General features: G+C 45.9%; 1 protein-coding gene across 1 annotated transcript; it reads left to right on the top strand.

Annotated features, from left to right (window-relative positions):
* The first annotated feature begins 21,975 nt into the window (after positions 1 to 21,975).
* Positions 21,976 to 61,572, top strand: LOC144672856 (SH3 domain-binding protein 4-like). The gene is made up of 4 exons (XM_078534840.1): positions 21,976 to 22,208; positions 26,954 to 29,322; positions 54,201 to 54,389; positions 59,115 to 61,572. Exons 1-4 carry the CDS (start codon positions 22,091 to 22,093, stop codon positions 59,337 to 59,339), a joined length of 2,901 nt encoding a protein of 966 aa, XP_078390966.1. The 5' UTR covers positions 21,976 to 22,090; the 3' UTR covers positions 59,340 to 61,572.
* Positions 61,573 to 72,089: the final 10,517 nt, after the last annotated feature.

Here is a 72,089-nt window from a genome sequence, read left to right as displayed (position 1 = left end):
GCTGGTTCAAAGGGATTGATTCTGCCAAACTGTGACATCTCGGATGAGTCTATCTTCCTTTCCTTTTAATTATCTTAGGGTACTCCCAATTGCTGGGTGAGGGACGGTACCGGATCTGATTTATCCTCGTTGCAAGTTTGTTTTGAGTTGATTTTCCAGGCAACTTTTCTTTGTGGAAACATTGAACTTTATTTACAAAACAGCAGCAGCAGCTACATGCGTGCATCTAACTCTATAACTAAAGAACTCTCTCCTAGAGGTTTCCCCGCGTGGCTAACTCATTGGTTTACACAGATCATGTGACCTTACAACACAGAATAATTCTTAAAGTCCTACGTTTATCAGGGCTATAATTACTACAGTTAGATTCTCTCTTGTTGGAGATGGTCATTGCCTAGCACTTGTGCGGTGCGAATGTTACTTGTCACTTGTCAGCCCAAATTTGGATATTATCCAGGTCTTGCTGCATTTGGACATGGACTGCTTCAGTATCTGAGGATTCGCAAATGGTGCTGAACATGGTGCAGTCACCAGTGAACATCCCCACTTCTGACCTTATCAGGGAAGGAAGGTCATTGATGAAGCAGCTGAAGATGGTTGGGCCTAGGACACTACCCTGAGGAACTCCTGCAGTGATGTCCTGGAGCTGAGATGACTGACCTCCAACAACCACAACCATCTTCCTTTGTGCTAGGTACGACTCCAACCAGTGGAGAGTTTTCCCCCTGATTCCCATTGACTCCAGTTTTGCTAGGGCTCCTTGATGCCACACTGAGTCAAATGCTGCCTTGATATCAAGGGCAGTCACCTCACCTCGGGAGTTCAGCTCTTTTGTCCATGTTTGAACCAAGGCTGTAATGAGGTCAGGAGTTGAGTGGCCCTGGCAGAACTCAAACTGGGCGTCTGTGAGCAGGTTATTGCTAAACAAGTGCTGCTTGATAGCACTGTTGATGACCCCTTCCATTACTTTACTGGTGATGGAGAGTAGACTGGGGCAGTAATTGGCTGGGTTGCATTTGTCCTGCTTTTTGTGTACAGGACATACCTGGGCAATTTTCCACATAGCTGGGTAGATGCCAGTGTTGTAGCTGTACTGGAACAGCTTGGCTAGGGGTGCGGCAAGTTCTGGAGCACAAGTCTTCAGTGCTATTGCCCGAATATTGTCAGGGCCCATAGCCTTTGCAGTATCCAGTGCCTTCAGCCGTTTCTTGATATTACGTGAATTGGCTGAAGACTGGCATCTGTGATGCTGGGAACCTCCGGAGGAGGCCGAGATGGATCATCCACTCGGCGCTTAGGGCTGAAGATTGTGCCAAATGCTTCAGCCTCATCTTTTGCATTCATGTTGGGCTCCCCCATCATTGAGGATGGAGATATTTGCGGAGTCTTCCCTTCTAGTGAGTTGTTTAATTGTCCACCACCATTCATGACTGCATGTGGCAGGACTGCAGAGCTTAGATCTGATCCATTGGTTGTGTGATCACTTAGCTCTGTCTATCACTTGCTGCTTATGCTGTTTGGCACACAAGTAGTCCTGTGTTATAGCTTCACCAGGTTGACACCTCAATTTTAGGTATGCCTGGTGCTGCTCCTGGCATGCCCTCCCGTACTTTTCATTGAACCAGGGTTGACCCCCTGGCTTGATGGTAATGGTAGAGTGGAGGATCTGTTGGGCCATGAGGTTACAGACTGTGTTTAAGTACAATTCTGCTGCTGCTGATGGTCCACAACACCTCATGGATGCCCAGTCTTGAGTTGCTAGATCTGTTTGAAATCTATCCCATTTAGCACGGTGGTAGTGCCACACAACACGATGGAGGGTACCCTCAATGTGAAGGTGGGACTTCGTCTCCACAAGGATTGTGCGGTGGTCACTCTGACCGATACTGTCGTGGACAGATGCATCTGCAGCAGGTAGGTTGGTGAGGATGAGGTCAAGTATGTTTTTCCCTCACCACCTGCCGCAGACCCAGTCTAGCAGCTATGCCCTTTAGGACTTGGCCAGCTCGGTCAGTAGTGGTGCTACCGAGCCACTTTTGGTGATGGACGTTGAAGTCCCCCACCCGGAGCACATTCTGTGTCCTTGTCACCCTCAGTGCTTCCTCCAAGTGGTGTTCAACATGGAGGAGCACTGATTCATCAGCTGAGGGAGGGTGGTACATGATAATCATGATGTCCTTGATACTGTCATGGACAGATGCATCTGCGGCAGGCAGGTTGGTGAGGATGAGGTCAAGTATGTTTTTCCCTCTTGTTGGTTCCCTCACCACCTGCCGCAGACCCAGTCTAGCAGCTATGTCCTTTAGGACTCAGTGTCAGTAGTGGTGCTGCTGAGCCACTCTTGGTGATGGACATTGAAGTCCCCCACCCAGAGTACATTCTGCATCCTTGCCACCCTCAGTGCTTCCTCCAAGTGGTGTTCAACATGGTGGAGCACTGATTCATCAGCTGAGGGAGGGCGGTACGTGGTAATCAGCAGGAGGTTTCCTTGCCCATGTTTGACCTGATACCATCAGACTTCATGGGGTCCGGAATCGATGTTGAGGACTCCCAGGGCAAATCCCTCCTGGCTGTATACCACTGTGCCACCGTATTGAAGGCCGTTTGGCACAGTTTTTGCCCTTTTACTTCATCTATTATCTCTTTGTAGCATTATGTTTATATAACAGCAAGCGGAAACGTACATAAATCTTAGCCTCTAACTAAAGTCGATACTCGTGTTTTACAGTTATATAGGCAATTCTTTATGCGCTCGCTCTCAGATCTGCCGAGGGAGGGCTGTGGGAATTGTCACAGCTCTGCCTGTGTGCTGAGCAGGTTTCAATTGATGGTCTCCTGTGGCTCAGGAATTCCTGCAATACCGAGGCAGCACCAGAAACATAACTTCTGTGAAGCGGAAATAGCCAGTCTGGAACTTCCTCATAACTCGCTCCAACCTAATTGTCCTTTTTCCCCTTGTTGCTCAATTTCCTCTCAAGACGGATTTTGTCATGCGAAAGTCTCTGTGAGTTTGCCCAGTACGTCCTTAGCTGCAGACGTGGGGAAGGTTCCGAGTTCGGTTCTTGGCCTGCGGAGAGCTACCATTGATCTTTGCGCCCGGGGTTAGTGAAAGGAAAGTCGTCCGTGCTTTTCTAGCCTAGATTGCACTGGGGCATGCGTATGGTGGTCAGGATGATGACCGAATCGGATTTTGCTCTAATACCTCCTGGTGGACTGAGGGGCTGATATGAGGATGGCCCATGTGGGCTGAGGATGGGTGGATCAACACGTGGGTTGAGCCACGTTAAAGCTCATAATGCAACCACTGGCTGAGAATGCCCTATTTATTCATGGATTTTATTCCACGTAATGGATGTGGGGCAGGGGGGGGTTTGCCCCCACCCCCCGATTGCCCAGGGGCAGCTTACAACAAAACCTGACCCTGGCCTTGTCTGAAGTCTCTGCTCAGAACCGGAGGAAATTGGAAAGTTTATGAAATGCTTTTCAGGAAAGCAGCAGTACCTCTTTCCGATGTTGTAATTCATCAGTTTGTGTGGCTATGGTTCAACTCTAAAGTGGTAAATCAGAAGCTGTGTGTATCTGAAGTTATAAAGGGTGGAGTGAAATGGTTTCTGCACGGACGACCCTTAATATACGTGTGGGAATTATTGTGTTAAAGTCTAGCACAGTGGCGATATTACAATTTTCAATTCTTTTGTGTGGATCGTTGGAATATGGTTTCATTGGCACAGGATGTGGTCAGTGTGAAGTTTCTTCTTCGTCCACTTCTCATCTAGTGTTCCTCTCTCGTTATTCCGTGATTTCCTTGCCCAAGGCTTGGGGTGTTGGCTGGCTGTTTTTGGATCCCTCACCTCATTGGCCATGTGTGAACCGGGTATGTGCCTCACTTAGCTGTTGAGGTGAGGAATGAGGTTGCGAGTTGGGGGCGGCAGGAGAATTGCAGCCAAACCTTATCATGGAATCCTACAGGACAGAAGGAGGCCGTTCGGCCCAATGTGCCCATGCTGCCTCGTGAAAGAGTTATCCAGCTAGTCCCACTGACGCCCTTTCCCTCAAGAGCCTTGCAAATGTTTGCTTCCCTTCACTTGCCCCTGGCTAGGGTGGGGAGAATCACTGTTGTTGCCATGTCACCTACCGGAATGTGTGGATGCCTGGTTAGGGCAGGTTCTGACTCAGCTGTGATGTCCTCGATGGAATAGTACTCCTGACACTCAGCACAGTCAGCGTGAGTTGGCATTTTTGGGAGGAAAGGTGGCAGGGATGGAGACAGTTTGTTGCTGCTTTTAATATCGTATCCGTATACTTCTGTCTCATTGAGTACTGGTGCAGTAAAACAGCAAACGTAACCAAATACTCGCAAGACTACAGATTATGACACTTTGCTCCTATTCGTTGGATAGTAAACTGCAGTGGGGAATTCAGCTCCGTTTCATCTTTAGCTTTTCTAGTCCAGCTGGAAGTACTGAGTTCAGATCCTTGGCTGCTAACCTCATCAGTATTCCGCAGAACCTGTGAGGATTCTGCAACCTCCATTAGACTGATGCCAGTTAATTACGGACATAGCTGCCACTCAGCAAGATCGCGGCTGATCTATTTGTGTCTCCAGCTCTACGTTCCCATCCCCCCCGCCGCCCCCCCAATAGCAATTGTTGGAGCTCTACCCAGAAGGTTTAAGGTAGCGCTCGGGGACGCGTCAGCCTGAGTGTGGTCTGCCTGCTGATTTTGTAATGGCTTTAGTAGCCCAGCGCAGAATCTAATGGATATTGCATTGAAGAGTGCACATCTCCCTCTTTGCTGAACTGAAGTGTTTTTCCACTTTGCAATGCAAGTGCTGAAGACGAAGCCAGGAAAGATTGGCTGGCTGCAGTAGAGGGCTGGAGCAGAGGACAGTTGCTTGCGGGTAAAGCAGTTCACTCTGTTGTAAGCATTTGACTTTTGGCTTTGGAACAACCCAAATGCTATCAATTATGGTCAGAAAACTGTAAGCTGGTTCTGTTTTATTACACCCTTTGGCTGAGTTAATTTATAACTTACGGGAATAAGCCCAAGCAGTGATCCTTTCAGAGGGATGTGGGACTGGAGCACATTCCCTTTTGTTTTTGCCTGATTTCCGACGTTTCGATCCTTCTGGAAAAGTTAGAGTTCTAAATATATGCGGGGGATGCTATTACGCTCAGAATAGCCGGGGTCGCTCCTCCAAGTAAACGATTAATGCTCCAAACTTCTCATGCTGGAGACGGAGAAGACGCCGCCACCAGAGAGTGTAGCCATGAGCTTATTCAGACCACAAGGTTCGATTCCAGAAGATTGGAGTTAGCTAACCAGACGTGAATTGGGAATGCCCCGATCGACTCCAGCGGTTAATGAAGACAGTGCGGGGTTGGGGGGCGAAACCAATGAGGACCCAGCCAGCAACGTGTCCTGTGCCAGCTGCTCGCATGTGGGATCTCTGGTGAGCACAAGTTCCAGTTCGGCTGTGGCTCACTTGAAGGAAGAGCTTACTCACTGGAGTCAGCATGAATTGGGATCTGGGGACCTGAGGCGGTGGGGGTGTGGGTGGGGGTTGGGGGTGGGGGTTGGGGTTGGGGGTGGGGCGGGGGGAGGTGTGGGGGGAGAGAGAGGAAGACTGATTTTCCTCCTTTTAATCACTACATTTCAGGATTATTGCATACTCCTGTTATGTTACAAAGGAAACCTAGTAATTATAAAACTGCAGCTTAATGCATTTTCCACTCATTTCACTTGTAAAATAGGCCGCTGTCTACGGATTTGGTGAGTGTAATTTTAGGCCTGTCTTTTATTTCCCTTGGTGCGTTGTAGATGCGTTATTTTACTTCCTCACCTCTCTCCCGAAAATAGGACCTCTTTGCTGTCCGCCCTCTGGTATATCCCCAGGCGACCACCGTGCATGTGTGAATCTCAACATTCACCACCGCCACCAGGTTATTCGAGTGAACGACTCTCACTTGACCTGCATCCGCTTCTAATCCGGCATGGATCACGGAATAAGGATCAGGAGCCGTAACGCTGGCTTGAGTTTTTAAACAGTATTGTTCCCCATATCAGGGGGCACTGAGGCCAATTGTAGAGCTCCAGCAGGCTGCTGTAGCTGGGGATACACTACCCACCGGTGAAGAAGTGAACCTGGCCTGTTGTATAAACCAATTAATTCATTCGAGGAGAGTCGTGCATTACCAACAAACACCGCTAGAAAAAAATCGAGGGGGGAAAGCATGTTAAATGTCAGAAAAGTGACAATTTATAACAGCTGTCAGTGAGTTTTAAAGGGATAATCCAATCTCCTGGTTCTTGAGGCATTTTCAAACGAGCTTTATTTCATTCCAGTTTCTGGATGTTGAAGGAACCAGCGAAATGAAGGGTGCTTTGAGTTTACTGCTGCTCCCTTTGTTCCTGAGCAAATAAATGCAAGCAACTTTCCTCTCAAGGGGGGGACAGAGCCTGAGTCAGCAGTTCTTTCAGTTTCTAAGGCAACCGTTGCTGAAGTTAAACTTTGGATTCCAGTGTTTGAACACGTTTCCTTCGTGCAGTTTTGTAATGCTATTTTAGAATGGCATGGGGTAGCTGCAAAACCTTGGAGCAGCACTTGGCAGAGTGCTGGTCGCACCTCTCTTCGCTTTGAGGCCCGGGAGAAAGCTACATACCTGATAGCTTGAGTGTGAGAGGTAGCACGGAGTGGATAAATAAGGCCTGTCTTTCAGATTTTACTGGTAAGTCATGTAATTTGTAGGGGAAATGATACAGCATTTTGGCTGGATACTCTCAACTGCTCTGTGCTCTGGCCGACAGTTTTGTTCCATTAAAATCATAAATCTATTCACCTCTGTCTTGAACGTACTCGATGACTGAGCACTCACAGCTGTCTGGGGTAGAGAATTCCAAAGATTTACCACTCTTGAGTGAAGGCATTTCTCCTCGGCTTAGTCCTAAATAGCCGGCCTCTTACGAGACTGTGATCCAAGTGTTCTAGATATCCCAGCCAGAGGAAACGGCCTCCCGGTGCCAACCCTGTCTTGCCACATATAAGATTTTATGTTTCCAGCAGATCACCTCTTTTAAACTCCATAGGTCCGGTCTACTCAATTTTTCCTCATAGAACAGCCCTCACATTCCTGGAACCAGTCCAGTGAACCTTTTGTGGCATTGCCTCTTGGGCAAGAAGGTCCTTCCTTAGATAAGGGGACCAGTACTCCAGGTGTGGCCTCACCGCTTTCCTGTACAGTGTATTAAGGCTTCTTGATTCACTCAGCACCCGCCACTTGTTTTACAGGGACTCTTATCACTGCCTCTAATCAGGGGGAAGCCTGGGGTAAGTTGTACATTCGCAATGACCAGTCAAATGGGAGTTTGTTGGAAGTAATTGAGCTTTTGTAAAGCGACAAATGAAGTTCGGATGTTTTATTTTCAAACCCCACTTCCTGCTTAGATCATCATTGGCTCAGACTGACACAGTCCTCGGCTAACACATTTATCAGTGAACACACACAGAACCTTGGAAGCCTGTTTCAGTACGCTATCCCAATGTTGGCCCTCCATTGACCAAATCAAATATACACAGTGGTGTGCCTCCCTATCAGCTCCCTATCAGGACTGAGTAGTGGTTGGCTGATTTGATCTCTTACGTCAGAGATCACTCCTCCTGGGCTCACTTTCAGCTCAATCTTTGCTTTATATCAACGTGGTACCATTCCTTCAACTGTCAATGTAATTTGAAACGAAACAAAAACAAAAAATGCTGGAAAAAACTCAGCAGGCCTGACAGCATCTGTGGGGTGGGGAGAGAGAGAGAGAGGCAGAGATAACGTTTCGCGTCCGTATGACTCTTCTTCAGATCTAAAGGGTGGTAGAGATGTGAAATACATAATGTTTAAGGGGGGGGTGGGACAGGTGAAGCTGGATAGGAGGTCAGTGATAGGTGGAGGCAAAGGAGAGATTGCAAAAATATTGGAAAAATATTTGAAAAAAGGGGATCAAAAAAACATTTGAGTTCTACAACTTCAGATCATGAACTCGCTCCTCCATCCTCACCCCCCCTTTCCGATCCCCTTTTTTCAAATATTTTTAATTTTTTCCCCAGCTATTTCTATTATTATTTTTAAAATTTATTTCCATTCATTGTTCTGTCCCCACCTTTTAGCCTATTTTGATCTTTTCTCCCACAGTGTCCCCACCCCCCCCACCTCCACTAGGGCCATCTGTCACTGGCTCACCCTGCTTTCTCCTCTTAATGTCACCGTTAGCGCCTCCTTTAGCCAGTATCACCGCCGTCAACACCTCTTCGACCTTCTGTTTATGACATTTTTCGCAATCTCCCATCTGCCTCCACTTCTCACTGGCCTTCTACCCAGCTTCACCTGTCCCACCCCGCTTAAACAGTATATATTTCACCACATATGGACTCAAAACGTTATCTCTGTCTGTCTCTCTCTCTCTCTCTCTCCACAGATGCCGTCAGGCCTGCTGAGTTTTTTCCAGCAATTTTTTTTGTTTTCGTTTCAGATTTCCAGCATTTTGTCTTAATTAATTTGAAATGGACCTGGGCTGTGAGTGAATTGGTTGAGGAGTCCATAACCTGGGGCATAGATCTAGGGTAGGAGGGTTAGATGGGAATTGAGGGTCTGGAACTCAAAACCTGAGAGGGTATAGAGGCAGAAACCCTAATAAGATGTGCATTGAGGTGCTGTAACCGACAAGGCTTTGGACCAAGAGCAAAGTGGGATTAGGCTGGGATGGCTCCTTGTCAGCCAGTGTGGTCACAATGGGCTGAATGTTCTCATTCTGTGTTGTAAAATTCTATGATCTCTTTAAAATGCTGCATTCCATCAGTTGAAAGCTGCACGATGAATTGCAGACGACCTCGCTGGTGGTAATTTTAGAAGAAGGTTTGAAAGTGCAAAGTAGTTTGAAAGTGGAGTAGCTCAAAAATAAACTGTGCTTTGGCGGTAGATGGTCTTGCATGACATGGGGCTCAATTCCAGTGAGCACAATCTGGCAGTAAGTTAAATGTCACCGAGAGGCCATCACCTTAGCTGGTGTGGCAATGTGGAAGATTTTGTACCTGCCAGGGTGCCTTTCTGTAGTTTGGAGTAGATCTGGAGCCTGACTCAGCCCACGCTTGCTTGGTGATGGGTCTCCAGGAAAGTGGGAAAACCATGTCATCTCCCAGCCCTGATATCTCTCACCTTAACGTTATTTTCCTTTTGAAGGTCAGGAAGGTTTTGATCTGCGTTGGGCAGCTGCATGTGACTCTGGACTGAATAAATCTCTGCTGCGCTTTGAAATCTGCAGCAATAGTCACCATTGCCACGGGTGTAATCGAACTTATTCTACAGAAGGAAGGCTCTTGATGCACTCCCCGAACTCTCACCCTGCTGGAGGAATTGAATTCTAACCCAGTACTGCGCTCCTAAATGCTGTTGCATTCATCAATCATATAATCACCTGCTTTAGATTAACGGCTGGACAAAACATGGATTGACTTAATTGAAATTGCTTTGGACGATCGAGTTAAAACCCAACTAGCAGCTTCATCACAGTTACTTTTGTGTCTGGATATATAGGTCCAAGGTAGCTGAAGTGTAATTTTCTTGCATTCTGTCATGTGTCTGGAGTTTGGAGCAGATTTGTACGGCCATATTTGCTTACACTATATTGTCTTGGAATTGGTTCAGATGTGAAGTATACTCCGAGATTTGGTCCTGGGTAGGTTTTGTATCAGTCTTCGGTGAGTCACCCCCTACTAGGGCTATCTGTACCTTGCTAGTCCTGCTTTCTACCCTTAGTTAGCACATTCCTTTAGATAATATCACGACCTTCAACACCTCTTTGTCCTTTTGTCTGTGACATCTTTTGGTTATCTCCACCTGTCACTGGCCCTCTATCCAGCTCTGCTTGTCCCACCCCCCCTTAAACCAGCTTTATATTTCACCTCTCTTCTATTTTTACTTAGTTCTGTTGAAGAGTCATGCGGACTCGAAACGTTAACTGTGTTCCTCTCCGCAGATGCTGCCAGACCTGCTGAGTTTTTCCAGGTATTTCTGTTTTTGTTTTGGATTTCCAGCATCCGCAGTTTTTTGCTTTTATTTCGGTGAGTTTATACTGGCGGCACAAGGTCAGGTGAAGGATCTGCCACACCCTTCAATTATCAGTGTAAACAGGAAATATTTTGATTTTGTAAATGGGATTTCTTGTCCATTGTGGGTGCTTCACTCTGAATTCCTTGCCCTATACTTGGGGTATCGCCTGGTTTGACACGCTGAGGGAGTTGTGTGCTTGTAGATGTAAGTGGCGTTGCAAATTGTCGGTGCTGCATCTGATTTCCTAATCCCACATCATGACAGTATCCAGTACCCCCACCATAGCTCAAGTTCCTTTTTCTCTGCATTAAAGATTCTTCACACCCCCCACATCACATCCACCCCCCATTTCATGCCCATCCCTCATCTCTGTGCATTCCTCCCACCCCGTGTCCCGCTTTAAAACCCTCTTTCTCTACCGCCCCAACCTTGTGCTGAATTATTCCTCTCTCACCCTCTGCACTGAACGTCTCATCCACTATGTTTACAATCACCAACTCACCTTGCTCTCTCTCTTCTGATTTCACCGCCTTCTCATCCTCCCAGATAAACCCTTCTAAACATCTTCACGTCCATCTTTAGCATTGTCACTTCATGTGGTCTCATGCTCTCAATCACAAGGCCATCCCTGACCACTTCCTTCTAAGCCTCATCTCTTTCCAATCTCACTTCTCTGTCCACTCTGGGGGCTGGGGTGGAGGGAAACATGACACTTCCAGCTGTGCTTTCAGACATCCAAATGCCTTGCCATTTGCATGCATTCATGAGAAGCCTAAGGGCCTGTTTCTTTCACTGATACCATCTATTGAGCTGTCTCTGCTGCTTCTCCCCATTTCTCCTTGCCCAAGAAGTCAAACCTGCCTAAGGCTCCCACTGACACCTCCCCCCCCACCGGCCACCCCAAGTTACCCTCAGCCCCCCTCTTTCTCTTGTTTCTCTCCTATCCCCCCCCCCACTTCATGCCCTCTCACAGAATCACACGGTGCAGAAGAGGCCCTTCAGCCCATCGAGTCTGCACCGACACGTGAGAAACACCTGACCTATCTACCTAATCCCATTTATCAGCACTTGGCCCATAGCCTTGAATGTTATGACGTGCCGAGTGCTCATCCAGGTACTTTTTAAAGGATGTGAGGCAACCCGCCTCCACCACCCTCCCAGGCAGCGCATTCCAGATCGTCGCCACCCTCTGGGTAAAAAAGTTTTTCCTCACATCCCCCCTCTAAACCTCCTGCCTCTCACCTTGAACTTATGCCCCCTTGTGACTGACCTTTCAACTAAGGGGAACAGCTGCTCCCTATCCACCCTGTCCATGCCCCTCATAATCTTGTACACCTCGATCAGGTCGCCCCTCAGTCTTCTCTGCTCCAACGAAAACACCCCAAGTCTATCCAACCTCTCTTCATAACTTAAATGTTTCATCCCAGTTTATTTCCACACATGAGACCCTCCTCCAGTTCCTTTGACTCCCATTCCCACTAACCTGGTATGTACCAAACTTCCTTTTCTGAACCCCAAGCTAGCTAATGCTGCAAATGTCCTGTATCATCATGTACTATCCCCCATCTCTACCAAATTAACCTTTCTCATTCCTCACCTTTGTTTTTCTGAAAAAAACACGCAGGATCCTTCTGCCCTTGACAGCTCCCACAGATTCCCAGCATCCCATTTCTCTCCAGTGTTCTTGTGTGCTGTTGCTTCCCTTTTTGCCCCTCTTTCCCAGAATTCCACATTTCAATCTCTCCAGTTAAGTTTGCCCCCTGCAGCAGCACTTCAGTATCACTAAGCAAAGTCACAAGCTGCATTGACTGTAACCATGGTATCTTTTCCCCTCCTTGTCCTCCTCAACTACACTTTCTTTCACATGCTTGACCACAGCATCCACCTCCACACCCTCTTTCCCATAGTCCCGCTCAGTGGGACCGCTCTTTCCAATCTAACCTATCCAATCGGAACAAGAGTGTACCTAGCACTGGGTTGTCTTCCTACATCATTCCCTGTGGAACCCTCCCAAGGATCAATCCAAGAATCCCCCCCCACCTCCCCCCTTCATCTGACTGCTGCCTCATCCAAACATTGTCAAGAGACATGGTGTCAGCTTTCCAGACATACGCTGACAGCACCTAGCTCTACCTCTTCACCTCTGTGCCGTCACATGACTTATTTCACACCCAATCTTGATTTAACCCCAATTTCCTCCAGTTGAGCACTGGGGTGACTGAAGCCATCATCTTTGGCCCTGCCACAAACTGCTTATCTTTGCCACTGATTCCACACCCCTCCACAGCCGTGGCATCACATTCCACCCTAAATTGTGCTCCCAGCATCCCCCTATCCACTCAGTTTCGAAGACTGCCTATACCTCTACCGTGGCCCATCTCTAGCTGCCTCAACCCACCTGATGCTGAAAGCCTCGATGACGCTTTGTCAAGCCCACACTCTTTTGACCCTCCTCCTGTCTTCCAGCCTTATAAACTTCAGCTCATCCAAACCTCGCTTTCATTCTGGTAGCTGTTGACCTTCAAAGGCTCCTGGTGGCTCCCAATGCCTTTAATTTAAAATTCTCACCTTTGTTTTTAAATCGCTTTATGGCTTTACCCTCCCCTGCGCCTCAAATTGTCAGATTTTAAATAATATAAGTCGAGAGATAAATTAAACATGAGATGAGAGTATAGGTCAGATCAAGACAAGAAATAAAGATAAAGAGCAAATACTACTAAAGAACAGAAGCATAAAAAGACTCTTAAAAATAAAGTATGAAAGGTCTTAGTACCAATGAATTAAATTGCCTTTATAGCAATGCACACAGCTTTGGAGGGGAGGTGATGGCATTAGTGGTATTGGACTCGTAGGGACCCAGGGTAATGCTCTGGAGACCTGGGTTCAAATCCCACCACGGCAGCTGGTGAAACTTGAATCCAATAGAAATCTGATGATGACCATGCAACCGTTGCCGATTCTCGTTTTTAAAAAAAAATAAAAATCTGGTTCGCTAATGTCCTTTAGGGAGGGAAATCTGCCGTCCTTACCCGGTCTGGCCTACATGTGACTCCAGACCCATCAGCAATGTGGTTGACTCTTTTTTAAAAAAAAAACATAAATGCCCTCTGAGCGAGGGCAATTAGGGATAGGCAATAAATGCTGGCCTAGACAGCGACACACACATCCCATGAATGAATAACAATAAAAAAAATAAAACTGGGAAGCCAGAAACGAAGGAAGATAAACTGGGGGAAACAAAATGCCAAACAAAGCAATAGAGCAGCAGTGGAAAATATTTAAAACGATGATCATTAGAGAAATGTATTCAGCTAAGAAACCAGAACAAACTGGCCACTAATGAAACGTCATGGATGAGTAAGTCTATTGGCCTGAAGTTTCTGCTCAGCTCTCTTCATGCAATTCGCCCAAAACCAGGGCAAAGGTTTGTGGAACTTTGAGTGCAAACTGCAGTTCAATGCGCAGTGAGTTTCCATGTCCCATTGCACTGGCGTTAAAAAGCATTGCGCTCGTCGCAGACCCACCTTCAAAACTCGCCCCACTCCTGGATCCAGTTCACCACCAGGCGTGAGCTTCCAGTCACTGTGCCCACTTCAGGCAGGCTCTGAGAATTAGAATGGTCCTTTTGGGTGCGAGGACACTTGTGGATACTCTTTGAATGTCATTTTCTCAACCTTTACTAAGAAGCTGTGGCATCCCAACAGAACCAGCAAATAATTCTATGCGTTTTTTTTTAAAAGAGTCATTTTCAGGGCTGTAATCAAATTCAGGTTACTCACGGGTGGTTGACTAGCCGTCCGAATTAAAATGTTTGCTTTTTTTTATCACAAAGCCATTTTCAGTTATATTCATCAAACCGCACCAGGCTGCCATTCTTAAATAAAGCAGGGAAGTATTTTGAAGCAAAAGGCTTCCCCCAAAAAAAACCATTCTAAAATGGGTTGCCTGATTGCACTGGTTCACGGCTGATTTTACGTTTGGCAGCGTGCCAACGGGTTTGAGCTGAAACTCGTGGGGAAAGAAACGCTTGTCAAAACGAGCGAGAGCTTCACCCGGGTTTTGCTGAGTCCGTCCGAAGCGGAACCTTAGAATTGAAGCCTTCGAGAAGAGGACACACGCTAGAGACGTGGACAAAAAAGGAGGTGACGACAAAAGGCATGAGGCAAAGGATTGGAAAGAAGTGAAAAAAAACCCCTCAGTGCGGGCAGATCAAGTGGAATGGTGATACTAAATTATCTAGGAATGGCGATAAAGCAACATAGAGATGGGGCCACTGCCACCTTAACCCACAGATACTCTGAAATGGCAGAAATACTGAATAATTGCTTCAGTGTTTACCTGGGAGACCAGTGCAGTCAATAAGATACCAGAAAAAGAGATTGAAAAATGTTTTTGACAGAAAGGCTGGAGGAATGAGCAGATAAAGCTCTGGCCCCTGGATGGATTGCCACCCACACGTTTTTAAAAAGCTGCTCTGAACGAGATAGCAGAGGCACTATATTTTCCTGCAGAGATTCATTAGAAAAAGGGAATAGTGCCAAAGAATTGGAAAATAAGTAATGTTATATTTATATTTAAGAAGGAAGATGGAACAAGTCCAGGGAACTATAAACTAGTTAGCTTAACAATGGTGGTAGAGAAGATAATGGGATCGTTACTCAAAGATACAATGTAGAGCCGTCTGGAAACTGAAAATATAATAAAGTCTAGTCAGCACAGATTTCAAAAAGGGAGATTATTTTCGCACGTTGGATGTAAGGCACAGAAACAGACCATTTAGTACAACAGCCCATGATGGTATTAATACTCCACACGGACCCCCTCCCATTCTCCCTCAACTAACTCTATCATTATAATCTTCTAGTCCCTTCTGCCTCATATGCTTCCCTAGATGATATTCACTTCAGCCACTCCCTGTGGTAGTGAGTTCCACATTCTCACCACTCTCTGGGTAAAGCTTCTCCTGAATTCCCTATTGGATTTATGGGTGGCTATCTTTATATTGATGGTCCCTAGTTACGCTCTTCCCCACAAGAGGAAACAGTCTCTCCGTATCCACTGTGTCCAAACCTTTCAGAATTTTAGAGACCTTGACTCGCAGCCTTCTCTTTTCTAGAAAAAGGAGACCCAGCCTATTCATCCTTTCCTGATAGGCGTAACTATGCAATTCTGGTATCAACCTTATAATCTTTTTGGAACTTTCCCCAGTTCTGCTATATTCTTTTTATAGTATGGTGACCAGAACTGTACACAGTACATCTGTGTGGTCAAACAAAGGCTTAGTGCATGTTTAGCATTCTTTCACAGGATGTGGGCGTTGCTGGCTGGGCCAGAATTTACTACCCATCTCTAATTGCCCCTTGAGAAGGTGGTGGTGAGCTGCCTTCTTGAGCCGCTGCAGTCCATGTGGTGTATGTACACCCACAGTGCTGTTAGGGAGGGAGTTCCAGGATTTTGACCCAGCGACAGTGAAGGAATGGAGTCCTTGGAGAGGAACTTGCAAGTGGTGGTGTTCCCATGCATCTGCTGCCCTTGTCCTTCTAGATGGATTGATTTTCTAATGTTCGTTTCTATCCCTCTGGAAATAAACCCTAGCGCCCAGTTTCTGTTCTTCTGGTTTTATTAACCTGTGTCTGTACTTTGTGATTTGTACATTTGTACTTCTGGATTCCTTTGCTCCTTTATTCTATTTAGATCCTTATTTTCCAAGAAATATGTGACCTCCTTATTGTTTTTGCCAAACTGCCTCATTTTGTTTTTGCCAAAATGCCTCATGTTGAAATCTCTTAGCCAATTATATGTCCATTCTACAAATTTATTCACATTTTCTTGTAATTGGTTGCAGTTATCCTCAGTGTTGATCCCCCCTACATTCCGCTCACTGCCACCAGCCACCACCCTCACCACCCCCCAGCGCTCTCAATTTGGTGTTGTCTGCAAATTTAGAAATTTGTAGACTAAAATTTCACATTACGATTTGCGAAATTGGATTTCAAAAGGACAGGTAATCCTTGGCCAACCCTACTGAACTCTTTGAAGCAGTCACTGGAAGAGTAGCCAATGGTCATGTAGCAGCCGTAGTATATTTGTATTTTCAAAAAGCCTTTGATAAGTGGACTCAGGGCAGAGCCTGTCGACTCAGAGATAAGTAACAGAACGGATAGAAAGAAAGAACTTGCATCTATATCTCGCTTTTTATGACCTTGTTATGTCCAGAAGCACTGTAGAACCACCTGAGTGCTTCTGAAATGTCATTAGAATAGATAACAGAGTAGGGGGTTAAGGCTAGTTAATCAGACTGGCAAATGGTGGTGAGCAACATTCCACAGGGAATGTTACTTACCACCTGGAACTACTGCTCACAATTTGCCAAAACACTTTGGACTTGGGAGTCAGACACGTTTCCAAAATTTACGGAAGGTATCAATTTTCTTTTATTCTTTTATGGAATTTGGGCCTCACTGGGAAGGTCAGCACTTGTTTGCCAATCCCTAATTGCCCTTGAACTGAGTGACTTGCTGGGCTATTTCTGAGGGCAGTTAAGAGTCAACCACATTGCTGTGGGCCCTGGAGTCACATGTAGGCCAGACCGGGTAAAGACAGCAGATTTCCTTCCCTAAAGGACATTAGTGAACCAGATGGGTTTTTACCATAATTGATGATCATTTCATGGTGACCCATGTCCCTAGAGCATTAGCGTCGGCCTCTGGATTCCTAGTCCAGTGACATTGCCACTACGCCACCGTCTCCCCTTTACAGGATGACGCTAGTACACCGACAGGATGGGCGTCGAATTGGCAAGTGAACTTCAACATAGACAAGCGTGAAGTGATGCACTTCAGTAGGAGGGGTAAGGAGGCTGCATACGGCTTGGAAAATGGAGGTATAAATGAGGTAGAGGAGCAAGGAGAAGTAAGGATACAGATTTACAAAGCATGAAAAGTAGCCACACAGGATCGTAAAGTCTTTTGATAAAGTAAACAAAGCACCCAAGCTCATTCCCAAGGAGAGAGAATTGAGAAGTAGAGAAGTTATGTTTATAACCTGTACTGAACCTTGGTTGGATCAGACTGTGCACAGTTCTAGTCTAAAAGGGATGTTTTAATATATTCTTTCATGGGATGTGGGCGTTGCTGGCTGGGCCAGCATTTATTGCCTATCCTAAGTTGCCCTTGAGAAGGTGGTGGTGAGCTGCTTTCTTGAACCGCCGCAGTCCATGTGGTGTAGGTACACCTACAGTGCTCTTAGGGAGGGAGTTCCAGGATTTTGACCCAGCGACAGTGAAGGAACGGCGATATATTTCCAAGTCAGGATGGTGAGTGGCTTGGAGGGGAACTTGCAGGTGGTGGTGTTCCCATGTGTCTGCTGCCCTTGTCCTTCCAGATGGTAGAGGTCATGTGTTTGGAAGTTGCTGTTAAAGGTGCCCTGGTGAGTTGCTGCAGTGCATCTTGCATATTGTGCACACTGCTGATACTGTGTCTCAGTGGTGGAGGGAATGAATGTTTATGATGATGGATGGGGTGCCAATCAAGTGGGCTGCTTTGTCCTGGATGGTCTCGAGCTTCTTGTATTGTTGAAGCTGCACTCATTCAGGCAAGTGGGGAGTATTCCATCACACTCCTGATTTGTGCCTTGTAGATGGTGGACAGGCTTTGGAGAGATGGGAGGTGAGTTACTTGCTGCAGGATTCCCAGCCTCTGACCTCTTTGTAGCCACAGTATTTATGTGGTTGATTTAGTTCCGTTTCTGGTCAATGATAATGCTCCAAATGTTGAGTAGTGGGGGATTCAGTGATGGTAATGCGATTGAATGTCATGGGGAGATGGTTATTGCCTAGGCACTTAAGTAGCAAATGACATTCGTGCCACACAGACCAAACCTGAATGTTGTCCCGGTCTTGCTGCATTTGGACATGGGCTGCTTCAGTATCTGAGGTGTTACGAGTGGTGCTGAACATTGTGCAATCATCAGTGAACATCCCCACTTCTAACCTTATGATGGAGGGAAGGTCATTGAAGCAGCTGAAGATAGTTGAGCCTAGTACACTACACTGAGGAACTCCTGCAGTAATGTCCTGGGGCTGAGATGATTGGCCTTGAGCAACCATCTTCCTTTGTGCTGGGTATGACTTCAACCAGTTGTTATGGACAGGTGGAGAGTTAATTTAAACAGCACTAATTCCTCCTCTCACCACCTGCTTGTAAACAGGTGTTTTGATTTGTTTCCCTCTTTATAAGCAGTAGCATATTCGCTAACCCCTTCGTCTTGCTGTGGCCCAATTTTCTATGAATAACCGCACAGTAAGCTTGAGTACTTAAAGGGTTAATTTATTTGCACACGTTCAGAATGTGGGAGGAGGGTCACAGTGTTGTCCCCTTTACACTCATACAGTAAAAGAGGGATGGAGAAAAGAAAGATTTACAGTGCAGAGACCACAGAGAAAATAAATATCGTTTCATTTGGTTTTCAGAGCCCAGAATCAAAGTCCAATGAGGCATTCCATCATGGAGGTCAGTGAGCTGAAAACTGATGCTGTGTAATTCACATTTCCGGCGGTGTTGACTTCACATGATGAGATAGGCACATAGAGATGCATCAGTATTGTAGGCTATGACACAGAATTTCCAGCAGAAGCAGTGCAGATGGGGCCAGGTGTCCAATTTGGGCCAGAGCTCCTTGTCTGTTAATCAGATGGTAAAACAGCAGACTGAGACTTTGCAGTTCAGCAAGGCAATATTACTAGTTCCACAAGCCAGAGGCCCATTTCACATGACTCCCACCTCCCCATACTGTCTTTGACAGTATCCCTCGACTGGATCCTTGAGATTGTTGAATGTCTAAACCATTAAGAATTGAAAGGAAGGTTTCAGGGTTCTTAGTCTTAGCAGACGAGTAGACTCCTGTTGACCAACCTGGGTTATGAAATGCAGGTGGCCTTTGTATAGCTCTCTTTGAATTTGGTCTGTGCAGCCCACAGAGGATCATTAGTGACCCTTCAGGTATAATAATGTGTGAGTTTCCCTGACGCTGCCAAGTAGCTTTTTTGCGGGGGTGGTCACAGACAGACATAGGTTCAGTCCTTTTTAGGTCTTTGTCCAGTTTGGCATTCTTAGAGATAACAATGAGCATATCTCTACATATTTTACATATAAAAAAAACAGGGTGAGGTCTTAGTCCTTTACACAGTGAAGAGTTTCCCCCTCCCTGATTCCCATGGACTTCTATTTTGCTAGGGCTTCTTGATGTCATACTCTGTCAAATGTAGCCTTGATGTGAGGAGCAGTCAGTCTCACTTCCCCTTGAGTGGAGGTACTAGAGCAGATGCAGATAGATTTACAAGGATGATGACAGACTGAAATGTTATACTTACCCCGAAAGGTTAACCAGGGTGAGACTCTTTTCACTAAAAAGCAACACACTGGGATGCGACTTGATAAAGATCTTTAAAATTATGAAGGGCGTGGAGGGACAGACCCTGGAGAAGATGTTCCCGAATGTGGGTGACCCCAAACAAAAGTGGTCATAACTATTAAACAGTCACTAACAAATCCAATAGGGAATTCACAAGGAGCCTTTTTACCCAGAGAGTGATTAAAATATGAAGCTCGCTACAGTGGGTGGTTGAGTGAAATGCGGAGATGTGTTTAAGGGAAGTTATCTAAACACTAAATAAATACAAAACAAAAACAGAATTACCTGGAAAAACTCAGCAGGTCTGGCAGCATCGGCGGAGAAGAAAAGAGTTGACGTAGGAAAAAGAGTTGACGTTTTGAGTCCTCATGACCCTTATGAAGGGTCATGAGGACTGAAAACGTCAACTCTTTTCTTCTCCGCCGATGCTGCCAGACCTGCTGAGTTTTTCCAGGTAATTCTGTTTTTGTTTTGGATTTCCAGCATCCGCAGTAGTTTTTTGTTTTTAACTAAATAAATACATGAAGGAGAAAGGAATAGAAGGTTATACTGATAACGAAGAGAAGTGGGAGGAAGCTTATGTGGATCACAAATGCCGTAAATTACCTGCGTGAATATGAGCTATGCATCTTTTATCTTTAGATCAATGTATATGTGAAAGGTATTGAATGCTGTACAAAACGTACTTGTCAGTTCCTGCTTGCTGTCTCACGATCGTTGCAGTCACTGCTATTGTCTAAACAAGATAGTTGTGACGTGCCAGATTTGCCAGGGTCACATGAAGTGCGCCAGTGAGGAATGGCTCCACCCTCGTTACTCACAAGATAGAAGAGCAGCGAAAGCCTTAACGGAACCCATCCAGGCCCAGTTGACTATTTCTAAGCATGCATCAACCCTAAGAAAACATTGGCAGCAGATGGAGCCAAGGATTGGACAACTTCAGTCAATGCTGTGACACTTGGTTGGGGGGTGAGATATGTCTTAAAGGCAATGCCAGAACCCATTTATAACCACTTGTCAATAGTTTGCTAAAGAAGGACTTGCGTTTATAAAATACCTTTCACCACCTCAGGGCGTCCCAAAGCATTTTATAACTAATAAGGGACTTCTGAAATGTTGTAATGTTGGAAATGTGGCAGCCGATTTGTGCACAGCAAGATCCCCACCACCAGCATTGTGGTGACGACCAGACTTTGATGTTGATTGAGGGACAAATGTTGTTGAGGATTCTGGGGAGCTCTGCCCTGCTGCTCTTCGCATAGTGCTGTGGGATCATTTAGATCACCTGATGATGGGGCCTCGGGTTCACCTCTCACCTGAAAGATGACACCCCTGACAGTGCACGTTCCTGCAACGCCACCTCAAATTTTGTGCAGAAGTCACTGGAGTGGGACTCAAAGCCACTGCCTCTGATCCGAGGTGAGTTGCGACCAACTGAGCCAAATTCAAGTTGTGGCCAACTGAAGCAGCAGACTGAAACCTCAAAGTCAGCACAGAGACCCACTGTCCTCCTCTATTGTGTCCCTCTTTATGTGAAGGCGACTGGAATAGGCCTTGCCAAAGAAGATGTTGGTGAATCTTCCTACTGGACATGTGTTTTATCACAAGCCATCCAAAATCTTAACGTACTGAATCAGGGGATCCAGTAGATCCATTCTACTGGATCTCTTATAAAACACTGTAGCCCGTCTTGCCTAGCTGTGGGTTAGTTAGCAGCGTTGTTGCCTGAGTCACAAAGTTCTGAGTTCAGGACCCACTCCAGAACTTCAGCTAAAAAAAAAATCAAGGCTGACACTTCAGTGCAGTACACTGTAGGAGTGCTGCACTGTAGGAGGTACCGTCTTTCAGATGAGATGTTAAACTGAGGCCCCGTTTGCTCCCTGGGGTGGATCCCAGAGCACTATTTTGAAGGAGAGCCAGGGGAGTTCTCACCTCTGTCATGGGCAATATTAATCGCTCAATTAACATCACTAAAACAGATTATCTGGTCATTGTCACGTTGCTGTTTGTGGGAGCTTGCTGTGTGCAAATTGGGTGCCACATTACTTACATTTCAGCAGTGCACTTCACGATGTACTTCACTGGCTGTAAAGAACTTTACAATGTACTGAAAATATTAATATTTTAAAATTCTGAAGCATTATTGACAACAGAAGAAACCTTGTTCTACACAAAGACCATAGCAACTGTATTCTAATCTATTATATGTAACATGTGGCTCTTCCCTCTGCTGTGCCTACCAAAGTCATGGGTTTTTCTGTTTTGTGTCAAGCTTGGTGGTACCTTGTCCCAGCACTTCTGTTACTTAGAAGCAGGATCAGGAAAGATATGTCTATTTACCAGTGGAAATAGTTGGTGTGTCGACCATGTGATGGCCGAAAAAACTTGTATTTTGCTGTAAATTTTGGGACATTCTTAGAGATCGTATCTCTTAAACTGATGCGATGTTATACGATTTATTCCTTCTAGATGGTTGGCGTAACGAGTGGGACTATAATAGTTGAAGAGCTGGCGGCTGGCCTATAAAAGCTGCTGTCGATGAACAACTTTCGCGCCCAACGTTAAGTCAGATAGTCCCGGGAACTATGGCAGCCCAGAGAATTCGCTCCACCACCACGAGTGGACTTCCCCGGTGTAAATCCGAAGGGACATTGATCGACTTGAGCGACGGTTTCACTGATCTCGGGATGAGCGATGTCAAAGGTGAGCATTTGCGATTCAGGTTTCGTTAATTGTCACGATGTGATCCCTCGCTGTAGGACAAGTCCGTAGGTTTCTCAGGTTTCTGTGGGTCGCTTGGTTTATTAAAGTATCGTCCTTTTACTCTTGTGGAGTAGGAGTTTGTTTTAATCCTGGTCTCCTTGGCAGCTGTCAGTCTCTGATGGTTAAACCTGATGCCCTGGACAAGTTCGGCTTCAGGGTTTGAGTTGAAAAGGCTTCTTCGTGGGCTTGAATCATAGAGATCGACTTGGCAACAGTGGAAGAACTATGATGACCACCTCCCTTGCTTAGTAACCACACGATTAACGCCAAGAGAGTGGTTTAGCTTTCCGCTACATCCTAAAAGGTTAGCTTTTCACCAACGGCAGTGGTCTCCACCTTCAACACGCCACACGGAAGAAGCTGCTGTAAAGTAGCTGTAGTTTCTTCCGCTTGTTCAGCGATTAACCCATGAGTAATTGTTCTTAAAAACAAATACTGACTGCACCAAGAAAGCCCCACATTTGACCTGCTGACTTGGCTGGTCGGAGGCAGCAAAAACTTCAAGACAAGTGGTCGCTGTGACCTCAGGTTAGGGAGGGACAAGCATATTCTCTCCCCACCTGCCCTATTCTGTCATCGCTTGTGGTTCAGAATCTTTCTAGTTGTTGTTGGATGAGCTCCTATAGGGTGACCCGTACCTCAGAATCACAGAATTGTTACAGCACAGGAGGAGGCCATTTGGCCCGTCCTGTCTGTGCCGGCTCTCCAAAGGAGCAATTCACCGAGTGCCACTCCCCCGCCCTCCCCCATTAGCTCTGCACATTCTTCCTTTTCAGGTAATAATCCATTTCTTGTTTGAAAGCCTCAATTGATCCTGCCTCCACCACACTCTCAGGTGGTGCATTCCAGATCTTAACCACTTGCTGTATGAAAAAGCTTTTCCTTATGCCTCCATTGCACGTTCTTCCAATTACCTTAAGCCTGTGCCCCTGGTTCTTGATCCTTCCACCAGTGGGGACAGTTTCCCTCTATCTGCTGTGCCCAGACCCCTCATACTTTTGAACACCTCTATCAAATCTCCTCTCAATCTTCTCTTCTCCGAGGAAAACAGTCCCAGCTTCTCCAATCTATCGATGTAACTGAAGTTCCTCACTCCTGGGACCATTCTTGTGAAATTATCTGCACCCTTCACATCTTTCCTAAAGTGCAGTGCCCAGAATTGGACACACTACTCCAGTAGAGGTCAAATCTGTAGGTCCTCCTTTGACAGCACCTTCCAAACCTGTGACCTCTACCACCTAGAAGGACAAGAGCAGCAGATAGATGGGAGCACCACCACCTGGACGTTCCCCTCCAAGTCACTCACCATCCTGACTTGGAAACATATCGGCCGTTCCTTCACTGTCACTGGGTCAAAATCCTGGAACTCCCTCCCTAACAGCGCTGTGGGTGTACCTACACCACATGGGACTGTAGCGGTTCAAGAAGGCAGCTCACCACCACCTTCTCAAGGGCAACTAGGCTTGGGCAATAAATGCTGGGCCCAGCCAGCGGCGCCCACACCCCATGAAAGAATAAAAAGCAACTTTTCAGTACCTTCTGGAGAAGAGAAATAATTGGAGGACAGGGAAGGAAAAGCTTCAGTTATTTTTTTCTCTGAACAGCCAAACGGGTTAATGTGGAATGAGTGAGTACTGGTTGTCTTAAAATAAACATGGAGAGGCCCGAAATGGTTCATAAGTTACTCGCTGCTGAAAAGCAGTTCTTTTTTTAATACGTAATGAATCACCTTCAGGTATTGAAAGCAGGCATTCAGCAACCAATAAATGTTTAACCAGTTTAGTTATAATGGTTTTGTCACCCACTGAACTAATTTAGGCAGGCTCAAATATTGCAGTGCCCCAGGCTTGCATGTCATAGCCTGTTCTGCCTTGGAACAGCGTGCCAAGAAAGATCAAGATGCAGAAATCAGGAAGGCTCTCATTAAATAGATGGAAAGAATGAATTCCCTGTAGGTTGGTTGACGTGCAAACAGTGCTGTAATCGACCTAGGACATCTCCTCTGTCTGAAAAGGCAGTCGATCTCTGTTTCTTAATTTGTTCCCTGGCAGTTCATTAATTTAACAATTTTATTTTTGTACACAGGAATGAGGGTCAGAGTTGAATTGCAGACGTCTGGAGAGTGTCTCGTTGGCTTTGGGCCAGCACGTTGTTCATGCGTTCGCGATACCAGACTGAAGCCAGCTCTGCAATTCACCTCTTTTATCTTTGACAAGCATTATTGTTGATAGCTAATAACGCACTCTCCTGCTTGAATGCATGAGCTCGTTCAGGTGATCAGCCCTTGCTTTAATGGTATGGCAGACTGAAAAAAAAATCAACAGTTCCGGGGACAAAACCTGAAAACACCAGGTGATTTGTCACACTTGACTCATGTTACGTGTGTGGCTCTTCTACACGTTTTATTGTCTTTCAGTGATGATTCTCACTAATCTGCCCAGTGTTCTTTCTCTTTGTTCACCCCCCCTGCCCCCCCCGGGGCTGGTTGTTATTTTTGGCTCCTTACTCCCCTTTTAATTGCAGGTGAAGCCGGGACCTTGCGTCTCACAAAAGACGACTTTTTTTTTCTGGCTGCCTCCTCCCCAGTTGATGGCTTGTGGTCCCCGGTCATGGGACTTGGAATGACTCCTGTTGTAAGGCCTTATCTCTGAGAACACATTGTATGTTGGGTTGTGGCTGGCTAAGAAACGAATGCAGACGCATCTATACGTCTGAACAATAGCTGGTTTATTGGGTGAACACAACTGTGTACAAGATTAGATATTACTCAATCCAAGCCATGAGCTTTTTCCTTTCTCCTCGACTCTCAGTCATGTGTCTCTCTCTCTCTTACATCATCATGGGGGCGATACTGGTTCTCCAGCCCCACACATTAACCCTTTCGGCCCTGAACACCCTAATACTACCCTCCCGACTGGGTCTGACATTGCGGCCCCATTGAAACGATATGAATGGGGAGGCAGCTCTCTGAAGCAGATAGCATCATAGAGTGGCTTTGACTGGGCCATCAAGCCATATATCTCTTCAGGAACATAGGAAAAGGAGGAAGCCATTCGGCACACCGAGCCTGTTCCGCCATTCACTTTGATCATGGCTGCCCTGTATTTTGACTTGGCCTGCCTTGATTCTGTAAGCTCTAACACTCTTGCCTGGCAAAAATTTGGAAATTGGCAGTTGACGTCCAGCTTCTACTGCTCGTTGGGCGGAGAGAGTTCCGGATCTCCACTCCCCTTTGCGTGAAGAAGTACTTGCTGATGTCACCCCTGAACGGCCTGGCTGTTTTAATGTTCTGCCTCCTTGCTCTGGACTCCCCTCCTCCAAAAGGAAACCGCTTCACTCTGTGGACCCTATCAAGTCCTTTAATCATCTTAAACACTTCAGTGGGTTGACTCTTTAATCTTCTACGATCAGAGGAACACAAGCTTATCGCAAAACTTAAAATATACGTTGAAAATATAAAGCCCCCTGCTGTTTCCTGTTGAGTGAATTTGTGAGGAAATTTTGTTTGACACATATGTACACTGTTTTACAAAATAGATAAAAGGGTTGAACAAGAACATTTTTCAGCATAGATTTTGGAGGAACGCTTCAGTTCTTCAAGTTAAAAGCTCCCTCCTTAGACTTCTCTCCAAACTGAAACCAGTTGCATCGCCTGTTACCCAAGTTGCAGGCTCAGGAGATACCCAAAGTTGCTTCCAGTCAGTGACAGCTGTAAGCTTTAGCAAACAGCCTAGTTTTAGGTGAGAAAGGAAGGTGCAGGAACCGTTTCCATGCTCGAGGCTTCTCAGGTTTGTATGGCCCAGCTTGCTAGGACATAGAGACGTGAGAGAATCGCTGGACAAAAGGTCAATCCAGATTGCCATCTATCACCCTGGTAGTTGTGTGATACCGAATAATGGAGTTGTTGACTAATCATAGCAATCAATCTCTTATCAATTAATCAATAATAGAGCCAGACAATGTCAGAAGAAGAATGTCAGTGGTGGAGGGGAGAGGGGCTACTCGGTGATTACGTTTGCTGAGCCTCTCTGGTAGCGCACCGTTCGCTACACATGGACGCTGGCTCACTCGCACACACCCGAAAATTGGGTGTTGCTCTTGCCTGAGTTGAAAAAGATCCCATCCTTGAGTTTCTCTTGTTGCAATCAACAATATTGGAGAAGGTGAAGTTATTTATTGATGCTGATATCGTACGGTTGTCATTTGTAGAGTTGGTAAATTGGTTACAGCACAGTAACAGAAACAAGGAATAATATCTAGAAACCATTAACAAAGTTTGTGTAACAATTTGAATCAAGTTTCGATTTTAGGACAATCGTCTATTCAGAATGCACAGCTTTTGTTCTCTATTTCCCAGCATTTTTGATAAGTACAACACCAAATATCTGTATGCTGGGCAGATGCATAATTGCTAATATGTTTGTCTATATTTTAGCTCCTTGAAAGAGCCAGCATAGTAATGATGGGCAGAATGGCCTCATCCTATTTGCAACACTATTGCTGCAAATTAATCAGTTTGCAAAAGCCTCAGTGTTCATGATATGTTATAGCTTATTGAACTGTTGTTAAATTTGGGGAAGATGTTTGTTTGAAATGATTAAAAGAATTCTAATGTCAAAAGGCATAATCCTGGTCTGTGAACTAAACCTGCTTGAATTAATGTTCCTCTTCTCTAAAATCTGCAGGGCCTTCTCCTAGCACCTTGAGGTTGAATACATCTACATCTTTTGGCGATGCACGTGAAGTCGTGGCTATCAAGGATTACTGTCCTACTAATTTTACCACACTCAAATTTAACAAGGGGGATCTTCTGTATGTCCTGGACACCTCTGGAGCTGAATGGTGGTATGCCCACAACAACACTGAAATGGGTTACATCCCTGCTTCCTACGTTCAACCTGTTGGCAGAAGTTCCTCCCTTCGGGATAGTGGAATGGTGGACAACATTGGGGACAGTTCTGATGAAGGTGCCAAAGAGATGGACTTACTTGGAGAGTGGGGAGATACCTTTGAAAAAATGTCTGCAAAGCCCCAGCATAATAACCCATTTTTGAACGGCTTTGCATCCTCCAATCCATTCTTAGATGGAAACGTACAGAGCCTCAGTTCCAACAGTGAACAGGCAGCCAAATCGGAGGTGGATCTACTTCTATTTGACCCCGTAATGCCACCTTTCACAGGTTCCAAAACACTAACAGCCAACAGCGTAAGCAATGGTGCTTTTGAGGAAGACCCGTTAATTGGCTCAAAGGCTGAATTTGATCCACTCCTGGGTAGGAACAATCCGTTCTTCAGGAGCAAGCGATCGTACAGTATGTCTGAGCTTTCGGTCTTGCAAGCCAAGTCTGATGGACCTCCCTTATCTGGATTTTTCAGCGGTATGCAGTCTCCAGACCCTGAACAGTTCAAGAGCAGGGAGGACTTCCGAACGGCATGGCTCAACCACAGGAAAATGGCACGCTCATGCCACGATCTAAATTCTCTTGGGCAAAACCCTGGCTGGGGTCAGACCCAACCTGTGGAGACGAATATTGCGTGCAAGCTGGACAGCACAGGCGGGGCAGTTCAACTTCCAGACACCAGCATCAGTATTCACGTGCCGGAAGGACATGTCTCTCCCGGGGAAACCCAGCAAATCTCAATGAAAGCCTTGCTGGACCCTCCCATCGAGTTGAACAATGACAAATGTACCACCATTAGCCCCGTGGTTGAGATCAAATTAAGCAACATGGAAGTCAAGACCTTCCTTACCCTGGAAATGAAGATCTCTGCTGAGCTAAAGGACGATGTAGCAAGCAAGAAGGACGCCGAGATCACCTGCTTGTGTAGCGACAGCAAAGACGGGCCATTCTCACCAATGCCTCAGGTTTATCACTATGGCGATACAGTACAGGTGCAGCTGGACAACCTGGAGCCTTGCATGTACGTTGTCGTGGTGTCTCAGGCCAGGGCTCTGCAATACCCTGACACCGTGTGGGATTGCATTAACAAAAACGTCACGGTCGGGGTTTATGGGCCCAAACATATCCACCCTTCATTCAAGGCAGTGGTGGCCGTTTTTGGCCATAACAGCGCGCCCAAGTCTTTGCTGGTCAGCGAGGTAGGCCGAGAAGTTTTGGCCGCACCCCCAGTGGCATTACAGCTGTGGGGTAAGCACCAGTTTGTGTTAGCCAAGCCCCAGGACCTGAAGATCAGCATCCATCCCAATATTTCTAACTACGAGGTCAAACCTCCCGACCAAGTCAAGGTCGTCCGCGGGTTTCAGGTGAAGCTGGGGAAGGTCAGCCGCCTCATCTTCCCCGTCCACTCGCGCATCCCGGATGAGCTTTCCGACTTCACGCTCCGGATCCAGGTGAAGAATGACCAGGAGGCGATGATCACCCAGTTCTGCGTGAGGACACCGCAGCCGCCCCCAAAGCCCGGGGCCCGAAACAGCGGGCAGCGGAGGTTCCTGAAGAAGAAAGAGGTCGGCAAGATCGTCCTCTCCCCCTTGGCCGTCACTAGCAAATACCCCATTTTTCACGACCGCAGAGTAAACAACCTCAAGTATGGCAAACTGCTGAAGACTGTGGTAAGGCAGAGCAAAAACTATTATCTCCTGGAGTATAAGAAGGGAGATGTGATTGCATTGCTGAGTGAAGAGAAGATTAAGTTGAAAGGGCAGCTGCGAACAAAGGAATGGTACACGGGCTATTACCAAGGGAAAATCGGCCTCGTGCACGCCAAAAATGTGCTCGTGGTCGGAAAAATTAAGCCGAGCTTCTTCCTTGGGCCTGACCTCACCACCTCCGCGCTCTTGGACCAGATCCTGCGTCCCAGCAAGTTTCTGACCTACATCTACGCCTCTGTAAGGATGACACTGATGGAAAATATCAGCAGCTGGCGGGCGTTTGCCGATGCCCTGGGTTACAAAAACATGCCGCTGGTGCACTTTTGCCGGACAGAGATAGACAGCGAGCCGGAGCGGGTGGCGTCGGTGCTGGAGAAGCTCAAGGAGGACTGCAACGACTCTGAGAACACGGAGAAGAAGTCCTTTCAGAAGGAGCTGATGGCTGTGAGTACCCCATTGGCCGGAACTGCGTCATCCCTGCCGTGTCTTTAAGTTGCTAAGTTACATATCTGGCTTTGTGGTACAGGGGTTGAAAAGTTGCTGCCCCTTTAATAAGCTGCAGTCTTAATATTCTTCGTGGGTGTGAGCCAGGGTGAGACAGGGTCCCCTCTGAACCTTGCCAAAAAAATAAGCGTGCTTTGCGATATAGTTTATAACGAGCCCCTGACTTTAATGACCTCAATGGCAGGAGATTTTTTTTAATGTTTTCACTAGCAATCAGACCAACTACAATGTATTTCAAAGCAGCAGTGACCTGTATTTTTCAACTAAAACTGCAGAGTAGCTGTCCCAGGGCCAAGATGACAGATGGATGGACAAAAAAACGTGCCAAAAAGGAATGGGCTTGCATATCTCGTGAAAAACATGCTTCCTTCCCCCACTTTTTAGCTTGGCCTCGGGGTGCCTAAACAAGGGAGCAAGTGTCAAACCAGTGAAAGAACCGTGATCGGACATCTGTGTGTTTGCACCAGCCCAACGAAAGTGCTTTCTAAAAAAAAAAAATTACTTTAGATTTCTTAATGAACTAGAAGTAAAATTTGAGAAGCAGTTCCTGAAATTTATATCTTTTGGGTGAGAGGACCCCGCTGGGACCGGTCCTTTAAATAGCCATAAATAACGGTGTTTAGGCTATTTTGCCACGAGTAGGCCTCAACTGGAATATTGCGGACAATTCAAGGCACCACACTTCAGGGAAGGTTTGCGTATCTTAGGAAAGGAAGGAGGAGGTTTACCAGAATGTTACCATGGATGGTGGGGTGTGGGGATGGGGGGTCCTTCAGTTATGAGGAGTAGTTAGAAAAGTTCGGACTGTTATCCTTGGAATGTGGAGAGTTAAAAGGTGACTGAATAAGAAGTTTTCAAGATGATGAGAGGTTTTGTGGATAAAGAAAAACTATTCCCTCTTGCGAGTGGGTCAATAGCCAGAGATCACGGATTCAAAATCATTGGGTAAAGATCGCAAGGGGAGATGAGGAGAGATGTTTTCACTCCGGAGGGCCATCGGGATCTGGAATGTTCTTACCGAGAAGGTGATGAAAGCTGATTCCATCAATAACTTTAGAAGTGAGTTGGACAGTTTGCTTGGGGTTGAAGAGTCTGCAGGATTACAGAAAAAAAGGGAGGAGGGGGGTTTGTGGGACTAAGTAAGGCTATTCTTTCAAAGAGATAGCACAGATAGGTTAGACCAAATGGACACCTTGTGTGCTGTAAGACTCGATGGTATGGGGACCTGTCAGAATGGTTGTTGGCGATGCTGAGCGCCTCAAATTTGCCGTAGGTTGGAACAGATCGTATCTTTGTGCCCCTTTAGGTAGCCTCAACATGCACACCTGAAGTGAATTTAGTATTTGTATGATGAGTACAATATCGGGAAATAGGGAGCATTTTCTTTTCAGAATGACCTGTTAGAATCATAGAATAATAGGAACGGTTACCAACACAGAAGGAAGCCATAAGACATAGGAGCAGAAATTAGGCCATTCGGCCCATCGAGTCTGCTCTGCCATTCAATCATGGCTGATAAGTTTCTCAACCCTATTCTCCCGCCTTCTCCCCTTTGATCCCCTTACCAATCAAGAACCGATCTATCTCCGTCTTAAATACACTCAATGACCTGACCTTCTGTGGCAATGAATTCCATAGATTCACCACTCTCTGGCTAAAGAAGTTTTTCCTCATCTCTGTTCTAAAAGGTCTTCCCTTTACTCTGAGGCTGTGCCCTCGGGTCCTAGTCTCTCCTACTAATGGAAACATCTTCCCCACGTCCACTCTATCCAGGCCTTTCAGTATTCTGTAAGTTTCAATCAGATCCCCCCTCATCCTTCTAAACTCCATCGAGTATAGACCCAGAGTCCTCAAACGTTCCTCATATGTTAAGCCTTTCATTCCTGGGATCGTTCTCATGAACCTCCTCTGGACCCTCTCCAGGGCCAGCACATCCTTCCCGAGATACGGGGCCCAAAATTGATCACAATATTCTAAATATGGTCTGACCAGAGCCTTATAAAGCCTCAGCAGCACATCCCTGCTTTTATATTCTAGTCCTCTCGAAATAAATGCCAACATTGCATTTGCCTTCTTAACTACCGACTCAACCTGCAAGTTAACCTTAAGCCATTTGTCCCATCATGTCTGTGCTGGCTGTCTGCATAGAAAGGAGGAACAGACTCGAGGGGCTCAGTGCCCTTCTCCTGTTCCTATGTCCATACCTGATACATCTGCCAGCCAAAATGGTTCTGGTTTCTAAGGACTCGTTGGACAGGTACTTGGTCTCTCCACGTAGAACAGGAAGATTCGGTTCCTAACTGACCCAGGTAGCTCATCTCGGCTATGGTGGTGTTAGGGAAGCTGCAGTTGGCCTCAGTGCCCTGAGCTAAGGAGGAGGGACAGTAAGGCTGAGTTTCTGCATCCTGTCACTCACTGCTGTGCGTGGACACAGGGTGAGGACAGGACGGTGCCTATGGTGATGCCTCTGGAATCAACTGTCAAGATCCACCCTGACAAAGTGATTATTTAGTGAAGGGGGGGTGGGTGGGTATACAGCAGGGGTGTCACCAGAGCCTGTGGAGAGCTTTCAGCTAGCTAGGCGAAGAGGGATAAGGAGGAAAATTGTAATAAAAAAGGCTAAAGGTAACTTACTGTTAGGTTGGACATGATCAGAAACATAGAGAGCTCCTTCAGGAACCTCCGTTTGCAGTTGAGTTTGCTGTCTGTTTGACCACATGTAATGCAACTATAACTGTGGAAAATCTGCATCTGAAATCCCGCTAAACCAACCCCTTTAAACTGTCTCCAGCTAGTGTAGGAGGGGTACGTTTTTGTCCTCTTTTTCTATTGATGTTTTGCTCCAAGGAAGGGAGAGAGAGAGAAAGAGAAATAATGTTGAGTTTTGTTCAGGTTAAATGGCAGGGAGAGTCAGAGGAAACCGCTGTATATACTAACACATTGAGCAGGGGTTGTTCATGATAAATGGAAGATTCTCACTTTGTCAGTGGGACTCAACACTGGTGACTAGACAGCAATAGAGATCTCACATCTCTGAGACTTGCCATTGGGCTTATTCAATGGCGCCCCCGCTCAATATAACCCGGGAGGGTGGCTACAAGGAGGATGTGGCTGCCCATTTCATTGCTGTCCCCCCCCGGGAACACATTGTAAATGTGAACACCAGTGGGTGATATAGAATCATAGATTCGCTACAGCTCAGAAGGAGGCTATTCGACCTGTTGTGTCTGTGCTGGCCCCCTGGAGGAGTAATTAACCTAGTGCCATTCTCCTGCCTTTTCCCCACAGCCCTTCAAGTGTTTCCTTTTCAGATAATGATCCAGTTCCCTTGTGGAAGCCTCAATTAACCCTGCCTCCAGCACACTCAGACAGCCCATTCCAGAGCCTAACCACTCACTGTGTCAAAAAGCTTTTCATCATGTCTCCACTGCTTCTTTTGCCAATTAACTTAAACTAGTGCCACCTTGTTCTCAATCCTTCCGCCAATGGGAACAGTTTCTCCCTTTCCACTCTGTCCAGGCCCCTCGTGATTTTGAACATCTCTATCAAATCTCCTCTTGCTCTTCTTTTCTCTCAGGAAAACAGTCCCAGTTTCTCCAGCCTTTAGGTAACTGAAGTTCCTCATCTCTGGAACCATTCTCATGAATCTTTTCTGGACGTCCCCTTAATGCTTTGGAAGGTGTGGCACCCAGAACTGGACACAGTACTCCAGTTGTGGCCAAGCAGTGTTTTGTGCAGTTTTAACACAACTTCCTTACGTTTGTAATCTCTGCCCCTATTGATAAAGCCCAGGATGCCGTATGCTTTATTAACCGCGCTCTCAACCTGTCCCCTCCACCTTCAATGATGTATGTACATGTAAACCCAGGTCCCTCTGCTCTTGCACTCCCTTTAGAACTGTACCCTCAATTTTATATTGTCTCTGTGTTCTTCTGACCAAAATTAATCACTTCACACTTTTCTGCATTAAATCTCACCTGCCATTTGCCCACCCATTCCACCAACCTCTCTGTCCTTTTGAAGTTCTACACTATCCTGATAGTCTATAGTCCTATTAAATACCAATATATGACTTGTATTTTATAGGACTATGTATAACCTGCTAGGTTCTGTGCAACAAATGCTGTCCCCATGTGAGATGAACTGGGTTTAATGGTTCAGTGCTCTCCTTTCTGGTTTTGCTCTCATACTGAATTGGGACAGTGTATGATCCCTTCAAAGGTTTAAGATGAAGAACTGTTCCTGTAGGTGATTGCCATAAAATATGCAAACTAGTTAATGGATTTGAAGGGGAAGATGGCAAAGCAAATAATTATATGGAACTATGTTGTTAGATCAATCAAGCGTAAATCAGAGGCACCAAGATATTCAGGGCATCAAAACAATGCAGAAATGCACAACCAGTCTATTCCCTGTTGCATCATCTCACCAAGGCTCCTTCAACAGCGTCTCCAGACCCACGACCTCTGCCACCTAGGAAGGACATGGGCAGCAGGCACATGGGGACACCACCACCTGGAAGTTCCCCTCCAAGCCACTCACCATCCTGACTTGGAAATATATCGGCCGTTCCTTCACCGTCGCTGGGTCAAAATCCTGGAACTCCCTCCCTAACGGCACCGTGGGTGTACCTACACCGCAGCGGTTCAAGAAGGCAGCTCACCACCACCTTGAGGGCAATTGGAGATGGGCGATAAATGCTGGCCTAGCCAGCGATGCCCACATCCCAATGAATTAATTAAGAGAAAAGAGCAAGGAGTCGGGTTGCTTGACCCTGTTGGTCCTTGTTTCCATCTATTCTCCATGTCGACAATAATCTTTTTGTGCATCCTGATGTAGTTTTTGCCTTAGTTGCTAATGTTGGTGTAGTATGCCGTGACAAAGAAGCCTGGGTTCAATCTGTCTGAAGTGAGTTTTGGGTTAATGTCTGGACACTTCATATTGAAAGGTGTTTCTACATTGCTAATTTTCCACTGTTCCTGCCCAGAGAGAAAAATCCCTGTGCGCTGATTTCCATCGTTTTGCTGTGATACAATGCAAGGACCTTACTGCCCATAGAAACACGACTTTGGGGACCAACCCCATGCGTTTACGGAGAGTGGCCCCTTTAACCTGAGCGCCCAGGTATTTGTACAACGGGCGATGGTGGATAGAAAGAGAAGGCCATGTCGGCCTTGACTGGGCCTCTAAAATGAAAGGACTTAGAACGCGATCAACATGCGACTGACGTCCGTGGGGTAATTATGCAAAAGTCTTGGTTTTGTTGGTACTGTAGCGCACACACTCATCCTCTGCCAGCTGCATTAGAAAAGGGTAGAGACCTGAGCAGCCTCGTTCTGAACGCAGTGAGGAGAGATTGTTATTGATTTGTATAGGTCCCAGCCCACTGGTGAATGGTGTCAGGCAGAAAAGTGAAGGGGCGGCATTGCCAGGAGACCTGTTAATTGGTAGTTGAACTAAGATTGGAGCAGCAATGTAGAAATGGCTACATGGCCATTCAGGGCAATTGTGTCTGTCATTTCTGATCGAATAAGTTGAATCAGATGTATGATACCTTTAGGGAAATTTTCACAGAATCATGGAATAGTACATCACAGGAGGACTCCATTTGGCCCATCGAGTCTGCACTGGCTCTTACAAAAAGCAATCCAGTTAGACCCATTCCCCCTTGACTTACCCCATACTCCTTCAAGTTTTTCTTCAAGTATGTATCTAGTTTCCATTTGGGGACAGCTATTGAATCTGTATCGGACAAAAAGCTAACCACTCATTGCGTTCAAATAAGCTTTCCTCGGGTCGCCTGTGGTTTTTTTTTTCCCAATCACCTTGAATCAGTGCCCTCTGCTTATTGATCCATCAACCATTGGAAATAGTTTGTCTTGATTTAACTTAATCTAAACCCTTTGACATTTTAAACACCTCGATCAAAGCTCCCCAGCCACCTTTGTGTAAACCTGTGGGTTTTGAACGCAAGGCTGACCCCATGCCCCCAGACTTAACATTCATGTGTTAACATTCAATGTGCATTTAATAGACACTGTGGTCTGTTTACCTGGGAAATATTCACCTCTTAATTACTGGTCTAGCGTCACTTTAAACATCTCAAGTACGGGCGGTAGCAATGAACAGTGAAGCCCTGAGCATCGAAAACAGGAAAGTCTAGTTAATATGGAGAGGCTTCCTTTAATTTACAGTAAATTCTTTCCGCCCTTTTCGTTCCATTATTAAACCTCTAGTCAACTTTTGAAAAATAATTAACTAATAAATCATAAGCCCATGTGACAGATCAGTCGTCTGACCTGTTCAAACTGATACTCTTTAACTTACTACCTTGGGGAAGGATCATTATAGCTGTGCTGGTATTATATTATTACACAGAATGACCTGTCGCGATACAATAGGCAATAACCTGGCCAGGTTCCTCCATCTTTGGCTCATAATCATGCATAACATTGTTAGTTACATAAGAATGTAAAAATAAGAGGCCATTCATAGAAACATGGGAAATAGGAGCAGGAATGGGTCATTCAGCCCTTCGAGTCTGCTCCGCCATTCAATATGATCATGGCTGATCTTTTATCTCAGCACCATACTCCCGCTCTCTCCCCATACCCCTTGATGCCTTTAGGGTCCAGAAATTTATCTGTTTCCTTCTTAAATATATTCAGTGACTTGGCCTCCACAACCCTCTGTGGTAGAGAATTCCACAGGTTCACCACTCTCTGAGTGAAGAGGTTTCTCCTCATCTCAGTCCTAAATGGTCTACCCCATATCCTGCGACTGTGACCCCAAGTTCTAGACCCCCCCAGCCAGGGGAAACATCATCCCTGCATCCAGTCTGTCCAGCCCTGTCAGAATTTTATGCATTTCAATGAGATCCCCTCTCACTCTTCTAAACTCCAGTGAATACAGACCTAGTCGGCTCAATCTCTCCTCATACGACAACCCTGCCATCCCAGGAATCAGTCTGGTGAACCTTCACTGCACTCCCTCTATGGTAAGCATGTCCTTAGGTAAGGGGACCTAAACTGCACACAATACCCCAGGTGTGGTCTCACCAAGGCCCTGTACAGCTGCAGTAAGACATCCTTGCTCCTGTACTCAAGTCCTCTCACAATGAAGGCCAACATACCATTTGCCTTCCTAACTGCTTGCTGCACCTGCATGCTTGTTTTCAGTGGCTGGTGTACAAGGACACCCAGGTCCCTTTGTACATCAACATTTCCCAATCTACCACCATTTAAGTAATATTCCGTCATTCTCTTTTTCTTACTGAAGTGGATAACTTTACACTTGTACACATTGTACTGCATCTGCCATGTATTTGCCCACTCACTTATCATTCAGTCCCATAAGCTCGTACTATTATTTAATTAGATCATGGCTGATCCTTGTCTTAGCTCCATTTACCCAACCTTGGTTCTGTAACCCTTCATACCCTTGCCTAAAACTCATCTATCAATCTCCATTATGAAATCTGCAACTGAACCCCATCCTCAATAGTGTTTTGGGGGAGAGAGAGCTCCAGATTTCCATTACCCTTTATTGTGAAGGAGTGCTTCCCTACATCGCCCCTGAATGGCCTGAATTTAAGTTTAAGATTACGCCTCCTTGTTCTGGACTCCCCACCAAAGGAAGTAGTTTTGTTTCTCTCTCTTCTTACCCTCAGCTCCTTCGTTCATCTTAAACATCTCAATTATATCAACTCTTAACCATCTATGCTCAAAGGAATGCAAGCCTACTCTACCTAGCATGTCCCCACTTAGCCCTAGTGTCATTCTGGTAAACCTTGTACTGCGCCCCCTCCAAGGCAAATATATTCTTCCTGAGGTGAGGTGCTTAGAGCTAACTGCAGCACTCGAAATGGGGACTAACCAGAGCTCTCTATGTCTGTAATATAACATCCAGCCCTTTGTATTCCAGTTCTTGAGATATTTTTATACAATTTTTTTTTGTACAGTTCCAGTAGTTCTCAGTAATTTCTGTACTTGGATCGCTAAATCTCTCTGTTCCTCCACTGTTCCTAGCTTCGCCCCATTTGGAAAATATTCTGATCTATTTATCTCATTTGTCCTTATTGAACTCCATCTGCTACAGTTTTGCCCATTCACTTAATCTATGTGTCCCTTTACAACCTTCTGCTCCTGTCTACACTACCTACTGTGTCACCCAAATTGGTGGAGTCAGCAAACTTGAATACACGACTCTCTCTATCTCTTCATTTATAAATATGGTGAAAAACTAAGGCCCCAGTACAAATCTCTTGAGTGACGCCATCAGTCACATCTTGCCAATTGGAGCCCATGCCCATTATCTCTACTCCCTGTTTCCTAGTCCGCCAATTGCCTCTATTTCTATGCACTCCCTTTTTTGTTCACCCTGAGCTCCTTATCTGCTACATTTGAAAAACTATTCAAGACTGGGGGCCAGCTGTGTAAAATGGGAGCTCTTCTCACAGCTGGATAGGAACAATTATTATGTACCTTAGAGCTGTGAGCTTTCCATATTTAGTCCTTCAATTCACTTCACTTCACTGTCGCTGGGTCAAAATCCTGGAACTCCCTTCCTAACAGCACTGTGGGTGTATTTGCAACACATGGACTGAGTGGTTCAAGAAGGCGGCTCACCACCACCTTCTCGAGGGCAATTAGGGATGGGCAATAAATGCTGGCCTAGTCAGCGACACCCACCTCGCATGGAAGAATGAAATAAAACTTGCTGCTCTACCAGGCCGTTGCAGAGACTGGAGCTGGGATGCTGGTTCATGGGGAGTTCTTGTTTACTACTCCACAGCTCTGTTTCAACTCATCTTGGGGGATGGGTGGTTGGCTGGAGACCAACTTCTGAAGGGGAGAGGGGTAGCCACGGTACTTTGGAAGTGGATTTTGATTTACAATTCTGCAGCTAGGAGCTGCATGTAGTTGAGAGTCAAGGTCTTTGCTTGTTCATCGATTGTCACCTTGCTATACCACTGCGTGCACAGTCGGAGCTTAACGAATTGTCTTCCTCAGTATAAGCATCTTACCCTGGTTGCGGGCTATTTCAGGAATTGCTAAAGGCTTCCTGACTTCTGTTATGAAAAAAATGTGTTGGGAGTTCTCTTTGAGCTGCTAAATCCAACAGATTCTTCCATTTGCTTCAATCTTGTTTCTGTTAACCTCGTTCATTAATAAACTAGAGAGAGATATTTTCAGACTTGAAATAGGATCTGTCAGTGAGAAACAAAAACAGAAATACCTGGAAAAACTCAGCAGGTCTGGCAGCATCGGTGGAGAAGAGCACAGTTGACGTTTCGAGTCCTCATGACCCTTGAAGGGTCATGAGGACTCGAAACGTCAACTGTGCTCTTCTCCACCGATGCTGCCAGACCTGCTGAGTTTTTCCAGGTATTTCTGTTTTTGTTTTTGTTTTGGATTTCCAGCATCCGCAGTTCTTTGCTTTTATCTCTGTCAGTGAGAGTTGTCCACCAGTTGGGAAACATAGACTGTGTGTTGTGGTGCCAGTGCACATTTTCAAAATGAAGAGGTTTCATTGTTCTTCACCCAGTCTGCTGCTTCAGACTACTTTACAAATAACGCTGGGAAGCAAGAACTTGTCTATGGCGGCCATCAAAGATGAGGCAAAAATGATCTGTGCCCATCTCGAATCATGAGGGCACTCTTTTTAAATCAAGCCATGAAAATTCACATCCCACCACTGCTCAATGACTGGTGTCCAAAATCTCTGACCCGTGGCTCACCCACCACACTGTCTAGCTAGCAGGACCAACGTATGTTAAAGGTGGGATTCAACACATATAGTTTAAAAGACAAAGTCAGGAATTCGCATTAGCGCGCATTTTAAAAGCTGGGAGACTTACTTTAACATTAATCCATCACACAAAATGGAATTGACAGTTCCTGACTCAAACTAAATCCACTGTTCAAATTAATTACAATTTCAGTATTTCAGCCCAAGTTTCGTTTTTGGTGTGGAAATATAATGCCTGCTTTCCCTGCTGTTTGAGAGTTGTTATTCTGGGATCAAATTGGTTCCCACTATCCACACAGTCCATACACGGCAAGTCCAATTGGGTTGGAGTGTTACATACATACACGCGCCAAAAAGTGTTGTTGCCTAAATAGGTGGCAATCCAACCCCTAACCAAAGTGCCGTAAAGTCAAACGTCCACGTGCTCCCGTATAAGGCGAGAGGCTTTGCAAGCTGCAGTCCCTGGCAATCTGATTCTGAAGCCCTGCTATATTTGAGCTTGTATTTTATAATCTTACTCTTCGAAAATCTCCAAGATCCAACAAAAATTCAAAGGACTGTTGTTAAATTGGGGCACCAAGATGCATTATTAACAATATTGAATGCAAATTAAAGCAGTTAATTTTAAACTAATTAGTTTGAGAGGTTCAATATGCAGACCTGTCAGAAGTACAGATGCTTTGATAACCCTGCTGTAGATGGTTGTGAACATACGAAATAGGTGCAGGAGTAGGCCATTCGGCCCCTCGAGCCTACTCCGCCATTCAATAAGATCATGGCTGATCTGTTTGTGTTTCGAATCCCACATTCCCATCTACCCCTGATAACCTTTGATTCCCTTGCCCAACAAGAGTCTATCTACCTCTGCCTTACAAATATTCAATGACCCCGCCCCCACCACCTTCTGAGGCAGAGTGTTCCAAAGTCGCACAGCCCTCAGAGAAAAATTTACCCTTATCTCCGCCTAAAAGGGCGGCCCCTAATTTTAAAACAGTGCCCCCCTAGTTCACCCACAAGAGGAAACATCCTTTCCACGTCCACCTTGTCAAGACAGTTCTGGATCTTGAGTTTTGATTGAATGCTCTCAGTTGATGAGAAAGAGTTGTTATTAAGTAACTGCTGAAAACTAACCTGTGTCGTTGACAATGCAGGTGCCACCCTTGACTCAGTGGCAGGATTCAGAGTTTGAATATCACGGACTAAAGCCCCAGCTCCTGCGACTTGAGCACGTGATCTAGTTTAGCAATTGTGTACAGTACTGACGGAGTGCTACACTGTCAAAGGTGCCATCTTTTGAATGAGATGTTAAACCAAAGACTGCCCCCTCAGGTGGATGTAAAAGACCCCATGGTGCTATTTGAATAAGTGCAGGAGTTTGCAGTGAGGGGGAGGGAGAGGGGGTGGTTGGGAGGTGAGGATTCTCCCAATATCCCTCGGATAACATTAAGCATATTATCTGATTAGTTATCTGACCACGGTTTGTGGGGGGGTTGTTATCCACACATTAGCTACCATACCTCTCAACATTGCAGCAGTGACAATGCTACAAATATACTTGATTGGCTGTAGGGCGCTTTGGGATGTCCTGAGGTTACGAAAGGTGCTATAGAGATGCAAGTCTTTTGTTAATGGAGTGGCCAGTAATGTTGCCAATTGCACAGAGCCATTCTAACGCATTCATGGTGCCAGATCCCCTCGTGCCTGTTCTAACTGCAGGAGCTGTTGCACTAAAGCCATAAATCCGATCCTCAAGTTTTGTCTCTTGTCCACACGGTTCACTCCTGAATGACAGGACTTTCGATTGACTGACTGGATTTGAGGGAAGAGAACCAACCCTCAGTGCTCTCTCGTGCCATTTGTCAGCAGTGGAAATGACAACAACGGAAATAGGTTGTTTTCAAGGAATTTTTGGCTTTGTTCCAGACAGGATGTGCTGCCTTGATTAATCACATTTTAAAACTGAAGACAGCCCTGTTGCTATTTTGCATGTCAAGGAGAGCGGATGCAAATTATGGAGGAATCTTGGAGAGGCACTGGCTGGACCCTGCAGCTGACCTCTCAATTGTTGCAAAAATGTCTTAAAGAGCCCCCAACTTCTTTAAATGTCCAATGGATCATTAGCTACCAAAATTGGGGAGGGGGGAGGAAATTGTCAATGATTTTGGATTAAGTCATTTTGTATAATGATTAAGCTATGGTGCAAATCAAAAACGACACTGCCTGATTTCATTATAACATTGGCAAAATACTTAACCAGATTCTGCTATTGCATCCATCTTATGGTCTTATCTGCTGCTGTTGGCAAATACTAAATGTTCTGCTACAGGCAACAGTTCAAACAATGAATCATTAAGGCCAACTTGCACCAGGGCAGCTACAGTTTCTTCACTTGCAGATGAGTACATGTATTTTTGTCAGTTTGCCATATCCTTGAACATTGCATCAGAACCCATGAATACACTCACCCATATAGAACCATAGAAAAGTTACAGCACAGAAGGAGGCCATTTGGCCCATTTGTCCATGCCAGCCTGAGGACACTCTCTAATCCCATCTTCCTGCACCCAGCCCATAGCCCTGCAGCTTACAGCACTTTAGGTGCAGATCCAGGTACTTTTTAAAAGAGTTTAGAGTTTCTGCCTTTACCACCAACTTGGGCAGCGAATTCCAGACACCCACTACCCTCTGCATAAAAAAGTTCTTCTTCATGTCCCCCCTACACCTTCTGCCACTTATCTTGAATCTATGTCCCCTGGTTCTAGAATTCTCCACCAAGGGAAACAATTTTATCCTGTCCACTCTATCTATTCCCCTCATAATTTTGTAAACCTCAATCAAGTCACCTCTCAGCCTTCTTTGTTCTAAGGAAAATAACCCCAACCTATCCATATCTACCTGTCATCCATTTTCTGTTTAGAATTCTTGGCTAAAGGGAACATAGGAGCACCCATCTTGTGTTGAACTCCCCCTTATTAAATGTGGTATGTACAAGTCCTAACCTCGGGGATGTGTTCCAATACAGAGTTGACGTGGTCTTTGTGCCTCCAATGCCCTGTGATTTTCCCGTATTCGGCCATTGGCTGTCGAAAGCAACGCCCAGATATGTTTTTTTTTCTGGATGCTTACAGCTTCATGTTAGAGAGAGCTCACAAGCAGAAACTATGGACATAAGAAATAGGAGCAGGGGTGGGCTTGTCAATCCCTTGAGCTTGCTGCAGCATTCAAGAGGATCGTGATTGATCTTTTACCTCAACTCCACTTCCCCGTCCTATCTCTCGATTCCCTTAGTATTCAAAGATCCGTTGGCCCTGTCTTGAATATATTCGATGACTGAAAATCCACAGCTCCCTGGGACAGAAAATTTGAAAGATTCACCACTCTTTGAGTCAAGAAATTTCTCCTCAACTCAGTCCTAAATGGCTGACCCCTTCATCTTAGACTGTAACTTCCCGTTCTAGATTCCCAGCTAGGGGACACAACCTCCCTGCATCTTCCCTATTCCTTTACATGTTTCAATGAGATCAACTCTTATTCTACTGAACTCGAGGAAACATGGATCTAGCCCACTCTAGTTACCCCAGGAATCACCCTGGTGAGCCTTTGCATTCATTCTGAGGCAAGTATATCCTCCTGAGCTGGTCTATACTTCCCCATAATGGCTAGAAAGATGATGCGTAATGTAAATTCCGCCATCTATAACCTCCTTTGTATTTTTCTGCTTCTCTATGGATTTTACCAAGGTTTTTGATAAGTTCCCACACGGCACACTGATCAACAAAGTAAAAACCCTTGGGACTTAAGACAACTTGAATCCAAAATTGGCTTAGTGGCAGAAGGCAAAGGGTCATGGTTGAAGGGTGATTTTGTGACTGGAAGGTTGTTACCAATAGGGCTCAGTACTCAGCCCCTTGCTTTTTTTTTGGTAGTTTATGTTAATGGTTTTGACTCAAGTAGGGGACTTGATGACGAACTTTGCAGATGATACAAAAAAGTGGCCGTGAGGTTGACAGCGAGGGTGAAAGCTTTTGGCTGTGGGAAGATATAGATGAGCGAGGGCAGGAACGTGGAAAATGGAATTCAGTCTGGAGAAGTGTGAGCTAATGCATCTTTGGGAGGTGCATCAAGGCAAGGGAATACACAATAAATTGGAGGACACTGAGTAACGTGGAGGAACCTTGGAGTGTATGTCCACAAATCTTGAACGGTAGCATGCTGGGTCGATAAGGTGGTTAAGAAGGCACATGGCAAGCATTCCATTATCGGCTGAAACATAAAATATAAAAGCAAGAAGATCCTACTCTAACTGTTTACAACACTAGTTAGACCACAACTAGAGTATTGCATACAGTTCTGGTCACCACATAATCAGAAAGATGCAACTATACTGGAGAGGGTGCAGAGATGATGTACAGAGCACCTTGTCAGGACTGGAGAATTTTAGCCATGAGGAAAGATTGAATAGACCGAGGTTGTTTTCCTTGGATCAGAGAGGACCGAGGGGTAATGTAATTGAGGTGTATAAAATTATGTGGGGCCTAGGCAGAGTCAGTAGGGATGATCTATTGACTTTAGCAGAGGAATTGAGATCCTGGGGGCATAGATTTAAAGTATTCGGCGGAAGGATTAGAGGGGAGGTGAGAAAACATGTTTTCACCCAGAGGGTGGCGGGGAGCTGGAACTCGCTGCCTGAAAGGGTGATAGAGGCAGAAACCCTCATCACGCTTAAAAAGTCCTCGAACGTCCGCTTGTAGAGCCACGACCTCCTAGGCTATAAACCTACTGCAGGAAGGTGGGGATTAGCCTGGTTAGTACTTTGTTGACCAGCATGGACACGATGGGCTGAATGGCCTCCTGTGTTGTAAATGTTCTATGATTGTAAACAGAAAGTGCTGGAGTGAACTTGGCAGCATGTTCAGCATGAGTACGGAGAGCGGCCAATGTCTGCTCCAATCCATTCAGTGACTGTCCGAAACCTTGGTACATTCATGTAAAACTGTGACCAAATTGATGTCTTTGCTTCTCCTTTCTACAGCTTCCCGGTTGACCTGTTGAACGGAACAATTTTAAATGACAGTATGTGAATTGGGAGAAGCATAGTAGTGGAAATTGTAAGCAGTTGTCAGTTAAATTATCCTACATGGCCACTTCATAAATTTCAGCTCGGAGTAGTCTGCCCTGTAAACACCTTTCCGATCCTGAATTCTCAGTGATAAATGACTGTGGAGGCAGGCAGATATGATCAGGGCTATTTATTAGGCGACCCTAACTTGGGCCTTTTTCAGCTTTTATCTGATAAAACTTGTGCGTTGATTTGAAATGACAGAACAAGTTATTTCTATTCAACCAAAGCATGGGAATGTAGGAGCAGGAATAGGTCATTCAGCCCATCAAGCCCACTCTGCCATTCCATATGATCGTGACTTCCACTTCAATGCCTTTTCCCCCACACTATCCCCATATCCCTTTATGTCATTGGCATTTAGAAACCTGTCAATCTCTGCTTGAGACATACTCAGTGTCTGAGCATCCACAGCCCTCTGGGCTAGAGAATTCCAAAGATTCACAAATTGAGCACTTGTTGCTTGTGTCTTTACAGAGGCCATTGTGTGGGACGTAATTCTAGTTCAATGAATTTTAGACCGTTGTTGGGACCATGGTCAGTTCGATGTGTGGTTAAAGTCAAGATCATCGAGGGACTTTATAATACCACAAATCACAACAGTGACTTCCATAAAACAAGATTCTAACGTTTAGGGAATGCTGGAGGTAAAGGTGTCGACATGTACTTTTTTTCTGTTGAGTGTGAATGCTCCTGTTTTCTGGAGGAATTCACACTGTTGGCAGGCCACCCAACACATTATTTCCCAGGCACAGTGGGGGGAAATAAAATAAGCATCCAGAAAAGAGCTATGAAACTTAAATACTGTTTTGGCGAAGGTGATAATGGGACAGTCCAGGGAAAGTTGAGATAGCTTAAGTTATGGTATACAACATACGCTATAATTTCCTTGGGTAATAGTATATGCCATTAGTGCCACTTCCTGGCTGCTGGAAGCTCAAAGCTGAGATGGTGCAAGTAGCTGATCAGCGTGGCTGGTGCTTCTTGAGCCGTAATGCTGAAACCATCCCATTAAGACACCGAGATAAAAAGCAAAATACTGCGGCTGCTGGAAATCTGAAACAAAAACAAAAATACCTGGAAAAACTCAGCAGGTCTGACAGCATCTGCGGAGAGGAACACAGTTAACGTTTCGAGTCCATATGACTCTTCATTAGAACTAAGAAATATAGAAATGAGATGGAATATAAGCTGGTTTAAGGGGGGTGGTGGGACAGGTAGAGCTGGATAGAGGGCCAGTGATAGGTGGAGACAACAAAAAGATATCATAGACAAAAGAACAAAGAGGTGTTGACGGTGGTGATATTAGCTAAGAAATGTGCTAATGGGGACATTAAGGGTAGAAAGCAGGACGAGCAAGGTACAGATAGCCCGAGTGGGGCTGGGGTGAGGGGAAGGGATCAAAATAGGCTAAAAGGTTGAGATAAAACAATGGATGGAAATACATTTAAAAATAATGAAAATAGGTGGGAAAAGAAAAATCTATATAAATTATTGGAACGAAAAGGGGGGGATTGGAAAGGGGGTGGGGATGGAGGAGAGAGTTCATGGTCTAAAGTTGTTGAACTCAATATTCTGTCTGGAAGGCTGTAAAGTGCCTAGTCGGAAGATGAGGTGCTGTTCCTCCAGTTTGCGTTGAGCTTCACTGGAACAATGCAGCATGCCAAGGACGGACATGTGGGCATGAGAGCAGGGTGGAGTGTTGAAATGGCAAGCGACAGGGAGGTCTGGGTCATGCTTGCGGACAGACCAAAGGTGGGACACCAGCCTTTGTGTGTTTAGTAAAGCCCAAAGGTGCGATTCTCCGTCCCTCCGCGATCATGCTCAGTTATTGAAACAGTTGAGGCTCCTACTGCGTTGATGTCAGATCCACCAATTCAGCTTTCAAATGTTAAAAGAGGAAATGGCAACACACCGGTCAGCGCCTCATTAACTGTTTGGCTGCTTTATCAATTTAAGTCTGTTTAAAAGCAACCTGGAGGGATAGGTTTTGAGTCAAACTCTTGTCCCCGACCCGCATCATGAATGTGAAGCGCTGTAATGAACAGGGCCAGCGAGACAAATCATGGACCTTGGTGATTAGCACCGTCTGCATCGCCCTCTCCCAGGCCCTGGTAATGAACTGTTGTTCTTTTTCACTTCAGTGATGTAGAACCCCAAAGATGGGTTGCCCTTTTCAAGATGCACAAGATGGTCATTTCAGGAGAATACCTCTATATTAGCAGTTTGTATATAAAGAAAGTGTAGTTCCCCTTGTATAAGTTGGCTAGAATAGTGAACTCTTTTAAACTGTCTCTCCAATTTGTCTTTAAACGTATCAAAAATGTTTTACACACACTGCCTAACGAGATGGCCATGTTCACCCAGCAAGACCCCAAGTGCTACGGCAAGTGAGTGGCTACTTAACCTTAGCTTAGGAATTACTAGACACAAAAAGACCGAGGTCCAACTCCTTCACCTTCGACCATTCTGATAGTGGCATGGTGCAATGACAATGAAATTGTTGATTAATTATATCACCCAATCTCCATCAATTAGTCCACAACCGATACAAGCATGATTGAAAGACTTGTATAAACAGGGTGTAATATAATCACTAGTATTGTAGCCCAGAATAATACACTCTGTGATTATTGGGGAAGGAACTTTAGTCATGACATGGGAAGAATCCATTACTCCTTGCGTAGAGCACAGGGATCTTTTAACATTTACTGGAACGGGTGGATGCGTCTTTGGATTGATGCCCCATCCAAAGGTTGGTGCTTCTGGCAGTGCAGCACCCTCTCGGTGAGTACTGCAGTAAAGTTTTGGCCTGAATTGGGCGCTGGAGTGGAGCTAGAGCCAAAGCAGTTTGAACTCTTGAGGTGAGAAAGCTACCATTTTATCTCCATTTCACGGTTTAAAAATTCTAACACAACCCCACTGCTTCGTCACTTGGTAAGTTTGAGATCAAGGTCTCAAACTTGGGCTGAATGATATTACACCAGTATTGATGACACTCATGTTGGCAACTCTGACAGAAAGGGCAGTTCCTGCATGAGCTGGTGCCATGTTTGATGCCATTTTAGCAATTATGCAGACGGTAAGTTGTGATTGAGAAAATGTAAGACCATGTCAGTTGCTGTTTAGAATTGGATTGCTGATTAGTCTAGACATGAATCTGGATGAGAAATGAGGGCAGTTTAAAGATTCTGAAATGATTAGTTGTATCATTGTATCAGATGGAAGTTCTTTATAAAAAAGACCCTTTCCTACATGTATGGAAGTCCCATCAATAAGTGAATAAGGTTGATCTATCTCTTCCTCCCACCCCAGCAGTCCTGACATGCATCCTACATGCAGGCCACTTATGAACTACCTGTGCAGGTAGAGAGACCGATTCAGCTCAAAAACCAGGATTGGGACTCGCACCTTGCTGTAACGTATCTGTACTGTCCTTGGCTGTAACGTACTGTAATGCCCCTCGCTCGGACGCACCGCACCGCCCGCCCCTGGCTGCAGATCACCCCCTGGCTGCAGATCACCCCCTGGCTGCAGATCACCCCCTGGCTGCAGATCACCCCCTGGCTGCAGATCACCCCCTGGCTGCAGATCACCCCCTGGCTGCAGATCACCCCCTGGCTGCAGATCACCCCCTGGCTGCAGATCACCCCCTGGCTGCAGATCACCCCCTGTCTGAAGCAAGTTGCATATTGTTGAACACTTATTGCTGTACGGAACAGAGATGATGAAAGCAGAGATTTTAATTGTTGTGTCTATGGCACATTGAGCTCCTCAGAATGTATAATAGCACAAATCCAGAACTTGTCCACAAAGGTTATTTTATCCTTTTAGCAGTCTGGTTGCTTACAACTGCGTTTAAGTGATGAATGAGAAACTGCTTTTGATCCATTGGCATTTTGCAAGTTGGCCACAGTGCACGAGGAGCTCACCATGTAACACTGCCCATCGAACAGGAGTTGCATTTCAAGCATTTACTTGTGTGAAACACATTTTATTATCTCGTAAAGCACCGTGTTACGCAAGTGCAAAGATCACTAAATTTCTGTCCCAGACGCTGCAGCTAGGTCGTATTTCATGGGAGAGAAAAAAAAGAATGATTTGGGTAAGTTTCTCTTATTGTCCTGCAGTTTTGTTTTCCTTGTGTGGTTGGCATGGTGCCAGTGACCCAGCTGCTTCAGCATTGCCTTATCTCCGTGTATCTTCACTGAACTACAATTCAGCTTGGGAACTGAGGAGGAGGGGGAGGAGTGCTCAGACTGATTTGTCTTCTCACTCCCATGCACACCGTGTTCTTACACATGTTCCACGAAACGAAACTGCCGATGCTTCTTGAGAAGGACACAGCTGGCGTTTCTCTCTCTCTCAGGGCTCTATGCGTTGGCAGTGTGTTCACAGTGCGGAGAACTGAATAGATGTATTATCTCCGCTGATTGAATTACTCAATGTCATCTTAGTATTAATCTTCCCCCGAGCTGCTTCGTTTTAGCCTTTTTTTCAGTTTGATCTCTGTTTGTAGTACTCATTTTATTTTTGAAAATTTGTTTGATCAGTGTTCCACGTCAGCTTACCGATTGTTGACTCATGCACTAAAATGAGCTGCTTGGACCAGTCTTCATTAGCTCTGTACTGTGCAGTGTTTACAGCTGTTTTCCCCCCCCACACTACCTCCCCGCCCCACCCGACACCCCTGCCAAGTGGAACAAAAACACTTTCTCCAAGGGCATTTAAACACTGCTATAAGGAGGCCATTCGGCCGATCAAGTCACCGCTGGCCCTCTGTAGAGCAATCCAGTCCGTCCCATATCCCTGTTCTATCCCCATAACCCTGCAAGTTTAATTCCCTTAAGTGCCCCCACCCAGTTTCCTTTTGAAATCGTTGATCATTTCCACTCCGGTCACCATAACTAAAAGGATAAACTAACCATCAATCTTTGGGTTGCCACTATTGTACACTCTGAAGAAACCCCAGAACCGAGAATTAAGTCCCCTGCTTCCGTTACCTTTGATTCCTCATTGTGGAGACACTTGAGATTATTCAACCCCTTTCAGAGGGGAGTTGTGTTGCAGTTAGGGGAAAGACCACCCCAATTCCTGATCTCAACAGAACCTGTCTGCTCTTTCCTCTGTTATTTGGAGGTAGGTTCCATGCAGACTATGTATCAAAACTGCTGTGAGTGAGTTGGTGGGGGCAGAAGAGAGGAGAATATAGAGGAGTTCACTATTGGTCCTGAAGAATCCTGCTCCGGACACTATGAAGTAGGCTTCGTAGTCTTCAGTATGTAACAGCAAGTCTATTATAAGCTCATAACTATATACGTATATACCAGACCCTACTACAACGGCCCCTCTCCAAATTATTGAACATTATCTTCATTAGGGTCGGGAACTTCATTGTTGGAACACCCACTGGTAACTAACTGATGTCTCTCCTTTTCTACTCTGAAGGCGGTGGCTTATCCTGTGCCAGCATTCCCCCTGTGATACCCTGTCCAGGCAGAATCACCCCTGTGATACCCTGTCAAAGTAGGGTCACTCTCTGTGATACCCTGTCCAGGCAGAATCACCCCTGTGCTACCCTGTCCAGGTAGGGTCACTCCCTGTGCTACCCTGTCCAGGTAGGGTCACTCCCTGTGCTACCCTGTCCAGGTAGGGTCACTCCCTGTGCTACCCTGTCCAGGTAGGGTCACTCCCTCTGATACCCTGTCCAGGTAGGGTCACTCCCTCTGATACCCTGTCCAGGTAGGGTCACTCCCTCTGATACCCTGTCCAGGTAGGGTCACTCCCTCTGATACACTGTCCAGGTAGGGTCACTCCTCCTGTCTGAACGTCGGTACGTTTTCTCCCCAGGGAGGGGTAGAGCGACAGGAAGAAGGAGCATCACTTCTCAACAAACAGAACTGAAAACGATTGCAATACTTTTACCTTTGTTGTGTTAGTAATCCTCCAGCTATTCCTCTCTCCCTTTGCACTGATGAGTAGAAACAGTTAGGGCTGATTGGGGCAGTGAGAGGGCCACATTGAGCAACTGGGGCCCCGCTGCATTTGCAGTGCATTATTTGAGTACATTTTTATCTATTATTTTGGAACAATCTTCTTTGGAGGGGAGTGGTTGTGAATGGGCGTTGAGTGAAATAATTAAGGCACACTGAGCCAGTATCGGCCGGGTCAGTGGTCACTCACTTGGTAAGATGATGCCTCTGAGCCACAAGGATTCAGGTTTAAGACAAAAATCAAGGCTGACACTCCAGTGCGGTACTGAGGGAGTGCTGCCTCCTGGAGGCGCTGTCTTTTGGATGAGATGCTAAACTGAGACCCCACTTGCTCGGGTGGATGGAAAAGATCCCATAGTCACTATTTGGAAGAAGATCAGGGAGTTCTACCTGGTGGCCTGATCAATACTTTTCACTAAATCAGCATCACAAGAATCAGAATATCTAGATTTTTCAAAATTCATTAACAGGGTGTGGGCTTCACTGGCTGGGCCAGCATTTATTGCCCATCCCTAATTGCCCTTGAGAAGGTGATGGTGAGCAGCCTTCTTGAGCCACTGCAGTCCATGTGGTGTAGGTGCACCCACAGTGCTGTTAGGGAGGGAGTTCCAGGATTTTGACCCAGCGACAGTGAAGGAACGGCGATATATTTCCAAGTCAGGGTGGTGAGTGGCTTGGAGAGGAACTTCCAGGTGGTGGTGTTCCCATGTGTCTGCTGCCCCTGTCCTTCTAGATGGTGGTGGTCGTGGGTTTGGAAGATGCTGTCGAAGGAGCCTTGGTGAGTTGCTGCAGTGCATCTTGTCGATGGTACACACTGCTGCTACTGTGCGTCAGTGGTGGAGCGAGTGAATGTTTGTGGATGTGGTGCCAATCAAGCGGGCTGCTTTGTCCTGGATGGTGTCCAGCTTCTTGAATGTTGTTGGAGCTGCACTCACCCAGGCATTACTGTTTGTGGGAGCTTGCTGTGTGCAAATTGGCTGCCGTGTTTGCTCCAACACTGCAGTGACTACACTTCAAAGGTACTTCATTAGCTGAAGTGGGCTTTGAGATGCCCCGAGGTCATGAAAGGTGCTATATAAATGCAGGTCGTTCTTTATTTGGGACTACAGTGATAGAATAGAAGGGAAATCCTAAATTGAAGGATACTGAAGAGGGGAAATGACAGGCTGCCTTGTGAATGAGATGTAAACAATTGTTGACAGAATTGATTCAGTTCTGAATTCCATCTTCGTTGGCTATTTACTTCCAAGTTATTTTTAGCAGTGAAGTGTTTAAAAGAATTTCATGCCATTTTTAAAAAATAATTCCCTTCCATGCGGCGCTAGGTCTTTTGACGCAGCTCTAGAATTCCTGCTACATAGAAAGAAATAATGTGCATTTATACAGTGCCTTTCACAACCTCAGAACACCCTAAAGTAGAATGGGACATTACGATGTAGTCACTGTTGCACTGTAGAGAAAACCACAGCCAATTTGCACACAGCAAGCTCCCACACAGGACGTGATAATGAGCAGATAATCTGTTTTATTTGTTGGTTGAGGGATAAATGATGACCAGGACATTGTGGGAACCCCCCCCAAAACCCGGCCTCACCTTCTGTAAAATAGTTCATCCGAGAGGGCAGGCTAGAAGCTCGACTTAACGTCCATTTGAAAGATGGCACCTCTGACCATGCAGGCACTCCCTCAGTACTGCATCGACAATACCTGCATGGATTGTGTGTTTGGGTATCTAGAGTGGGAATTGACCCCACAGCCCGCTGATGCCAAGGTGAATGTGCTACCACTGAGCCAAGTCTCACACCTTTGGAGTCCGTATTTCATCTGCCGACCCCACGCGTTGCCTGGCTCCTGCAGTACTGTAGCACTTCCGCAAGGTGAACGGTACATGTTAAATGCAGGAATGTCGGAAGTATGTCACCAAGTATCCTGAATGGGGAAAAAGCCAAGGAGTAGGACTAACTGGATTGCTCTTGGAAAGAGCTGGCACAGACTCGATGGGTCAAGTGGCCTCCTCAAGTGTACTGCGTGATTCTATAATTCTACAAATACCATTGAGGAACTAAAAAGACATAATTTGTAATACTCAAGACGGTTTCATTATATCCTGGTGCAGTGCAATCTCTCTAATTCAGTTGCAATGGTGCCCACAATGGATGCCACACGTGCTCAGTTGATTGAAAGCCTTGTGTGGTAATTATGTTGTTGCCATTGGCCTTCCCCGGCAGCAGGTTACTGATGCTGTTCTTTCTGGAACAGCCTGAGGGGGCTGGTTCAAAAGGTGTTTCTCTCCTCCAAAAGCAGCAGAACTTGAGCTAACGGGAGTATGAAGGTCCTTTGTGTGCCCCTTTACTCCCACTCAAATTAGTAACTAACCCTAAGTGTTTGACAGATTTTTTACATTTCAACCTTGTGGCATCGATAGAAATGTGTAATGCTGGAATGAAAATTGTCTCCTGATCTGCAGCCCAAAAGATACAATTAACAGATTAGTTTCATCCTGGAGGTTTATTACTAGCGGTGTTCTCCCAAGGAATTGGGTCTGAAACCAGCTACCATCTTCATCAATGACCTGAGCACTGTTGTTGGCAGCTAATGTGAAAATCTGTGCAAGGGTGAAGAGTGTATAGGAGCGCAGTCAAACGCAAAGAGGTTTAGTTATGCAAGGGGGGGGTGTGGTGTGCCACTTAATGACAAAGGGTATTTAATTTCGATAAATAATCATGCATGTTGGTCGGGCCACACAATATATATGTTTCCTTTGTAGGGAACAATACTGAGAGAGGTTGAGAGGGGAAAAGATCTTAGTGCGCATGACTCATGACCAGCGTAGAGAAACTGTAGCCAAAGCTGCCTGTATTAGGTTATTGGATTCTGTGAATGGAGCTTTTCAGTATAAATTAAAGGACACCATTTTGACATTGTACAAGTTACTTAATGATCCCCACGATGTTGTGGGTGATATATTAACTCGGGGAAGGGCCAAGAGGAGAGCGACAAGAATGATTCCTAGCTTAAAGAGCCTCAGCCACTCAGGCTCAAGGACCTTGCTGTGTTTCCAGGGAAGAAGCAGACTTAGAGGTGACCCTTATTGAGGCCTATAAAATAAAGTGCTGGGTAGTGCCTCTATTGGCAGATTATTCCGGTTTAAAAGGTTGAGGAGGACCAGAAGAGTTTAAACTGCGTGAGTGCAGGAGTCGGCTGAATGTTAGGCCGCCCTTTTCCCAGAGAGCGGCGAGTCTCTGGAATGTGCTGCCGGCTGGTGTGATGGACCTCAACTCTCTCAATCCCTTTGATCTGCCCCTTGCTCGTCCTGCTTTCTACCCTTAATGCCCCCATTAGCACATCCTTTAGCTAATATCACCACCGTCAACACCCCTTTGTCCTTTTGTTTATGACATCTTTGGCCCCCACCTATCACTGGCCCTCTATCCAGCTCTACCTGTCCCACCCCCCTTCTACCAGCTTATATTTCATCTCATTTCTATATTTTTTAGTTCTGATGAAGAGTCATACGGACTCGAAATGTCAACTGTATCCCTCTCCGCAGATGCTGTCAGACCTGCTGAGTTTTTCCAGCTTTTTTTGGTTTTGCCCTTTGAGAGGGAGTTGGGCTGATTCACAACGGAGACAGAGGCTGCCCCGTGGAGGTCAGTGTCTTTATACATTAACATTTGGTCCGTGTGTATCTCCCAGACTGCTTTCAATCACTTGAGGAATTTTCCAGAGCCTCTTTCGTTCGTTAGCCTTGGATTTTTTTTCTCTCTCTCTTTGTTGCCTCTCCCAGGAGACTAAGCGGCTGCAGGGAGTGGGGAGGAAATATTTTAAGTCACGACGCTCCAGACATTGAGTGTGATGAGGCTGGATGGATCGGTTGGCCTTTCCCTGCCCATCTATTTGTTTTTTTTGTATCTCATTTACAGCTTCTGAATTTTTCCCTTTTCTATTGTCCACAGGCCTTGTTAAAACTGGACTGCCAGGGTTTGGTCGCCAGGCTCATCCAGGATTTTGTACTGCTCACCACTGCGGTCGAAGTGGCCCCGAGATGGAGAGAACTCGCCGAGAAACTGGCCAAAGTTTCCAGGCAACAAATGGAAGCTTATGAAGGCCCCCACAGGGACAAGAACGGGGCCATCGAAAATGAGGTGAGGTTATTCGGCCTGTGCCAGTTTCGCACAGCCCAGGTCAGCGCGCGCACAATCTGGAGCTGGGGTTTGTAGCACTGTATCAATCCACATCCCGTCTTAATCGCTGTTGTAGGTCCAAATGTCTGTTCCTGGTAGAGCGTTTTATGCTCAAACAATCTACATCTTTCTCTTTAAATCGTCTAACCTCATCCTGTGAACCGTCTTAGCTGCATATTGTTTAATTATCAAATCGTCAGTGGAAATATTGTCTTTTAATTTGGTTCATTAAAAACCCTTTTATAATTTATCTCCAATGCTCTGACCAGTTGTCTTCCCAGAATCACTGTTTCCTCCACATTTAAACAAGCTCTCCCTAATTTGGCATTTTCAGCAGTTTTCAGGACAGTGTTGCCTCTCCCCAACTCCAGATGATAGAATGGTTGCAACTCGGGAGGAGGCCATTTGGCCCGTCGTGTATATGCTAGCTCCTTGCAAGAGCGACACAGCTAGTTGCCCTCCCCTGCCCTTTCCCTGTAGCCTGCGGATTGTATAATCATCTGAAGAGAAACAATCTCCTTTTGAAAGCCAGGATCGAACCTACCTCCGCTACAGTCCGACAGAGCATACCAGACCCTAACCAGTCTCTGTGTAATAAAGCTTTTCCTCATCTTGCCATTGATTCTTTCACCATTCACCTGAAATTAGTGCCCTCTGGTTCTTGACACTTCCGTCAACGGGAGCAGTTCCTCCCCACTTGTTTTGTCCCTTTATGGTTTTGAGCACCTCTGTCAAACTTCTCAATCTTCTCTCCTGTAAGGAGAACAGCCCCAGCTTCTCCAATCCATCCGCATAACTGAAGTTCCTCATCCCTAGAACCAGTCTCGTGAATCTTTTCTGCAGCCTCTTAAAGTCCGGACTCAGAATTGCATACGATACTCCAGTTGAGGCCAAGTGATTTATAAAAAGTTCATCATACATTCCTTGCTTTTCTTCTCACTGCTTCCATGTACAATGCTCAAGATCCCATTTTCACTGCCTGGTCTGCCATCTTCGATGATTTGTGTGCGTATACTCCCAGTTTACTCTGCTCCTAGAATTTCACCCTTCCGCTTATATTGTCTGCCCTTGTTCTTCCTACTGAAAGGTATAACTTCACACTGCTCTGCACTAAATTTCATCTGCCACATGTTCGCCCATTCCACGAACCCGCTCACCTCCTCTTGGAAGTCTATCACAATCCTTCTCACAGTTCACAATGCATCCACCTTTTGTGTCATCTGCACAGTTTGACATTGTGCCCCGCACACCTCAGTCCATAGGCGTTATCATCTGTCGAGAAGAGTTATTGGTCTCAAAATTCGCCATTTCTCTACTTCCGTTTTAGAAGCTGGAGGCTGATTTTTTCAGCCGTCCTGCCCAGTAGAAACTGCCAAAAAAGAGTGGGCGATGACCCATTGTCACTGTGGGTGCAGCGTTGTTCTCCTGGGCCTATTGTTGGGGGTAACTGCAGCAGCTTCAGAGTTGGTCAGTGGGCCAGTTTAAAATGGAGGTCAGGGCCCAATGACACCTATAGGACCCCCCCCCCCCCCCCCCCCCCCCGTTGTCAATTCAGGGTGCCGTGCATGCTCGTAACCAGCTGCGGGTGCATTTCCATCAGAGGCCAGGAGAAGGAAGCAGGAGCGCTCCTCAAGACTTCATAAACCCCGCCCGGGATGCTTCAGCTCCAGTTTTCCAAACACCCCGCCACCCCCCCCCCCACCATTATCCATTTCTCAGGTTGTGCCCCTTCCCCCTATGCGGACTGGGGGCAGCAGCCTGATCTGAGCCGGTTGGGCTATCCCAGGGTGTTATCTCTTTCCAGTGACAATGAGGCTTGCGAAGGTCCCCGATGTGGACCGAGCTTCGTCGCTTTGGGAGGAGCTTCACCCGTGTGTGTGTTGCGTTATCAGGGACTGTCAGGACTTGAGATTTAAAGCTTTTCACCATTGAGTGGGAGACCCCCCAATTTGAATGCATCCTCTCTTCAGCCATTGTTTCCTGCTCCCCTCACTCCTCCTCTCCCCTGCTTTCCCCACCTTCTTTCCTTCGTCCCCTTCGCTCCCAGCCTGGCACAAGCCTCCCTTTTCGGGCTTCCGCCCGGCATCGAAAGCAGGCCACGCGTTCTTCCCACCCTGTCTCAGAGTAGGAAGCAGAGACGCCCGCGCAAACGGAGGCAGATCAGACCTCACGTCACCCTCCCTAAGGCGATGAGGAGTGGTATGTGACTGAGAGAAAAGAAATGAAACGCTGCCAAAGTGGAACGCTTGAAGATGCGCTTATTTCCTTGAAGATTGCGGCAGTCGCACAGGCGAATTTTAACGCTCTCGCGTTGCCCTGTTTCACACACGCTCTTTGCCGCCCTCTCTGATGCGGCTGTTTTTAGTCTCGCTAAGCAGCAATAAGCAGGCAGCCATTCCCAGACTCCATCCAGCTGTTGCCTGGACGAATGGCGTGAGGCACACCAGAGGTGCCGCTTTGCTGCCGATCTGACTATCGGCCCTCTCTTCAGCCCAAGGCCGCCCCCCAAACGCGGCTAAAATAAGCTGTGCCTGTGCGACACCGTCCGTCACTGGATAGCTCGACTTGCGAATAACAAGATCCCCAATGTCAGCCAAACCTTCCCTATTTCTCCTTGTTAAAGTGCAGGAATTCCTTAGGCCTTGAATGGTGGGGCGTCGCAAACTGGTTCATGGCCAACGATGCACTGATAGGTGGGAAAGTGCGGTGGCCAATTTGTACATAGAGTTAAGGCCAGTTAATCTGTCTTTTGTGGCCTTGGTTGCAACATTGCACCTTAACCTAACCCTCGGAGGAGCACTCTTACTGCACCAGTGTGACACCGAGAAACTTTGGAGCCTACTTAAGGGTGCTGTTGCGTCTGGCATTATATCTCGTGTGCTTGAGTAATTTCTGTTTCACCCGGAGCTATCGTGTCGCTTTCAAGAAACCTGATTGTATGTGTTTTCTAATCTAACAGGTACACCGTGACATTACACCCTGTGCTAAACCTATCTATGGTATAGGGATGAGAGGAACACGGTGTGCCGTGCCAGGAAAAAATAAATATGCTCCGGTTGCTTGAAGAGTTTAGATTCAACAATCAGTTTAACTCAAAAAATGCAAGGGTTGAATACTGAGAGAATGGAAATATGTTTGTTAAACATTACATTCGGCAGAATAGTTTCCTTCCCACCCTCCTATTCCCACAGGCATGGAATGGGATGTTTGGACTTAATGCTGGTCTAGCAGTGCTCCAAGAATCATAGAATGGTTACAGCACAGGAGGAGACCATTTGGCCCCTTGTGTCTATGCTGGCCCTCTGCAAGAGTAGTTCACCTAGCGCCACTCCCCTGCCTTTTCTCCGCTGCCCTGCAAAATCTCCCTCTCCTTCAAATAATGACCCCGTTCTCTTTTGGAAGCCACCATTGAACCTGCCTCCATCGCGCTCTCAGGCGAAGTGCGTGCCAGATCACCACTTGCTACGTGAAAAAGGTCTTTCCCCCATGTCTCCATTGCCTTGCAGTTGCCTCGAACCTGTGCACTCTGGTTCTCAACCCTTCCGCCAGTCGAAGCAGTTCCTGTTAATCTACTCCACCCAGACCCCCTCAAACTCGCTGGTATCTGAGCCGGTTTCTGGAGTGGTCCAGCCCGCTAAGCGCTGAATCGTGTAGATTTAGGATGGGGTAAATATTCTGGAGTTTCCTCTTGTGTCCCTTTGAGGAGTATTTAAATGAAACTTCTGCTCGGGGAGATTAAAGGGAGGGGCTGAAGCCCATGACCGGGTAGATTGTGCGAGGAAAGTGTGGTGGGGGTTGGGGGGTGGGTGGGGGATGTTTTCAACAAGAAGCACTTCCAACCTCCATTCTCTGATTCCCGCCTTGGGACGTTCCAGTGCATTAAAGACGCTATATAAATGCAAATTGTTGTTGAGGGGATCGCAGTCAAACTGATCCCGTCATTATTCAAGAGTAACACAAGCATTGCCTTGGGGGCCTCACATTAATAATGCTTAAGAGCAAGAACCCTATGTTGCCTTGTATCTCCCTCCTTCCCTCTATCCCCAGTAACCTAGGAAATGGTGGGTTGGATTTCAGAGTCATTAAGTTTCAGTACAGCTGGGCTACCCAATGTGAGCTTGTGACAAGTGGCAGAACTTCCAAAGTCTGGAGCTTCTCCCGTTGGTAAATGATTTGCTTTGGTGGTTTCCAGCCTGATGGGATTGGAAGCTTCCCAGCTGTTTCTTTCCAGGGCTGCACCCGAGACACGGGCCATTGTGAGTTTGCTTTATTATTATAGAATTATGCAGTCCGAAGTGTCTTTCCGCAGAGCTTAATTGAGATTGGGGGAAAGGGTGCAGTCAGTGTTGGGAGGCAGGCATCCTGTTGTTACTTAGCGAAACATGGCTGGCAGCAAGGTTAGACCCAACTCAAACTTAAACTCCGCAGTTAGTATCTCACTGACTCCTCCCTTTGTCTGCGGTCTGGTCTCTTGCAAGTGATCAGACTCCAGTTTGGCTAGGTAAGTCTCATACAGCCTCTCAGCTGTCAATAGATCAGAAGGGTGCAGCAAAGATGACGAAATGGAAACACCCTTTGCCGGTAGGAGGACTGGTGTGTTTTACCATCCTAAATGGCGCTGTCTAGATGCAAGTTGTTGTTGTTGTTGTACACGGCGTCAGGACTAATTGACTTGTGCTCTTCCAGGCTATGTGGAAACCAGCCTACGACTTCCTGCTGACCTGGAGCGCCCAGATTGGAGACAGCTACAGGGATGTGATTCAGGAGCTGCACCTGGGACTGGATAAAATGAAGCACCCCATCACCAAGCGCTGGAAACATTTGACGGGGACCCTCATCTTGGTTCACGCCCTGGAGATTCTCAGAGCAGCAGCATTCAGGCCCCCTGACCAGGACGACATTGCTATTTAACCTGGATGTCCCCCCGAACTTGTCACGGGGAAGACGTAGAGTGAAGTCCAGCAAGAGTGGGGATGAGGGGTGAGGGAGTGGGGGGGAAGAGTGACTGAAAGATTTTTTGCCTTGAACGACTCGAGCTGTTTGGACCCAGTTTCTCGAGACTTTTGCCAGCCGGACTTAACAGACCCTCAACTGAGGCATTTTCCAAGTTGCAAAGAGACTCGGTTGTTGGTTTTATCTTCGCTGATGGTTCAAACTGTCACTGTCAAAGGCAAAAGCCAGCCTGGCCCCCCTCATCCATGACTTTTTAAGAAGCCCCACCTCGTTTTGTGACTCAGAAGCGAACCCTGATAGCTTGTTTTGCACAAAGGAATCAATCAAATTATATATATATATATATGGGGGAGGGTGGGTATGGGTGAATTCACCATTGGGTTATTAACGAACAAAATTCCAACTAAATCCTGTTAATGTCTCTGAATTGTCCTTTAGTGTAAAGAGACGCTAACCTTTCCATTGCATGGTTTCTGCCTTTTGAATAGCACTATTTTTTGGGGTACTATTTTTAACTGTGTCAAAGGTCTGAGCAATGTCCCGGAATTGTTCTGCAGCCCACGTCTTAAGAAATTGACTGAATGTAGTTTTTTTTAAGCTTTGTAAATACAGCAGGATTCCTAACTACCTCAGGTACACCGCTTTGCCCTGGTCTGCTTTTAATCATGAAAGTTCTCCCCTTAACCCCCTTCCCCTTGTACCAGAAAATCTCTGTGTGGTGGGGTCGTGGTCAGCTCAGCTCTGTGCTGATTCCCAGCTGTCTGCCTGGTGTTCTGCCTTTTCAGGCTGAGGGCTGAAAGGTTTGCGAAGTTGAAGCTGGACGTGTCGAGACAGGTCCGCACTCTGAGCGAGGGAGCTGGTCCCAGCCATCGCATTCTGGAATGCTGAGCGGTGCCACTCGGGTTATTCAGCAGTTGCCAAGCTCAGGCAGTGTTTTCCCTCCCGGCTTCAAGCGGCGTAGCTTCGGGTCTTTGCAAAGCAATGGAAAATGCTGCTGGGCAGGGGTAGAATGAGGAGGAGGAGGGGGAGGATTCAACACAGTTTTTGAAAGGTGGAAATGCTGTGAGAATACATAGTCAGCCAGGATTCTCCACCATGCATTTAAAACAAAGAGGTCCTTGTGCATCTCCTGCCTCTCTCTCTCTCTCTCTCCCTCGGTGTGATCTGTTAGCCCAATTCATTGCGCACTTCACCTTTCTTTAACCCGCTCACAACTGCCAGGGGTGTATTTCATTTGGATGTTCTGGTTTGGAGGACCCAGTTTCTTAAGTGAGGCGCGGGATGGGGGTTACACCGAAACGCGGTGGGATTGTGACAGCTTTGTTGGATTTAAATGTGAAGATTTAGAAAACTGTGCGCGCTTGTGTTTTCCTCTTCACTAACTGAAATTGGGCTAAGTAATGCAATGTAATCATTCCAAGCCCCCCTCCCCACCCCCTGTTATGGGGCCGGGTTAATCGGTCACAGTGAGGCTGCCTGTAACGCATGGTATGTATGGTAAACACTTGGCCATGTTCAGTGGGGAAGGTGAAACAGCAGATTCCTAACAAGGATTCTCAAATTCATTGGCCAAAATGGTTATGCTTTTGAAGCAGACAGTGTTAACTGGGAATAACTGGGGTGTGTTAGACTGTACCATACCCCACTCCAGTCTTCGCTTTAGTATGTAGTCACTCATTTCAGAAACTTTTATTATCAAATATTCTGAATAAAATGGCACATTTTTTAATATATATATAAATATACCCTTTCCTCTTCATTACTCTGTCCTAAGAAACTACTTGCCTCAAACGTGCCCCCCTCTCTCTCTCTCAGTTGGTGGAATAAGGGAATCTTGCCCACTTAACGCTGATTTTGCGCTCCTCTTGGAACGTGAAAGTTTGGCGCGGTCTGAATTTCTGTCAGTGGTCTTCTCTTTGCATCGCTTGACTTGGGGGGGGGTCACGGAGGTTGCTTGTCTGCTCGTACATCCGACGTTATTCCCTCGCACGGTGTTTTGTGGAACGTGTAAGAATACAGAGTTCAAAATGCATTTCCCAAACTGCACAAGCCGCTACCGTTTGTTCAAATCAGTGGCTGTACCTCTGGTTTCCATCGATGGGTCATCAGCACGGGGCTGCCTGCATCGACCTCCTCAAAACTCGAGAGCTCCCTAACTCCTCCAGCTGTCGCCTGTCTGAATGTATTTGCTAGTGGGTGGGCGCAGCTTCAAGAACCGGCGTCTAGAAATTGTACAATAGTTTTTTTGTCATCTTCATTGGCGAAGCTATTAATATGAGAGGGACGGACTCCTAGAATAGTCCTGAATATTGATGTAGGCGAAGCGATTCTCATTTTGGTGTGACAAAAGCTGACGATGATCTTTCCTCTTGCTGCAGAGATTTAATTCAGCCCTAGTGCTCTCACCGAGCCCGGGTGAATGGGAGCCTTGCTGCATATATCTGAACACTAAATGTCGATTTTCTAAGAGAGCCAATTTTCTTTTTTTTTTGGAATTAAAACAAAGTATTGACAAGGAACACTTCACAGTCTGATTTGTAAAGGGAATTTGTACATTTATAAATGTAGATATTTAAATAACATACAGCATACTTCTAGAATTGCAGTAACAATTAAAATAGTGAATAGTCCAGGATAGAAATGCCAATTTACCCCATCCAGCTCATCACTCTGCCGCTTCTCAAATAACCCACTCTTAGTGCCCGTCCATGTCGTGAATCCCCCGAACTGTTCGAGTGCGTAGCACTACTTGGTGGAACATTAACTTAAAGCGTGATAAACATCTACAAAGCCTTTTCTTTCCCTGGGGCCCTGCTTTTAAAGCACTTTTTTTAATTTAAGGTTGTGCCCTCTTGGCCCACTGGACTGACCGACCAAGTAACATCGCCCCGGGGCTCACTCCGTCACTGTTGTAAGATGCTTCAAGACTCCTCAGTTGAGGCCACCCTTTAAACTTTATCCAGACCAAACCTCATGTTTTGTTTTTTGTTTTTAAACCCGCGCTTAGAGTTTGCTGAACCTTTGAATTATTGGTAAATGCGCTTCAGGAAATTGGAATCAAAGTGCATGCTCCCACTAACCACAGGATTGTTTCAAGTGCAGAAGGAGGTCGTTCAGACCGTCACGTCTAATAAGCCTATGGAAAAGTTATTCCTTTGACATTTTGACAATGTGAAATGCTGTCGATTTTTTGATCCAACGGGCGTCTCCCGCTAGCATGGCCAAGCGAACTCTGAAACTGGACAACCCCATCAGCCAGTTTTACTGGAATATTTTGCAATGTTGGACTTGGGAGGGAGCATTATCAAGTGAACTTATCGTTTCTCTAAACGCCATGGCCCACGCGAAGACGTCCTCGAAAGGAATAGATGGCTCTGAAAGTTAACAGGACTGTTTCATCGAGACAGTTCGATTAAGTTTCTGCCCCTTTGTGAAATCTTTCTTCTGGCGGCGATTGGGGGAATTCATTGACATCATTCCCCACCCTCTCCTCATTCTTGCGCAGCCAGTGTCCCTTCCAAAACTACCTTTTGAGCCTGAGATGTCACTCAACGTTTGACGTCTTTAACCCTGTGATTCGTTTGCCTGCAGGTTGTAAATTAATGTAAATTTGCTGCTTTTGTAACCTATCTGCTGTTCTGGCCACGTTTTCGCTATTTGGCTTGATTTCTGCATTTTCTTTTGCTGTTCTAGATAAGGTACAATGGCTGAAGTCGCTTCAGAAGTTGTGTATCATCCATGGAGAGCATCCTGGTGCCTGGTCTAACTGGTGTAAGATTCTGACTTTAAAAAAAAAATGACTAACTTTAATTTCACCAACTCAGGCCTGATGGCCATAATCTCGACATGTATTCCCCGCCGCCTCATGTCACATAGTACAGGCCGTCACAGTCTAACATGTCTTAGAATGGTATTCTGTTCACCACCAGGATGCGTGATTATGCTTGGTTGCTCACTGTTCTTGCTCTAGTAAACTGTTAACTGATCACACTAATGGTAGCCTCTGGGTATGCATACCAAAAAAAAAATACCTTAACCCAGAACTGATCAACCTTATGCAAACCCTTTCTTTATTTCTGTGTGTGTGCACACACATCTCTTCAGAGTTCAATGTCACTACACATTCTACAACTTTCCCAAATTTAAAATATGTATTTTGGAAATTATTGTACAAACATAGCCTTGATTTTTTTACTATTTGCGCTTCTAAAGTAGGATTGATTTATTTTTTTCCCTCTGGTGTTGGGTTGAGAGAGCACACCGGTTTTTCCATTGTTTGAAGATTAACCTCCTGGAATTCCCTCCCTAACAGCCCCATGGGTGTGTACCTACACCACGTGGACTGCATGGGTCGAGAGGATGTGGGCTCACCACCACCTTTGTCAAGGAATGGGCACCAAATGCTGGCCTTTGCCAGTGATGCCCACATCCCATGAACGAATTTTTTAAAAATGTTTAAAGATATGTACGCCAATCTGAGGTGGTAAGTAATTCGAAACGAATTCTTGGTTTTCTCATTCCCACCACCCACGTCGTGTCATCTTGATTCAGTCTTAAGAAAAGTGATGCCCCCCATTCTCCTTTCCGTCCACCTTGTTACATCACCAAATAAATGCCAGTCAATAAGCTAATCTTCGGCTCAGTGCACTTTCTGCCCCACGCTCTCGTGCGTAAGTTGCTGCCATATTACCCCACACACTCGCTTTCTGACACACACACACACACAAGGCAAAACTGTTGTTATGCTGACTGGTATTGTAGGCTGCTGTTTGACGATTATGGATTGCCTTAGATCTGTGTCTTTTTTTTAAAACCACTGCTTTCCATTTGCTCTGTGTATTTATAAAAAAAAAAGTAATTCCTAGTTATATTGACACTTCCTGTCTGGTTTTAACCATCATTTTTCAATAAAAACCATCTTGTATTTTTGCGCTTCTCACTTTCGTGAACTTTTGTTACTACGCAAGCCCGCTTAATGGCGTCTCTCCTTGGCTAAGTACTTTGGTGTTGTGCTGTTTTAGAACGATTCTGATGTTGCATTAAAATGCTCCTGAAGTTCTAAAACACTTTTGTCTAATCCCAGTTCAGTAGTCTTCAATGTCGAAGAAAGGTGTTTCACTGTGCCTCACACCTGTCCAAAAAAAAGCAACTTTGATGTGTCCCCTTATTTTGCAACTATTTTTTTGTAGACTCGACCCCACGAGGTTGATATGTTGAATGAGGGAGGAATGTTGGCCAGGACTGCTCTTTTACAGAAACTCTTCATATCCAACTCTCCCACCAAAGCAAGGGAAGGGGACTTTTATGGTACACGCCTCCCCCAGCAGTTTAGCCTTGGGGTTCACCACCAAAAGAAAAATTGGTTTGCATAAGCTCGAGTTTCTGTGGTGAGAAAGCGGAGTCCTTTATAAGTGCTGTGCTTAGGATATTTACCCAGGCTCAACAATGAATGTATCACCCAACAGTGGATATCATGCAAGGCGCTCACCATCCACCCTTTCTTCCAAAAGATCGAAAAATACCATGCCAGTGGGTCACTGCGTACAAAGCCGAACACTCGCCTCAGGTTTACTTGGAGATTTTAAAATGCACACGTTTAATTATTACCTTGGTTCGACATTCAGCCGATAAAGAGCAAGATAACCAAATGAACAGTTGCTTTGAAAATTAAAAAAAAAAGCTGGAACTGGCCTATGAAGAGAGAAAATACACTCCTATTTATTGCAACCCCTGAAACATGGGCCTTGGAATAAACCAGGATTTCCTAGACTTTCACATGTCAAGGTTTTATGTGGATGATGCAACTTTAAGCACATGTAGGATAGACTGTTGTTCTCATTGGGCAGAACCTGGAGAGCTGGATTGCGCCCACTGGACGAGTTTCATTCCATTGTATCCATTGCTGGAATTAAATAGAGGATAGAAACCCCAGTGGTAAAACACCAAGGCAATACTGTTCAGAAAGCAAGCTAACTGATGAGTTGGAAGTTATTAACTTGTGGTCCTCCTAATGTATGAACAACATGTTTTCCTGTGTCTCCAAACTGCTAAGGAATTAATACAATGACCTCCAACTGCTCAGTCGTTCTGACAGGCTTCAACCCTTCCTATCAGACTAATCTGATTGATTTTTTAAAAATGCCAGTGTGGCTGGGGTGGGGGTGGGGTGGTGGGGGGAGAGGAGAAGAGAGAAAGACTTTAAAAAAAAAATTGAGACTCTAACCAATTGACACATGGATCAAAACAGGACACTGTCAAAAGTGATGGTTAACAAGTATGCTTCACTGAAACCCTAGCAACGAGCCTAAGCTTGTTTGATTTGTATATCTGCAGCTGATTGGCACAATAGCTTTTCCGATTAGCAGATTAATGTTACAGAATTGTTACAACACAGTCTGCTCCGGCTCTCCCAATGAGCAATTCACATAGTGCCATTCTCCCGCCTTCCCCCTGTAACCCTGCACATTCTTCCTTTATGAGATATTCCAATTCCCTTTTGAATGCCTCGATTGAATCTGCCCCCACAGCATTCGAGCAGTGCATTGCAGGTGTAACCATGCGCTGCATGAAAAAGTTTTTCCTCATGTCTGCATTGCTTCTTTTGTCACCCTTTGTTCCATGTGTTACTCTCTTGGTTTCTCAGTTTGGGGGTGGGGGGTTTCAACTCCTAATACAGAGACTTGAGCACAAAATCGAAGTTGGTGTTCCAGTGCAGTACAGAGGGAGTGCTGCATTGTCAGGAGGTACTGTCTTTTGAATAAGATGTTAAACTGAGGCCCTGTTTGCCTCCTCAGGCCAATTTCTTTTCACCCTCAACAAATAATGCAGATAATCTGATCATCATCGCTTTGCTGTATGCAAACTGACTGCTGCATTTCATACATTGGAACAGTGTTCCACTTCAGAAGTGCCTCATTAGTTTTGGAATGTCCTCGGGTCATGAGCGCTATAGGAATGCAAATCATTCTTTACCTTTTTACAAAGCCCCCCTGAGCCTGAGATTCTCACTGTGGCTTACACCAGGTTCACATTGGGCTCCTGCTCTGAATTCACACTGCAAGTTTAACATCAACAAGAAATGGAAACTGGCTTTGGCTAATGGCAAACCTGTTGTGTAACTGTCCCCTTAGAGAACATCATAACACTAGATCGATGAAAGATGCAGTTCTGCTACCAGACGAAAGGTTTTACAACTGGCATCCTAACAATGTGTTAGATTATGAACAAGTTTATCCAAATATGGATAAATTCACCCCTTTCCTATTTCTACTTAGTTCTGTTGAAGGGTCATGAGGACTCGAAACGTCAACTTTGCTCTTCTCCGCCGATGCTGCCAGACCTGTTGAGTTTTTCCAGGTATTTCTGTTTTTGTTTTTATCCAAATATCGACTTGAAGTTACTTCAATAACTATATTAGTTTTATATGGCAGTAGGAGATGTACTTTATCAGAACTGTTAATTGAGCTAGCAAGATGGTGGCCATCGCCGTCATGTCTTCAATCTGCTAACGTGGCTTATCCAATTTTTTTCTCACTTAATTATTACAAAGTTGGCTTTAACATGGATTAGATTCCCATCAGTGGTCGAATGAATTTCACACTCTTCCCCAGCTATTTTATAAAGCCTGTTTTAATATTTTCTGACCTGTCCCACTATGGCCCTGTAAGTTGGCAGCTCCCTTGCCTCTGAGTCGGAGGATGTGGACTCAAGTCCCACTGCAGCACTTGAGCACAAAAATCAAGGCTGACGATCCGGTGCAGCACTGAGGGAGCGCTGCACTGCCAGGGGTGCTGTCTTTCAGATGAGGCACTAAACCAGGCCCCCATCTGCCCTTCTGGGTGGAGGTCAAAAGCCCCGCAGCCACTCTTTTGAAGAAGATACAGGGGAGTTCTCCCTAATGTTCTGGCCAATATTCATCCCTCAATCGACATCACTAAAGATAAGTCCAAAAGTAAAACACTGCAGATGCTGGAAATCTGAAATAAAAACAGACGATGCTGGAAATGCTCAACTAGTCTGGCAGCGTCTGTGGAGAGAGAAACAGAGTTAATGTTTCAGAATCGAAACCAAAACAGACTATCTGGCCAGCATCACATTGCTGTTTGTGGGAGTATGCTATTTGCAAATTGGCTGCCACATTCCCTGCATTCGCAAGTGACCACACTTGGTTGGAAAGTGCTTTGACAGGTCCAGTAATCGTGAAAGCACTTTAGGAATACAGGTCTCTCTCTTTCACAAAGATTTTCCTTTGTGTATAATCATGTTAAAATTTTAAAAAGCAGTGGAATATATTACTCTATCCTGAAGATGGGGGCTAGGTCGATCATCCTCCATGATTTGCCCAAGTGATTGTCCTTGCAGAGTGAGGCTATATTGCTTGTTAGTCAAGGAGAATTAAAGAAAGAGGTTTTTGTTTATATAGCGCCTTTCACAACCTCAGGATGGTCCAATGTGCTTCGGAATCCATTAAGTCTTCCTGAAATGCTGCTGTCACTGTTGTAGCCAATAGCAAGTTCTCAATAGCCATGGGGTAAATGACCAGATAACATGTGTTTGGTTGAGGGGTAAATATTGTCCAAGACAGCTCCTCCTCAAATAGTGCCGTGGGATCTTCCTATCCACTGGTTGGGAGGGGCCTCGGTTTAATGTCTCATTCGAAAGACAGCGCCTCTGGTACTGTAGCATAACCTCAGCACTGAAGTGCAATATGAGCCACTGCAGCGCAGTGTTAACCCACCTCCGTCTTGTTCAGAGTGCTGCCACTGTGGGAACACCGACCACCAACGTTGGGGCTGTTTAATAATTGCACCGTCAGAGGTGAGCCTGCTTCTGCTGGGGCATTTGCACTCGCTTCCAGCAGAGTTACTGGGTAGTGAGCGGGAGCCCTGATTAATAGCCTTTTCTTCCCCACTCCACCTGGACCAGGAAACCAATGCCCGTACACATTGCAGCCGCCCAGCCAACAAAGCGCTGACTGCGAGGGGACTGAACCTGGCTCTTGTTGGTGCTGATGCTTCAGTGCTGCACAATCTTGCGGCTTTTAGATTTGTTTTCCCACATTCATTTTAATTTCCTGTGTGTAATTTTGAAAAGTTGATGGCCTTTTGTGAGTCGTTCTACCTTTTTGAGCACCTATTGTGACTATTGCACCAATGGGCATTCCCAGTCAGCCAGTGGCGCTGCTGAGTGTGGCGTTGAGATGTACGGAGGAGAAATGTACCATCCTTCATCTGTATCCAAACCGCTGATCTCAATTCTTTCATAGCTGGGGAACTACGATTGGGCAAAGGAGGTGAAAGTCAGCCAGAATTTCCACTTCTGATCATGAGTCATACCAGAATAATACCTGGAATGGGTGGGTTGTCTTCTGAGGAAAGTTTGGACAGGCTAGGCTTGTATCCGTTGGAGTTTAGAAGAGTACAGGGCAACTTGATATAAGATCCTGACCGGTTTCGACTGGGTGGATGTGGAGAGGATGTTTCCTCTTGTGGGAGAATGTAGAACTAGGGGTAAAAGCAAAATACTGCAGATGCTGGAAATCTGAAACAAAAACAAAAATAGCTGGAAAATCTCAGCAGGTCTGACAGCATCTGCGGAGAGGAACACAGTCAACGTTTCGAGTCCGCATGGACCTTCATCAGAACTGAAATAGGGGTCACTGTTTAAAAATAAGGGGTCGTCCATTTAAAACAGAGACGAGGAGAAATCTTTTCTCTCAGAGGGTCGATAGTCTTTGGAACTCTCTTCCTCAAAAGCTGGTGGACGTAGAGCCCTCGAATATTTTTTAAGGCAGAGTTAGATAGATTCCTGATTAACAAGGGGGTGAAAGGTTATCAGGAATAGGCAGGAATGTGGGGTTGAGGTTACAATCAGATCAGCCATGATGTTCCTGAACGGGTGGAGCAGGCTCGAGGGGCCTACTCCTGCTCCTAATTCGTATGTTCGTAGGCACATCTGTCCTGGAAAGTGAATGTGTTCTAGATGCTGGAAGTGCCCAGAATCAGACTTGTCTGTCATGTCCTTTCGTAATGGTTCAGTTGGCAGACACTCAGTTGCCTCATTAGAAGCTGCTGTTTATCTGAGTGTTTCTGGGACATGCTAAACTGCATCTCATTCAGCAGTGGTGAGGGAAACCATTGCAATGACTGCTTGAGCCATTACCACTCTAGCTGTGTGTATCTCCTGAATGTGCCATGGCTGCATCAGAGCACTTTGCTTCTCATGCGGGACAATTCTCCCCAAGTGATTGCCAGGAATGTAATAGGCCTTGCTTCAAGCCTCTATAGGCCCACACATGTAGATAGGTATGTGTTGTGGAAAGACTGTGCCTCTCTCTCACACACCTACACGTTTTGTGTAAGAGTTGTCAAACATAACGTCAGCAAGTGAGTAAAGCCAGATGTACCAAGCTCACCTCTCTTTTAACTGGATCGACACCGTTCTTAAGTGCATAGGTTAAGTAAGGAAAAGCCAGTAAAACTCGAAAGTGACTGGTACTGGTCTGAACTGGAGTTCCATTTTAAAGTATACAAAACCAGTCTGGACCAGTACCAGTCATTTCCCAAGTTTTACTGTTTTTTTTTAACCTTCTGGACAGTTATATAACAGAATCGAAAATGGTAGCTGTGCTGGAGATTCTAAACTAGAAAGATAAGTGAACAGTTCAACGTGACTTTCGCCTTCTCAATGACATGTTTCGTTTTTCACTTCAGCATTTTGTGCTTTTTTTAAAAAAAAAATTCCACTCACCTCAGAATAAACTCAGTAGGAGATGAAATTTTTGTGACAATCCAATTGTAGTTGTATGACTGGAATAAGCCTGTTATTGCCCTGTCGCTTGCGTTTACATAGTGCCTTCAACATGGTAAAACATCCTGAGTTGCTTCACATGAGCGGTGTCAAACAAAATTTGACGTTGAGCCGCATAAGGAGATATTAGTTATTAAGGAGCGCCTTAAAGAAAGAGAGAAATGGAAAGACTGAGACATTTAGGGAGGGAATTCCAGAGTTTAGGGCCCAGCAACTGAAGACATGACCACCAACGGTGGGGCGATTAAAATTGGGGAAAGGCAAGAGACCAGGATTAGAGGAGCGCAGGTATCTCGGAGGTCTGCGGGGCTGGAGGAGGTTACAGGTACAGGAAAGGGCGAGGCCTGGGACGAATTTGAGTTGAAGGGTGGGAATTTTGAAATAAAGTGTTGCTTAACCGGCAGCCAGCGTGAGTCACCGCGTACAGCGGTGATGGGTGAACAAGGCTTGGAGCAAGTTGGGACAGATGTCAGAGTTTTCGACGAACGTATCTCTTCAGGTGGTAGAAGACTGGAGACCAGCCAGGAGGTGGTTAGAATAGTCAAACCCCGAGGTGACAAAGGCATGAATGAGGGTTTCAACAGCAGATGAGCTGAGGCAGGGATGGAGTAGGACAATGTTATGGATGTGGAAACAGGTGGTCTTAGTGATGATGCAGGCATGTGGCCAGAAGCTCATCTCGACACCAAGGTCGGAGCAGAATGGTTCAGCCTCAGACAGTTGCTAGGGAGAGGGAAAGAAGCAGGTGACTGGGGAGTGGAGCTTGTGTTGAGGACCCAAGACAATGGCTTCAATCTTCCCAATATTTAATTGGAGGAAGTTTCTGCTCAAACAGCACTGGCTGTTGCATAAGCAGTGGCAGTTTAGAGATGGTGGAGGAGTCGAGGGAGGAAATGGTGAGGCAGAGCTGGGTGGCGTCAGCGTGTACATGTAGAACCTGACGCAATGTTTTTGGATGATGCCACCAAGAGGCAGCATGTAGGTGCAGTCTGCATGCAGGAATATTTGGCATTGATTTCTGAACAACCACAAGATTGGCGCGGCAGGATACTCCCCCCAAGTGTATGCAGGGCGTATCTAGAAAGTTGGACTCATCAGAGCCAGACTGTATTCATTAAAAGTGAGAATAGCCATTGAATTATTTGCCCATAATGAGATGAACATGACCAAGGTGAAATTCTTCCCTCAGAGAGGTTTGTATTTGATTATTTCTGACTCTGGTGCCAATGAAAGACGAATGATAGCATCTCAAGCTCTTATTGGTGGCTTGGCGTTTGGGTGTCTTAGTCATTGTGAATAACAAACTATAGTTCCTTTGCTGAGACATCCTTCCGTTTTAGAGGAAGTCACCAAGCGTTTGATCGTTACTCCTTGGCTACTTTTGATAGGTACAGTGTGCCAACTGAGGCAAGTCCCGTTGTGGCACTAGTGAGAGCTGGGTGAGTCAGGAGGACCATCGACTCGCAGATAACCACAGCCGGGTGGTAGCGTCAAGTGAATTGAAGGAACTGGGGCAGGATTTTCCAGCCTGGATTGTCCAGTGCCGCCTAAATTCAATGGAATTTTGGCGGGGTTTCCGCATTCCCCGGTGGTAGACCCCCACCACAGCGGCTCCGGACAATCCCAGCCCTAGTCTCGTGTGTTAAATCCAGCTTCAAAATTAGGCAGGCGAGGAACATTAAAATGCACTGTTGCACCAGACCCGAAGATTAACAACATTGGCAGGTCCTTGGCATTTTTTTCCCATTCTCATTATACTTTAATGAGGCGTGGGCGTCGCTGGCAAGGCCAGCATTTATTGCCCATCCCTAACTGCCCTTGAACTGAGTGTCTTGCTTGACCATTTCAGAGGGCAGTTAAGAGTCAACCCCATTGCTGTGGGTCTGGAGTCACATGTAG

This window comes from Cetorhinus maximus, unplaced genomic scaffold, assembly GCF_964194155.1.
Source record: "Cetorhinus maximus unplaced genomic scaffold, sCetMax3.hap1.1 HAP1_SCAFFOLD_123, whole genome shotgun sequence".
Lineage (NCBI taxonomy): Eukaryota > Metazoa > Chordata > Chondrichthyes > Lamniformes > Cetorhinidae > Cetorhinus > Cetorhinus maximus.
The sequence above is the reverse complement of the archived record's forward strand: the minus strand, read 5'-3'. Positions and strand labels throughout refer to the sequence as shown.

Bases quoted from the DNA above. Each gene is read 5' to 3' on its own strand.
- LOC144672856 (XM_078534840.1), top strand. From the start codon at position 22,091: ATGGCAGCCCAGAGAATTCGCTCCACCACCACGAGTGGACTTCCCCGG. The intron at 22,209-26,953 runs GTGAGCATTTGC...TAAAATCTGCAG, and splicing joins CGGGATGAGCGATGTCAAAG to GGCCTTCTCCTAGCACCTTG. The intron at 54,390-59,114 runs GTGAGGTTATTC...GTGCTCTTCCAG, and splicing joins ACGGGGCCATCGAAAATGAG to GCTATGTGGAAACCAGCCTA.